We start from the raw sequence: 72,089 nt of genomic DNA, 5'->3' as shown, positions 1-72,089 counted from the left end.
CTGTAGGCAGCATATTGTTGGGTCTTGTTTTGTGATCCATTCTACTAGCCTGTGTCTCTTAATTGGTGGGTTTAAGCCATTAACATTTAGGGTTATTATTGAGATATGGGTTGTTCTTCCAGCCATATTTGTTTATTTATGTTACTAAACATGGTTTGTTCTCCTCTTTGATTATTTTCCCCCCTTTACTGTACTACCTCCCACTATTGATTTTCATTGTTATTTTTCATTTCCTCTTCCTATAATGTTTTGCCAAGGATTTTTTGGAGAGTGAGTTTTCTAGCTGCAAATTCTTTTAACTTTTGTTTATCATGGAAGGTTTTAATTTCATCTTCCATCCTGAAGATCAATTTCACTGGATACACAATTCTTGGTTGGAACTCATTTTCTTTCAGTGTTTGAAATATGTTATTCCAGGATCTTCTAGCTTTCAGAGTCTGTGTTGAAAGATCAGCTGTTATATTGATTGGTTTACCCCTAAATGTAATCTGCTTCCTTTCTCTTGTAGCTTTTAAAATTCTCTCCTTATTCGGTATGTTGGACATCTTCGTTATAATGTGTCTAGGTGTGGATCTCTTATGATTTTGCACATTCAGCATCCTGTAGGCTTCTAGGATTTGGGATTCTGTCTCATTCTCCAAGTCTGGGAAGTTTTCTTGTATTATTTCATTGAATAGATTGCTCATTCCTTTGGTTTGGACCTCTATACCTTCCTGTATCCCAATGACTCTTAAGTTTGGTCTCTTTATGTTATCCCATATTTCTTGGATGTTCTGCTCATGGTTTCTTAACAGTCTTGCTGAGCTGTCTATGTTTTTTTCAAGTTGAAATACTTTGTCTTCATTGTCTGATGTTCTATCTTCTAAGTGCTCTACTCTGCTGGTAGTATTCTCAATTGAGTTTTTAAGTTGGTTTATTGCTTCCTGCATTTCTAGGATTTCTGTTTGTTTGTTTTTTATAACCTCTATCTCCCTGTATAGTTAATCTTTTGCTTCTTGGATTTGTTTATGTAATTCATTGTCGAAGTGATCTTTCATTGTCTGATTTTGCTGTCTAATATCTTCCTTGAGACTCCAGATCATCTGAAGCATGTATATCCTGAATTCTTTATCTGACATTCCATCTGCTGCAGATATTACCTCTTCTAACATTGAGTTGACCTGCATTGCTTGTGGTCCTTTCTTTCCTTGTCTTTTCATACTATTCGCGTTTCTTTTTGCTTGGTGAAACTGTTGTGTTATTGAATTTTCCCCCTATATATTTATATTGCTCTTGTATAGTTGCAAAGTCTCCCTCGAAGGCGTGGGTGGCGACTCTGCCCCTCTGCGGGCCTCTGGGCCTGTTCTGTTGGTGGTCGGTGGTCGCAGTTCCAACTACCTTGCAGACGCGGGCGGCGGCTCTGCCCCTCCGCAGGCCGCTGGGCCTGTTCTGCCGGTGGGTCGCAGGTCTGCCTACCTTGCAGGCGCATGGGGCATCTCTGCCCCTCTGCGGGCTGCTGGGCCTGTTCTGTTAGTGGTCGCAGTTCTGCCTACCTTGCAGGCACGGGGGGCGGCTCTGCCCCTTGTATCATGCTAAAGTGGATTCCGCTGGGAAGGAATCTCATTGGCCGAACTCTGGTGATGTCAACTCTCTGCTATGGCTGGCCCCAGTCTCCTAGCCGGAGTGTCCAAAGGGAGGGGTGGGAATGGCTTGTCTCTGGTCTGACTCAATCTCTGGTTTTAGTTTCAGGTTCTCTATTTCATAAAGGCTTGGTTAGAGTCCCTTCACGTTGCCTGCTGAGCCGGGCGGGCGGCAGCCGTTCGATGAGCCGGGCGGGTGGGGGCCGTTTGCCTTATTTTTCAGTCTTTAAAAGAGTAAATTATGACATATGCTCCAATATGGATAAACCTTGCAGACATAATTCTAAGTGAAATAATCCTGTTATAAAAGGAGAAATATTGTATGATTGCACTTATCTGTGATACTTAGAGTGGTCAAGTTTATAGAAACAGAAACTAGAATGGTAGTTGCCAAGGGATATGGAGAGGAGGGAATGGAGGATTAGTATGAACAGAGTTTCAGTTTGCAAGGTGGAAAGATTCTGAAAATGTATGGTGATAATGGTTACAGAACAATGCTAGTGGACTTATGCCATAAAACTGTATACTTAAAAATGATTATGAGGAGCTGGAAGTGTAGTGCAGTGTTAGCGTGCTTGCTGAGCATGCACAAGGTCTTGGATTCTAAACCTAGCACCACAAAAAAATGATTATGATGGTAAATTTTATGTTATGTGTATTTTACCACATTTTGTGTGTGTGGTGCTGGGGATTAAACCCAGGGCCTGGTGCATGCAAGGCAAGCACTCTACCAACTGAGCTATATCCCCAGCCCTGACACACTTTTTTTTAGGTGTAATTGGACACAACACAATGCCTTTATTTTTATGTGGTGCTGAGGATCGAACCTAGGTCTCGCCTGTGCTAATCGAGTGCTCTGCTGCTGAGCCACAATCCCAGCCCCATCACACTTTTTAAGAAGTAAAATGTGTTATTACTTCTCACCCACTATTTGTCCAAAGTCAAATAGAGTGAAAATACTAAGTGATGGTGAGGATATTCAGCAAACCAAAAGCTCAGACTTTTTTTTGGGAATTTGAAATAGTACAACTTTGGAAAACTATTGGGCAATTTCTAATCAAGTTAAATTTACAAGTACTTTATAGCCAGAAATCCCATACCTAGATTATATTCAAGAGAAATGAGAGAATATTTCCATAGGTTATACTTTTATAGGAATCCAAAGCAGCTTTATTCAAAGAACAAAATGGAAATAATCTAAATGTCCAACATAGCACGGATAAACCAATGTAACATACTCATCTAAGTGTTATAAAAAGCAATGAACTATTGATATATGCACAAATATGGACAATTCTCAAAACTTTTGGCAAGCAACAGAAAATAGGATTTATAGTTAATCATTCTATCCACATAAAAATCAAGAAATCAAAACAGTTGCCTTTTGGAGTAAGAGGTGCAATGTAGAATTGACTGGAAAGAGCCACAGGAAATTCTAAGGGGGTGTGAATCTTGATTTGGTGTACATATTTGTTAGAACACATCAGACTTCACTTATGGTCTTTGCATTTGCTATATGTAAAATACATACCTCAATAAAATAAATAAATATTTAGAGCTCATCTCACTGTTTTGCTGAGCACCTCTACACACAAGGCACTATTACAGCCACTGGAGAAACATGCAGAATCCTTGCCCTCATGAGCTTTCTTTGAAATAGTCACATATATCCACTTTTTATGCTTTTGTTGGCACGTTATAGTTATGCATCATAGTGGGGTTCATTTTGACATAATCATGCATGCATGGAATCGAGTTTTGTATGTATACTCTTGAGGGGTGACATTATATTAAGGTACCTCGGTTTTTTTACTTGACTGTGAATTTATCCAAATAGTATCTTGTTTATCTTGTATCTCAAATAAATACCTAGAAAATTATCATCAGTAAATAAATATATTTAGTCTTTGAATGAGTTTTTCTCTCTTAAATGATTGGATCCCAGTCTTTTTGGTATACTAATAAACATGTGCCATCATATAAAATACGACAACAATTTTCTCACAAGAGAGGTAAACAGAGCTGACACTGTTTTTGAAATGATCTTTCAAAGATAAGTTTTATATTGCCTGAGTAGATGCTTATTTTATTGAATAATGCATTTCAAAAGACAAGGCTACCTCTTCAAAGAAGATTCATTAACCTAAAGCAAAAGCCTGTGATTGCCCTCATCTTTACACTATTCTTTGCAACACTATTGTATGGGATGAAAGTCTATGGATATACCAGATGCTACTTAAATATTTCAAACATAACTGTTTCTGATTTTTTTAAATTTATTTGACCATCAGAGTATCCAGACTAAATGTATTTAAAGACAGAGTTAATATGAATATTAGCTGTCTGATGAACTTTATCTTTTTGTACATATTCATAGATAATTTCCAAAAAATATCACTCCTGATGGCCACTAAAATAATACTTCCCCAGTGCACCAAACCCTAGGGTTTAAAATTAGAGTTGCAACCCTGAAGTTGCAAAGCCTGCATCTGTGAAAATGCCCTAGGATTAACACAAACCTCAATTAATTTAATGGGTTTTAATTTTGGCTTCAGACTTTGACCTTGGGGAATACAGTTTTCCTGAGTTTCTGTACTCCACCAGTCAAATTACTTGATTCCCTTCAGCTACATTATAAATGAAAACTGTGAGCATCACTTATATTCTTTGTCCCATCTACACCATCACAATCACAAGGGCAGATAAATGAAGAGAAGCCTCTGTGATTGGGTAGGGAGTGACATGAGAGAAGTCTCTTCTGTGCTCTTTTCAGAATCTGAATGTTTTCTGCTGTATTTGTGAGTTAAAGTGACAGGACAAGGATGAATTTCAGATGATAAGTATCTTGAGCTTCTCTGCCTGAAATATTCTATTTTCCTTCACTCATGGTGACCTACAAATAGAAAAAAATGTCTGTGATTTTTTTTTTTAGTTTGGGCTCTAGAAAGATTAATTTCCCTAATGCATGGAAATTCCTGGATCAAAGATGACTTCTTATGCCATGGTAAGACAAAAACTAAAAGAAGACTTTTCTTCCAGGAAAAGTCAGACCTCCCTGACTCCTCTGCTCGTTCTCCTTATTCCTACATGGAGACCTCTAGGTCCGATTCCTTCACCTTATCTAATCTTCCATGCCTGGCCCTTTCAGGCAAGCCTTTTTACCTTGAAGCCTCTCCTTTCCTTTTTCCTTGTGCTAGAGGCTGTGTTCTGGACCCTTAGGGTTTTGTCTGAGACTCTCCAGCCGCTCTTATAATCCACTTACTGATCCACTCTATGTCCTCTGAAGTACTGAGGATACACTGGCTATAAAAACTGCATTGATCTTGGAAACTGAGACCAAGAGCTAAGAGGTTCCCAATCCAAGGAGGAGTAAAGTCACATCAGAGTAAATGATGAGATTTTAATGACACCATCTTTTTCCTCTTCTAGACTTTAAATGTAGTTGCTAAAAAGAGATTTTGGGGGCTCTTATTTTTTAATAGTGTAAGGTTCATTTGACATAATCATGTATGCATGGAACGTAATGGGCTCCATTTCAGTCTCCAACACTTCCTCTCCTCCCTTCCCATTTCCCTTCCTCTATTCTACTGGTCTTCCTTCTATTTATTTATTGGTGCTTTATAGACATACATGAAGGTGAAATTCATTGTGGTATATTCATATATGCACATGGTATAAAATTGTAATTTCATCATAGAGTTCCCTCCTGCGGGAGGACCCCTTTTCTGTCTCTCCCTCAGCCCCCTTCCTCTATTCCACTGCTCTCCCATCTATTTCATGAGACTTCTCCACCCTTTTCTCCCTTATTTTCCTCCAGCTTCCACTCATAAAAAATAACATTCAGTCCTTGACCTTCTGAGTCTGGCAAATGCCATATTTTCATTCTTCTTTATGGCTGGGTAAAACCCGATCGTGTACATAGACCACATTTTCTTTGTACATTCATCTGTTGATGGGCACCTGGGATGGTTTCATAATTTGGCTATTGTGAATTGCACTGTATAAACATTGATGTGCCTATATCAAATTTTCTCTATTTCAGTTCTTATTAACCACACTATCAACTCTGGTCAACAAAGCTATTGGTGGTTTAAAAAAAAAAAAAGGAGGATAGGGCATTAGTCAGAGAAGAATTCAAGGAAAATCTTGGGATTTATGAGGCTTGTTCTATGCATACAGACCCTAAGCATTGTGGCCTATTTTAGATACCCAAGAATACCCAAAGTCTTTCTATTCTTCTGAGTATTTTATATTCTCCAAATTAATTACCTAGACCATTTCTGCCTTCTAGCACTCGACTTGTCTTGCATTAACCCATGTATCTGTTCCCTAATTTATGCAGTTAACTAGCATTTTCTGCATAATTACAGGAAATCAAATGGTCAAATTGTGAGACATTTCTCCTTGGAATGTCCTCCATTACCTGTATCCATGGAAATTTTATAAGATCACAGGACCTAAATGAATTAATAATATTAAATGATATAAATACATTTTATCCTCAGAACTGATTGGATTTTACATTTGAGTAGATATGAAGTAGAATTAATTCAAAGTGATATAAATGTAGACATAAATCATAGGATGGAAGGTGGAAATTGTCAAGGTTTTTTAAAAAGTGATTCAGAAAATGCAGGCTCTTGTTCATTTCTTTTTAAGATGATAAATACAAGATACCAAAAAGAGACCTGTCTGACATGTTCAAACACGTTATCTGAGTAAATTGATAAATAACATCTCAATAACAGGATTTCACTGGATCCCACTCTTGTTTTTCCCTGTGTAAGCACCCAGGTTTTCCTTCTCTTCTTCTTTTACTAACTTTAAAAAAATAGATATTTAGCTTCAATTTAAATCAAGGTAGCAGTGTGTCCTTTTGGAAGGCGAGTGAGCAGAGTTTGTAATGAGTGTCAACCTCTCCCAGCAAGGTTAAAATGATACTCTGTCTTCACTTGGTCACAATTAGATTAGCTATGTTGTGAACCAGGGAACCCTGCCCTTGAGCTTCCACCTGGCTTACTGAGAGGTTGTGTAGAACCTTATCATGGAAAAGAGGTTTTTAAACATGTATCTCTTACTCAAAATTTCCCCCAACATCCCTTATATATGTTAGATCTGACTTAGACTAAGCACTCAGGATCATAAATGGAACTCTATTCAGCTCTACATTGAGAGTAAATATGGAAACATTAAAGTTAATATCTGATCAAAAAAAGTAATTCCAAATGCTGAGGAGAGTCTTTGCTACTAAAGAACACAGAGGAATTTGTTATTTCAACAGAATTATAAAGAAGAAAATTTGATTTTTTCATCTTATCATTCACCCTCACTGAAGACTGAATTTAATTTGAGCCTCCATCCTGGGCTGCAAATTAGTCATCAGATGAGACCAAGAGGTAACTTGAATGTGGGTTTCTGGTAAAGATCTGAAGTATGGAAACTTGTCTAAATCCTGAAAGGGGAAAGCCAGGAAGAACAAATACAAAGACATTCCAATGGTCCAGCAAGAATAGAATCTTGTTGGACCATTGGACCATAGAATCAATGTCAGACTGCAGTATCAGGTAAAATCTGAGGGATTCAGAGTAGATTTAGAGTTACATTGCACTGGTCAAGATTATTGTAAGGAACAAGGCAAGAGAGCTCATGAAGGAGTAGTCTGTGTATACAATGATATTCCAGGTTTTAAGTTGGATGTGAAAAAAATTAACTAACAAGGGAGATCATCCCCAATGTTGGAAAGTACAATAGGGAAACCAGGACAAATAAGTGCATTCACACAATAGTTCTAGACAGATCAAGCAAGGTCATTTACCTAATATTCTAAGTAGGCCGACTTATGCAGAGTAAATCCACAAATATTTGAATAGTTTAAAAGATAGATGACTGAATTGACTCAGTGAATGAAAGCATGAATAAATAAAAGATTAGATGGATAAATAATGGATAAAGTGTTACATAAGTTATGAAATTTAGATAAGTTGTTAGATGAATAAGATCATGGTTTCAAACAATCCCAGTTAAGGACAACAATCAGCTAATAGGTGTGAGCTGCACTTTGAGGAAAGAAATATTTATTTGCTATTTGAAGATGAGTCTTCTGTTAGTCCTTCAAAACCACTATTAAGTGAAACCTTAAAAATCCACATCTTTCCTTTCCCCACCATTTCCAAGTCTCCCTCAAAATTTGATTTTGCTTTTTTTTTTTTGTTTTGTTTTGTTTGCAGTGGTGTAATCAAACCCAAGACTTTTGCATGCTAGGCAAGCACCCTACCACTAAGCCATATCCCAAGCATGGTTTATTTCTGAAACTAGAATTCAAGCTGGAGATATCCCTTGAGAAGAAATGCACATGGTATGTCCTATTTACTTTATCCTATCATTCTTTCTACATTCAACAAATATTGCTGAAGACCCACTATGTGCCCCTCAGTCTTCGATGTGTACAGGATTTAAGATAAATAGATGATTGGATAATAACCCTTATAGTCCAGAGACAGGTAAGTGGATTGGTGAAAAAAAGAATTGCTACTCACCTCCTACTCTATCCAGGGCAAAATAGACATCCAAGTGAAAGTACAAAAATAGTGAAGAAAGAAAGAGGTGAAATTGTCCTTTGAGTCAACATAATGAAATATATCAGAGACATATGACAAGTACAAATACAGTAGCTAGAGAATTTCAGTCAGTAGTACTGAGCAACTGCAAGAAGTAATGAAGATTTGGGCAACTGAGGAAAACAAAGAAAGAACAACTTCTTTGGAAATATACTAGATTTAAAAATTCACTTCAATTTTTACAGGATAAAAGCAAAGACCAGTCAAAGAAGATAAAGTAAATTAATCATGGAAAAATCTGGAAAACAGTGAATTTATTTATTGGGGTTATTTAGGCTAGAAGAGTCACGTAGGGAAAGAGCACCAGTGTACTGATTTCACGTTCAGAAGTTGCTGAGGAGGCAGGTGGGTGAGAAAAGAGTTCTGGGATGGAAGGAGAATAGGTAGGAAATCTGAGAAGGAGACAAGTTGGGGGAGTGATGAGGTAGAAACTCAGAGGTGGCATGAAGAGTGACCACTGCTTCACCTTTTTTTCTTTGTTCCAGAGGAAATGCCCTCTATAATGGCCACAGGAAACCACAGCATCGTCACCGAGTTCATCCTCCTGGGACTGCCTGCTCAGCCACACATCCAGGCATTGCTCTTTGTGCTGTTCTTGGGGGTTTACCTTCTGACCTTCACGGGGAACCTGTTGATGATACTGGTGATCAGGACTGATTCTCAGCTCCACGCCCCTATGTACTTCTTCCTCAGTCACCTCTCTTTCCTGGATCTTTGCTTAACATCAGTCATTGTGCCCAAAATGATGGACAATCTTCTGTCCCAGAGGAAATCAATCTCAGTAGAAGGCTGCCTGACTCAGGTTTTTTTTATATTTTCCACTGCAGGGATTGAGGCTTTTCTGCTCTCAGTGATGGCCTATGACCGATATGCTGCCATCTGCCACCCCCTGCTCTATGGCCAGATGATGACCAGACAGTTGTGTGGGGGTCTGGTATGGGCCTCATGGGGACTGGGCTTTCTAGATGCTCTCATTAACACCCTCATGGCTTGGAATTTGGACTTCTGTGAGTCTCGTGTCATGCCTCACTTCAGCTGTGAGCTGCCCTCTCTGTTTTCTCTGTCCTGCTCTGATGTCTCTGCCAACTTTGCAGTCCTGCTGGGCTCCACCCTCCTGCATGCCCTTGGGACCTTCCTTCTGGTCTTTTTCTCTTACACACGCATTGTCTCCACTATCCTGAGCATCAGCTCCACTACAGGCAGAAGCAAGGCCTTCTCCACCTGCTCCTCTCATCTCACTACTGTGATTTTGTTCTATGGATCTGGTTCTCTTCGCTATCTCATACCAACCTTAAGTTCTCCGATGGAATTGGTTTTTTCCATCCAGTACAGTGTGGTCACTCCCCTAGTGAATCCCTTTGTCTACAGCCTGAAGAACAAGGAAGTAAAAGCAGCTCTGAATAGAATGTTGAAAAAGGTTTGCAATTTTAAATAGCAGAGGTCAGGCAGGGAATGATTAGAAAACAGAGTAAAAATGTATCAAGATGGGTAGATAACAATCATTAGAGAAACTTTTTTTTAAAACTAATATTGGATACAACAAAATATCTTGGAAGGGGACTCTCTGGAATCCTCAAAGAAAGGCCAAGAAGCACTTCCTCCCTTTGGCTCATATTTAATGCTCAGAGACAATGGGTCAGATAATTATTTCAATCTAGAAGACTGGTGACAAACTTCTGGAAGAAGAAACTTTTGTGAAACATTCCCAGAAGGTTTATCTTTGAAAAAGTTATCTACAGCCCAAATTCTCATTTGGATCCATGGTGATTTGAGATTCAGGGGGCAAGCTATGCTAGTATAGAGTTATTATCTCTGATAATAACATAAACCTGAGAATCAGGGGTTGATAATAGGCTTGGGATGATCTTGAACTGGAGAGGGTCTTGTAGAAAAGACAGAAGGATATTGGCTGGGGGAGGGAGCACTATTTTTAGGGCAAATCCAGACTTACTGACACTTTCCATATTCTGTGCATTTCTCTCCTGGCACCTTCACTTGGAAAGTGACAAAGAGGAGAAAAACTACTTCCTGCGGTGGCCAGTAGATTTCTCAGTCCCTAGAGGCAAAATTATTGAATGAAAACACGGAAAGGATACTGCTTTACCTATTCTAGAAACAGATTGGTTGCTTCTCATTTCTCTGCTGGGCTTCCCATTATCTAAGCCCAACCAGAAGCCCTACCTGGGGAATCTGTAAAATGACTTCACTGACATTTAGTCCAAGTAGTACACAGCCAAGTACATGGGACAAGTTGGGGCTGAAAAGCAACAGAAAATTAATTCTTGTACTAGATAATCATGTAAATGTAAACCTCTCTAGGCAAGAAAAGGAGACAAAGCTGGATGTGGTGGCACATGCCTATAATCCTAGATACTTAGGAGGCTGAGGCAGGAGGATTACAGGTTCTAGGTTACCCTGTTTAGCTTAATGAGACCCTGTCTCAAAGTTTAAAAAAAATGTAAAAGGGAGACAGGCTCAGTCATCCACACCTGTAATTCCAACAGCTCAGGAGGCTGAGGCAGGGGGGGGGGATTGTGCGTTCAAAGCCAGCCTCAGCAAAAGCAATTCAGTGAGACCCTGACTCTAAATCAAATACAAAATAGGGCTGGGGATGTGGCTCAGTGGTTGAGTGTCCCTGAGTTCAATCCCCGGTACAAAAAAAAAAAGTATAAAAAGGGACTGGAGATTAGCTCAGTGGTAGAGAGCTTGCCTAGGTTCAATCCAAGTACCACGAAAGAAAGAAAGAAAGAAAGAAAGAAAGAAAGAAAGAAAGAAAGAAAGAAAGAAAGAAAGAAAGAAAGAAAGAAAGAAAGAAAGAAAGAAAGAAAGAAAGAAAAGAAGGAAGGAAATAAATGAGAGTTAAACCGGTGAAAGAAAACAGAATAGAAGGAAAAAATGGGAGGAATAAGAGTGGTATGGTTTGGACCTGGAATGTCCCCCGAATACTCATGCATTGGAGGCTTGATCCTAATACAGCAAAGTCAAGAGGTGGGGCTTTTGGGAAATGATCGCATCATGAGGACTCTTACTGAGTCAGTGGATTAATTCATTTGATGGATTAACCATTTGAATGGACTACTTGGAGGGGGTGGAAAACTGTAAGCAAGTGGTGCAAGGTTGAAGGAAATAGGTCACTGGGGGCATGCCCTTGGGGACTTTATCTTGTCCCTGGCCCTTTTTCTCCTCTCTCTCTCTCTCTCTCTCTCTCTCTCTCTCTCTCTCTCTCTCCCACGAGCTGAGTAGCTTTCCTCCACCACACCCTCGTCCATGATGTTCTGCCCTACCTCAGGCCCAGAACAATGGAGCTGGCCAACCAAAGAATAAAACCTCTAAAACCCTGAGCCAAACTAACCTTCCCTCCTTGAAGGTGTCTGTATCAGGTATTTGGTCACAGAAATGAAAATCTGGCTAACACAGGAGGGAAATTAAAGAAGGAAAATAATTCAATCAGGGTCAGAAAAACAAAGAAAAAAGAAACTCTTGGAGACACAGGAATTAGAAACCTAAGTCTGTACATGCAATAGCACCCTCAATGGCCTGAGGGACTCACTGCACCAACAAACACCCAGAGAAGGATTTTAATGAAGCAAAGAATTCCTCTGAAACTATGTTGAGGCAAAATATCAGATGGAAGACCCAGTGGTTCTTTCTGCAACTTTGGGATCCCTGGGAATTTCTAAACAGCCTTGAGAAAGAGGCTCACCTTCATGGCATCCTCGGGTCCATTCTGTATCCTTCCACCATATGGTGCCTCTGCTCCCACCAGGGCATTGCCATCTGTGCATCTCTTCAAGATTTAGGGGATGCTCCAAATTCAATCAAATATATTTTCCTAAAAGAGCTTTAAGTTAAAGTAATTATATCTAATAGTCTAATGAGGCACTCATGGAAATATGCATTTACCTAATTTCAGAATTTCATTTAAGTGGACTAGTTTTAGGTCGTTCCACAGTTTTGCCTAATTGGATGTGTGTTTCCAATCTTGTTTACTTTGAGAATCTCAAATTTTTTCAGCTTTCTCTTTTCATTGTGTGTGTGTGTGTGTGTGTGTGTGTGTGTGTGTGCGCGCGCGCTTTTCTGGGAATTAAACCCAGGGCTTCAAAAATGTTAGGTACAGGGCTGGGGATGTAGCTCAAGCAGTAGCCTGCTCGCCTGGCATGCACAGGGTGCTGGGTTCATCCTCAGCACCACATAAAAATAAAATAAAGATGTTGTGTCCACCGAAAACTAAAAAAAAATAAATAAATATTAAAAAATTCTCTCTCTCTCTCTTTAAAAAAAAATGTTAAGTAAATGCTCTGCCACTAAGCTATATCTTGAACTCCCTTTTTCTTTTAATGGCATTATTTTAATTAGCATTTGTCACATGATCAATCTATAATATGTGATTCACCAAAGTTATCCATTTTAAGCATTCTTATTTTTGTTATTTTCTTACATTTTTATACTATGAGGAAATAGGTACAGCCCTAGGTTTCTAATTCCTGTAGCTCCTTGAGTTTCTTTTTTCTTTGTTTTTCTGACCCTGATTGAATTATTTTCCTTATTTAATTTCCCCTATAAATCAAGTTAGCACTCTTGTGACTTTTTCTTCCAATTTCTTACCTTATAAATGAAAACATGTGATAGATACCTAAAAGCAATTTAGGTTACATTGTATTTTGTTTCTCACTTTTTTTTTTTCTTTTTGGGTACCGGGAATTGAACTCAGGGGCACTTGACCACTGAGTTACATCCCCAGCCCTATTTTCTGTGTTATTTAGAGACAAAGTCCCACTGAGTTGCTTAGCACCTCAATTTTGCTGAGACTGGATTGAACTCATGATCCTCCTGCTTCTGCCTCCCAAGTCCTTTAGCCCTTTAGATGTTTCTGTACATTACAAAATAGCACATATTTTGCTTGATTACTGAAAGTTTTCAATTGATAGATTCTGAAAATCACTCACAAAAAAAGATTCTACCTCTCAGTGAAAACTACTGCTCATATTTAACTCTATTTTCCTCCAAATTTTGTACTGGGAAGATCTTTGGTAAGCATTCCTATGCATAATTATTATTCTCCAAGTAATATTGTATCCAGCATTTTAGCTTACAATAAATACATACTTTTCCACATTTCAAAACATAATTTTCAAGTTATATTATATTCCATTAAGCACACAGGCCATTGTATATATTAAAACTCATCCATTATTAAATATTTCTAACATTGGCCTATTTTATTAATCATTAATTGTCCCCATGAGCTTTTTCTCTGATGCCTACATTGTCTCCATAGTCTGAGCATCAGCTCCACCACAGGCAGAAGCAAGACCTTCTCCAACTGATGCTTTCCTCAGTTATCTCTTGCCAACCTCAGGTTCACCTCTGAGGGGCCCCTCTCCACATGGTACAATGGAATCACTCTTCTACTGAATGTTTTCATCTTCAGCTTGAAGAACAGGAGATAAGAGCAACTTTGAGAAGAATACACTGTCTCAGATAACTCAGAGGATAGCATGAAGGGAAAGTGGGAAAGAACTGCAGCAAGAAATCTAATGATTGACATTAAGAAGTTCCCAATGTCCTATTTTTTCACATGTTGCAATGTCGAGTGCAGGTTCTCCCTTCTTAAAATCTATCAAGAAATGAATTGGGAGCTGTTTGGTTTGCCATAGTTCAAAAATCCTACTCAGAGACAGAGCAATAAGTCAGAAAACCCTCTAAGTTTCATGGATCTGGTTAATGATGGGTCAATTCATACTTTTTAAGATCTTTTAAATACAGATGGATCCTAAAATACTTTGTGTCTTGAATTTTCAATGTAAACTGACTTGTCTGAAAAAAAAAAACATTTTCCATGAATAAAACTGGCTTGGTTTCTAAAAAACAAAAATAAAAACTTGGCCTTCATGGGGTAAAAGAAAAGGATAATGGTAGGGGATGAGGTCTCTGGACATAAGCAGAAATAGAAGATTGTGATAATTAATTTTATGTGTCAATTTGACTGGGTCACAGAGTACTCAGACATGGTTAGATAATTCTGTGTCTATAAAGGTATTTTCAGAGGTAGTTAGCATTTGAGTAAGTGGAATAACTAAAATTATGGTTCTCTGCAATGTGGATGGGCCTCTTCCAATCAGTCATGGTCCTGAATAGAAAAATAAAAATTCAGAGGAAGGGAGAGTTCCCTTAGCCTGGTGGCTTGAGTGGGGACATTGATCTTCTCTTACTATCAGAACTCCTTATTTCTCAGGACTGCAAAAGCAGACTGGAACTTATACCTTCAGTTTTCTAGTTTTTAAGCTTTCCAACCTAGACTAGAATTTACACCCTGAGTTCTTAGTACATCAGACCCAGACTACAACTGTACCCCTGGCTTTTCTGGGTCTCCAGCTTGCAGACAGCAAATGGCAAAGTTTTTCAATCTCCATCATCATGTAAGCTCAATTCTCACAATAAGTCTTTTGCATATGTAATCTCCATTTCATTCTGTTTTTCTGGTCAAGAAAAGAAGTTACAATTGGCCAGGCATCCTAGTTCTCTATTACTACCATAATAAATTACCACTCAAGTAATGGTAAACTCCAGGGGACTCAAGTTGGCTCTCCATCTTGAATCTCACAAGACTGAAATCAAGCTGTTAGCTGGGCTGGGTTCTTATCTCTATGCTCTGGTGATGAATCTGCTTCCAAGCTTATTCAGGATGTTAGAGGAATTCAGTTCCTAGGTCTGAGGACCTTGTTTCTTTGTTGGCTTTCAGATGATGGTCACTCTTCTCTGGAACAGGCTCCCTGAACACCTTCTCGAAGGGCTCCTTCCCTCTCCGAAGAAGCTTTTGTTCAAATCTGTCTGAGACATCTTTTGTTACCATCTGGAGAAAACCCTCTACTTTTAAAGGACTCATGTGTGATTAGATTAGACCCACCTAGAAAATCTTGCATTATAAGCACAGTAGTTCCTTAAATAACCTGCTCTACAATTAATTCTTGCTGACTCCCCACTCCATAAGCCCCCATGTCCTGACCCCCCATCCCTCTTCCTCATTTCTGCCCCTGAAATAGCAGTGCACCAGGCCAGCTTTTGCATGCACATTGGTGCCATCCACAGTGAGGTGTGTGGGTTGGGGAGAACACCAATCTGCATCCACTCCTGATGGTGGCTGCACAGGCCAGTCCCACTTCCCCACTTCCTCTTCCCCTTCCCCAGAGGCCCCTGTCCACTGCCAATGGCCCAAGCTGCTTAGACAGTTGCCACTACCAGCACCCACCTGGCAGGATGAGGCTTACCCTGTGGGAGGAAGCACAGGCACAAAGCCATGCCCTGGGGATGCATGCCTGCATGACGACCTGCAAGACACCACAATGTCACTGGCCATCATGTGTCAAAAGAGGTGGATATTCCCCTTCAGCCAGGTCAGGAATGTTTGTCCTGACTTGCTTTAGTTTCTTTTCTGTGGGAGAAATTTGTTGCATGGGACAGAGGAAGAATTGAGACAAATGAAGGCAACTGGCCAGGGACATTGCCCTAATGCTGCATGAAGGTCTCAAATCTGACCCACATTCCTGATAACTCTGACAATTTATTTTGTATTAATTTCATTCCAGTACTCACGTCTTTTTGTTTCTCTCATAGAAGCACCCACCCACCCCCCAGATGATTTTACAATTTGTTCTTTCTGAACTACACTTTTGCCACAGACCCCTTGACTGACCCAAAACATGAATAATAAGGAAACCCAAACCACTTTCCCTGCATCACCCACTCTCAGCTTGAAGCAGCCAGAGTGGTCATCATCCAGTCAGTGTAGGCAATAAATGATTGGGTCAGAAATATGGAGGAGAATTCAGGAGGAGATAAAATGTTAATCCTCAGGACACTTCCCACTCCTCCACCAGTTACCAAGGTAACCTACCTCAAGGGTATTGTTCTTCCCTCCAGGAAGGTGTAGGACTTGTTAATGAAGTGCTCCTGGGAGGCTTTGTTCCCACTCTTGGATCACTTTACCTTTAGTCCACATTTTTGTCACTAGACATGTAAGAATGGGTGGGTGGAGAGCATGCTAAATATTGTGTATAATAATTATATCAAATGGGCCTTTGTGCTGACCCCCACATGTTTTCTATTCCAAGAAGCAATTTACCTGCAGCCCTGCCTGGCCTCTGAGGACTGCATATGTCACATTACTTAGCAAACTACCAGTTAACTGCAGGTCAAATGCAGGTCCAAAATAATTTTGATAAGAGGAACCAAGTTTTCCTGAAGGAGAAGTCTTATGACCAGATCCTGAAACTCTGGGAGATTCTCAAAGTAGAGCTCCCCTAGTTTTAAAATTAGACTACCTTCTCTAGGCTCTAATAAGACACATTTTCTCCTGTACTCCCCTCATCTGGCAGGAAAAAGGCCAAAAAAATGTCTCAGTTAATTAGAGTAAAACTACCCCTCATCTGTCCTAGTTCAGGAATCCAAATTTATTTATTTTCTCTAATGGAGATATCACCCAGAGCACTAACAGACTTGCCTCCCACTTCAAATTGAGAAGCATAATATGGTACTAAAAGAGCTAAAAGGTTACTCTCAAGTTCCCCAAGAGTCACCCTCTGAGGGAGTTCAGCTGACTCTTAACAATAAATAGGAACAAGTTTAAATTGACCAGCTTGGTCTTAAACATCTAGCAAAAACAGTTATAATCAAAGTACAGCCATATCTGGGCATTTAAAAGAAAAGACAATAGTTCTTTTAATAGAATTAAAGACATACACTTATTTCAGCCCCACAGCCCTGAGACATCTTTTCCTTTGTGAGGCTCATATTTACCCCTGCCTACCAAAAATTGGACTGATCTCTGCAACTTTGTCTTCCCTACTTCTGAAATTGATGTTTTATCTAACAACCAAAGTTTGTCGTTTCTGATAATGATGCACACCAGACACTAGAGAGCCCTTCAGTTTATTGTCTTACTCATAAGTCTAGAGATATCTGGACTAGAGATATCAAGAGCTACAGGATCAAGAACCTCTCCTTATTCCTTATAAAAAAAATCATCAGTACAAGTCATTGAAGATATCCAACAGGTCACCAATTCAGTACTGACTTTACAAAATCAATTGGAATCCCTGGTATCTGTCATCCTGCAGAATCATCGGGGCCCATTTATCTTTACTGCCAAACAATATGGCCTGTGCCTCTCCCTCAAGGAAGAACGTTGCTTCCATATCAATCAATCAGGACTGGTAAGGGATAAAGTTAAACATCTACAGGGCCAATTGGAATAGCAGAGATGAGAACTATAATTCATAAAATGGTGGATTTCCTGGTTTCTCCCTCTTTTAACCCCTCCAATACTCAGTTTTCTTGTAATAACCTTTTCCCCTGCTTTGTTAACTTTATACAGAAGCAATTTCTTGACAAGGTGACCCGTCCGGCCCAGATCACTTCCCAATAACATGCAAAAGCCATTCTCGTCCTTCACTCACAGTGTGACTCTCCTGAGACCCATAAGGAAAGAATCACCCATGACAACACTGAAGTTCCCCCTCCCTCTCCACCCCCCTCACACCACAACCACTAGGGCTTTAGAGCAGCCTAAAATACCTCCCATCTCCTTATTCTCTTCCAGATAACTGACAGGGGATCCCCTACTCTTTTGCTCTCCAGCAGGAAATAGTCAGATGTGATATCACCCCAACTCCTTATTCTCTTCCAGATAACTGACAGGGGATCCCCTACTCTTTTGCTCTCCAGCAGGAAATAGTCAGATGTGATATCACCCCAACTCATTATACCCCTTTCAGAGTCTGGAATGAAAGATGTGGACAATAGGACCCAGGGAGGAAACTTCCCCAACTGTTCCCCTACCTGCCCTTCTGTCCCATCCTAAATTAATCCCACCACCCAAACTCCTTCCATGACCTGGCCCTGCCCACCAAAAGGCCTGCCAAAAGTAATTAACACTCACCGTGGCCTGGCTCTGCTAAGGCCCTATAAAACCCAGAGCCTCGTGGTGGTCCACCTCCATTTTCCCCCAAAGATGTGCCCCTTCAGTGCCAAATAAAGCATCACTGGTCCATGAGGTCTCCCTCCATTTCCTTTTTCTCTTTGTATTCTTTTTAATGTGATTTCAATAAGTAATTTTGAGTATAATTTTTTCAAATTTTAGGATAGGAATTCTATATGTAGAAATGTTCATGAGATCCTTTATCTCCTATGTATATATGATTTCCTTTTATTTGATGTGCACAAGTATTTAAATTTGGGGTTTAAAGATTTTGAAATTTACCTTTTTTGTTTACAAGTTATTCAACATTTCTAGAACATTGCTCATATTTGGCAAATGCTTTGCAAAGTTTTATAGCAGAGCTTTGCTTGATATTCATCAGTAGTTAATTATTGAACATCTAAACTACCATAACTTCAGTTTTCCTTTCTTCACAAAGCTTCGCTTTTTATCCAGGTCATCTTGTACATGTGAAGTAATAAATTCTGTGATGCCAATGAATATGTACAAGGTTCCACACAAGAAAAAAAAACACTTCTATAACTAATTATGACTTCCTTTCTAAAGATGCAAATTTTACCCAGACATACAGTGGTATTAAAATCAGACTCATCATGACAGATTCTTCTATTTGCATGTTCCAGGCTATGGGTTATACAAGCAAGGTTGGGGTAAAAGTTTAGGATTTTTTAAGCCATTGGTGGAAAACAAAAGAGATGCAAAAGACACCTCATTCTGCAAAGGTTTCAAAAGGGGGCCTGATTTTGGATAAGGGTGACAGATGTGAAGGCACATACAAAATAAAAATAAGAGGCTTAATTCTCCCAGTTGAAAAGAAAGGAAGAGAATTCTCCCCACTCCCTCTTCTTGGAGAATTTACTTTAGAAAATTTGTAAGTTTTTTTTTTAACTCTGAGTCTTTGAACTGTGTAACTCCTTTAAAAATCTAAACAATCCTCTTGCTAGCTTTAGAACCCAGACTTTGGGAGCCATCTCTTTGAAATGTAATCATCAAAAGAAGCAAGAGAATAAAATGTATGACATCTCCAAAACTACCCCTGTCATAAAGATATGGGGTAATTGTTTTTCCTTTAGATAAAACCAATTAGCAAACAGAGATAGCCATGCCAATTACCAAGTAAATCTAGGATGAACTATATGTGGCAAATGGTGCTATGAAATACTCTTCCTTGAGGTCAGTAACTATTTATTTTGAGAACATGTATTAATGAGTATATCTGGTATCTGTCAAAAAGGGGTAAGATTTCTTTCTTCTTTGCCATCTCTCATCAAATTGCCTGTGATACACATCACATTTGGGACAAATGATTATTCAACAATAAAATTGTTTTCTTTCGCTTCTACCCTTGTGGGGAAGCTCCAGGATGGGAGGAAAATGATAAGTTGATCAACAAATTTAATTGAGTACTAGAAATGACTGTCACCTTGGCTACAGTTTTGTCCACAAAGAAAAATATTTTATAATAGCTTCAGCAGAAGGTAACATATGATCACTAAGAAACTTTAAGGGTTTATGACTATCTCTTGCCTTACTGTTGCAGTGCACAAAATCATAATGAGAGTCAACATATTACAGAATGTTGAAAAGAATACATATTTGGATGAAGTAGCTCACCTGAGCAGATGCATTTGATACAAAGGAGAATGTTGTTACCTTGTTTTGAAAACAGTGTATATACACAAAATCATTTTGTGGAAGGTATTACACCATGCTCCTCTAGGGTACCAAATTTGTTTTTATTCAGTATTTTTAATAAACTTTAATGTACTTTGTATTTTGATCATCAGCTTGCAGAACTGTCTGGGTCTGTTAAAGTCAGCCTCCCTCTCTGTTCCACAGGTTCTCCCATGCCAAATCTATTCATAGTGCTTTCTTCTCGGTGTTATCCTCTCTGCTATGAACTGGCTGATGACGCCTCATCCATCGCCCCTGCCATCACCAGCAAAGTTGGCATGTCTCTAATGCATTATTTCTTGTTCTATGTTCAAAGCTCCTTAATTTCTGTCTCTATGATTATTTTACTGTCCAACATTGAATTTCAGTGAATTCTCTCAGTCACCTACCTCACTGAGAAGCAATACTCCCACTGCTTGAATCTCAAGCCTGATAACTGGAAAGTACACCTTTCTCTAGTCCACTATCTTCCAATCTATTAAGTTCTGTTGTTTCCTTCTGCTTCAATATTCTTTTGAGATTGACCTAACTTTATTCTTCTTTTTCTAATCCCTTGACATGTAACATTAGGTTGATTATTTGAGGTCTTTATTCTTGCTAGAAACTTTCCTCTCAAGGCTGTTTTTCTGCCTCACATAACTTTTGATATGTTGTGTTTTCATGTTAATTTATGTCAAGATATTTGTAATTTCCTTTGTAATTTCCTTTTTAGTTTCTTCTTTGATCTATTGGTTGTTCAGTAGCATGTTGTTTAATTTTCATGTTAGTGAATTTTCCAACATTCCTCTTATCATAGACCTCTTACCATACACCAGATTAACTCAAAGTGGATCAAAGACTTCAATATAAGACCCAAAACTATGAAACCATTAGGAGAAAATATAGGAAAAACACTTTAGTATATTGATCTTAGCAAAGACATTTTGAACATGATCCCAAAAACAAAAATTGAGAATTTGGATAACAACAAACAAAAAAACTTCTGTATAGCAAAGGAAACTATCAACAAAGTGAAGAGACAATTTACAGAATTGGAGAAAATATTTGCAAAACTATTCAGCTGACAAAGAATTAAGTTTTAGAATATGTAAGGACTCAAAAAACTCAACAAAAACTCTGATTGTTTAAACAGGCAAATGACCATAATAGAAATTTCTCAAAAGAGGATATACAAATGGCCAAAAATTCTATGAAAAAAAATGCTCAACAGTACTGATTATTAGGGAAATGAAAATCAAAACCACAATGAGATATTATCTCACCCCAGTTAGAATAATAATTATCAAAAAGACAATGGCGGAAATGTAAATTAGTTTGACAATTACAGAAAACAATATGGAAACTCCCCCCCACACCAACATCCCCCCAAAAAAACATATCCAGCATTACCCTTATTGGAATTCCAAAGGAAGTAAAATGGTATGTTGAAAAGACATCTGCACTTACATGTTTATTGCAGCACTATTCACAAAGGCCAAGATACAAAAATCAACCTAGGTATCTATCAACAGGTGAATGTAAAAATAAAGTGTCATATATATACACAATGGAATATTATTCAATCATAAAAAAGAATTAAATGTTTTCATTTGCCGCAAAATGGATAGAACTGGAGGTTATTATGTTAAGTGAAATAAATCAGACAATGAAGGAGAAGTACTGCATGTTCTCTTTCTTATGTGGAAACTAAATATGGTCTACCTGGGCTGGGAGTGTAGCTCAGTGGTAGCCTAGCATGCATGAGTCCTGAGCTCCATTCCTGGTACAGCAAAAAAGAAAAGTCAACCTGAAAGTAGAATAGTGATTACTAAAAATTGGAAAGGGTGTGGGGAAAGGGTGCAAAATGGTTGGTTGATCAATGAATTCTATATGCATGTATTTAAATTTAAAACAGCCTTGAGAGGAAAGTTTCTATTAATATGTATAATTATACATGAAAAAATTTTTAAAAAATTATATTTAGATTTTTAAAAAGAAGAAATCTCAGACCATTCCACTAGGAGCATGAAATTATCCCTTTATCCCATGTATCCACACTGTATACACTACCCACACATTAGTTACTAGCTTACTTGCTTATGAAATCAGGTGTTTGTTATAGTATCACAGTGCTTATATTTAAATAGTCCTTGTTTTACTAAATAAGTGCCCCAAAGCACAAGACTAGTGATTCATATATGATAAAGACTAGATATAAATTGCTTCTTTTAAGTTGAAAAGGTGAAAGTCCTAGATTTAATAAGTAAAAAAAGAATTATATGCTAAGATTGCTAAGCCCAATGATAGGAATAAATCTTATATTCATGAAATTGAAAAATCTATTCATGAAAAATGAAAAACCTTATTCTAGTTTTTATGTCACTCTTAAGCTGCAAAATTTATAGCCATAGAATATGGTAAGTGCTTAATCATTTACTTCACTCTATCTCCTCACATAGACATGGTATCATCTCACCTTTTCACAGGAAGGGTGAACATAGTACAGTAAGATACTTTGAGAGACCATTTTCACATAACTTTTACTATAGTATATTATTATAATTGTCCTATTTTATTAATGAGTATTATTTCTATCTTTTATAAAGCCTAAATTATAAGTTTAACTTTATCATAGGTATCATAGGGAAAAAAATAGTATATACACAGTTCAGCACTATGAGTGGTTTCAGACATCCACTAGGAGACTTAGAACACATCCCCTACAGAGAGTCAAGACTATTATACTTCCCCAGACCAACCATGCTGAGATTGACCCCAGCTTTTACTCTAAAAGCTATTGGGAAGATGAGAGAGAACTCATCACATGGCATTTTCCTAGGGGAAAGCTTCTGCATGATCTCTCTATTAGTCATGAATTGGGTTATGCTATTGGATCTGCAAGTCTGAATTTTACAAAGCAAGCTGGCAGATTGAAAACTCTGGAAGGTATCTACACTGAGGTCTTGGAGGAAACTCATTCTTCTTTGGTAAACCTCAATCTTTTCTCAAAGGACTTTTAACTGATTATATGAGTCCCACTCACATGTGAAGAATAATCTACATTACTCATTGTTTATTGGTTTAAAGGTTAACCAAAGCTATAAAATAGCTGCATAGAAACAGGTGGACTGGTATTGACCAAAAACAGTACTGTATTCTTGCCAAATTAACAAATAAAATAAATCAGCGTCTTCAGCAAAGATGAGTTTATATTATCCACCAAGGGCTAGTGGGCCCAATTCTACGGACTGTTGATGGTTTAAGAGATTCAAGGTTTTCACATACTTCTGTCAAAATATCCCCAACCCAAATCTCAAAGTCCACCAGTTTTCCTATTAGGACCCTGAATTTTGCATAAGAGATTGGCTGAGTATGATTTCAGCCTTGGTAATTCAGCCACTCTCGCAATTATATACTGGGCTTGATTTTAAGCAGTCTACCTATGGACTCAAGTAGAAAAGACCATCAACAATGCCCTAAAGTCTCCTGGTTCTGACATCATGCCCAAGATTGCCAGTTAGTTAGCCCGAATCTGTCATCTCATTTCTTTAGCATACCAGTTATATTTCAAAACAATAGGCCAACTGCACACTTCCTATACTTGTCATTGTGCCCTTTTCTCCCTCTTGCTAAAGAGATTGCATATGCCCACATATTCCCTTCTACCTATTTTCATTCCAAATTCAGAACACACAAGGGTTATATAGTTATGATGCTGATGACCATGAAGGTTATAATAGCAACAGAAAGACCTAAGAAAAAGAGTTCAAGATAGTATCTGGAATTGGGCCAGTGTGCATTGAGGTGATAAAGATGAGAACATATGTATGCTAAAAGAATACATGTGAGAACAATTAGTGTATAAGAATTCCAGAGATGATCAAGTTCAAAATTAGAAGTTAACAAATTATATGACAAAGAAGGTGGATAAATGTAGTGATATGGTAAAGAAAGTATAATTTCCCTCTATCAACAGTCAAAATAAAGATAATTTGAATATGTAGGAAAGAATAACTAAATCTATACAAGAAAGCAATGGCCAAACATAAATCATGTTAAATATAGCATGGCTTTTAGAAGTTGGTGGGTGGGATTAAAGAAAATAGTAATTTAAACTTAATTCTTAGAATATTTTCCCACAAGCCACACAAATGTAACGCTATTAACAGATCAAACCATACTACCACTCCTCAGTGTATTCCATTGCTCTCGATTTTCAATTTTCAAATTAATCCATAAACACAATACATATCATCGAAGTTACAAAAATGAGGGTAAATATTAAAATCCTGAATGATGTAAAATAATGAGAAAGCAGAAAAGAAATGACATTGGAAGGAAAAGAAGAAAAAAAAAGAGAATACAGGAAATGACTTAATCATAGTTCACAGTAGGGATTTTGAAAGGTAGCCTGTCTAAAAGTGAGAACCAGAAATAGAGATGCACCACATATTATCTCATGATTACTAGCACCATGTCTGCTCTTCTAAAAATTTCCTCAAATATGAGGGCTGGGAGCCTGAACACTCCTTCTCCCAGGTCCTTTCCAAGTGTCTCTCAGTTCAGATTCTGCAATTAGAAGCATCCACATAAGGCCAAGTAGAAACTGATATCATCGTTTCCCTCAGATATTGGTGGGTAAATGTCTGGTATTTTTGAAGAAAGTAAAGTTTAGTTCTTAGATTCTCTGGACAAGATTAATAGAGTAACTAATTTAGCCTGGCAGATCATAGCTAGATTCCTATCTGGACTGTGTTTTTTGGGAACAGGCCCTGTCAGGTGAACTCTCTGCTCCCTCCTTCCTGATGATGATCTCCCTGCTTGTGAAGTCTGCCTTCACGTTGGGCAGAGAGCAAGAACTGTGCCTTGCCTCACTCCTCCATGCAGAGACCCAGGGGGAGCTTCTTAGAAAAGGTATTTTACAGGATACTAAACATTCTTTTCTTCCCTGAGATTTGAAGAGAACCCAAATTGGCTAAGTAAATTAAATGAATATGTAAATATGGGGGTCAACAAGAAAGTACTCTTTTTTCAAAAACAAGTTCAGGTTCTAGAAAACAAAAAGGCTTATAATAATGTTGGCATCTCTTCCAATAACCCTTAGTAAACAAACTCTTAAATTTTGGTCAGAATAGAGTCCTCTAACTCAATAATCACCTTCAGCTACACTTTAGAATATGCTGGAAGATCCTTAAAACAAGTCAATCCTTTATTCCAGGATGCATTAATGCAAAACTAAAAGGCCGACTGAAGCCCCAGCCTCTAGCATGGGAGCAAGACCTCAGGCTCTTAGAATTCTTGCCCTTGTGGCCTTCAAAAAGTCTTCCCGACAGCGTAGCATCTGAAAAGTCCAAGTAAAGATGGTTGGGTTGGCAAACTAGTCAGTAAGTCGTGCAGTACTTCATGATAGATTTTGAAAACAAATCCAAAAAAAATTCACCAGAGAATTAATTTACTAAAGGGATGATCTAAAGGATTCCTAACCTTTCTGTGTCACCCTAACTACTCCTGATATCTTCAGATCTTCAGATCCACAGAGGCAAACAAACAAAACCCAAGTCCCCTTTTAAGAATTCTCCTGTTTGGGGTAAGGGCGAACTCAAGAATGAAAAGGAAATAAGCCAGGGAATTGCCATCTCATTCCCAGTTCAGCCATATCATTCGAACTGTGTTACCAGTGGTCTAGGGACAAAACTCAGGGGACCTTTCAGAAGACTCTGATTTTTCCACCTTAATTTTGATTATTAGATTAGACCTTGACATTGAGTGGTTGGAATAAACAATATTTGAAATTATTTAATTTTGGTATGTTTTCCTTCCACCCAGAAAGTATCCACGATGGGCTGGGTTATGGCTCAGTGGTAGAGCGCTTGCCTAGCATGCATGGGGCTCTGAGTTCGATCCTCAGCACCACATAAAAACAAAATAATGTGTCCACCTGAAACTAAGATACATACATAAATAAATATTTAAAAAGAAAGTATCCCCAAATCCCCAAAGAGGAAAAGGTTGAATAGCTGAGATAACATGGCTAGCAATGATATGGTTGCTGTCTCTCCAACCCTTCTCAGTCTTTGGCCAAACCACCAGTCTCACTCACATGCCCCACTAGAGGGCATGAACAGAAAAAGAAGTGGACTTGGACAAAAAAATATGAATAGAGGAGCTGGCATGTCCAAAGCTTGCCCATTCTCCCACTGTTCTAAAACTGGCTGTCCTCAATTGCATTTTGTTTGATTTGTGAGTTTTTTTTTATTTAGTTTGATTTATATCACAAAATTATCAACCAAAATCAACACCACTTTCAGCCTTCCCAGCATTGTGAATTTATCTCTTCAGACCATTTTGGAACTTGGTCTGGGAATGTGGCTCAGTGGTAGAGCACTTACCTAACATGTAAGTGCATAGGTTTGATACCCAATCACAAAAAGAGAGGGGGGTGGGGGGGGAGAGAGAGAGAGAGAGAGAGAGAGAGAGAGAGAGAGAGAGAGAGGCGGGGGAGAGAGAGAGACTGAAAACCAGTCTGAAGAGATAAATATTTCCAAAAGAACACTAGAATTTCTTATCTATAAGAAACGACAAGCTGGGTGCAACGGTGCATGCCTGTAATTTCAGTGACTCAGGAGGTTGAGGAAGGAGGACCACAAATTCAAGCCCAGCCTCAGCAACTTAGTGAGAACCTGTCTCAAAATTAAAAAATAAAAAAGGCTGAGGATGTAGCTCAGAGGTAAAGCACCTCTGGGTGTAATCCGCAGTACAAAATAAACCCAAGATTTTACAAAAAAGGCAGTAATAAATAAAACAGAAGGGGCATAAGATTGGCTCACAAAATTTTATGAAGAGTAGGAAAATAAAATGGTATTTACATAATTTTAAATACATGACAGTTGGAGAAATAGAAATGAGCTTCTAGGTGAGTGGCCTGCATATGAATATAACACCTGCATATAACACCTGATATCACCATCTCAGAGCTCTGAGAGGGCCAGGTAACAAAGGACAAATGGACAACAGCCATGAGAGGATATTATGGAAAGTACTAGTGGAATTGTGATATTTCTTCCCACTCTTTGTTTTAGTCACTTATTCCCCAAATCTATTCCCATCTACCAGCTACTGTGGAATCAGAGAACAAAGACACAAATATTCTTGGTTTCTAAGTTGAACGACACAAAAAATATGTTAGATAAAATATCAACCAACCATTCCCTTGCTAAACTGGGAAGGATAGATGGGAGAAAATTCAGGAGCTTTGGTTGTGAGCATATGGGACTCTGCCATTCTGCCTTTCAACCCATGATCCATATTTTTTGTATTTTTATTGATGCTAAAACTTCCTCCTCTCGTTAAGTTTAGAGATGTGGCAGTAACAAAGAGTTGCTTCTTGCTTCCAGGTGTGGCTCAGAAATATCTAAAACATAATAAGAAGATAATTACCCACCCCCTAAAAAAGTATCTAACTACCAAAGACCAGGAAAGGTAATATGGAAGTAGTAGACATTTCTCCTCAATTTCTTTGGCCTTAGAATGGCACAGGAGAACATCTGATCAATTCTGCGTCTCTATTTAGAAATGAAAGAATATTAATTTACAGTGATAGAGCAAGTGACCTGCTAAGGGTTCTATGAGTAGAAGAAGACAGAGTTGAATGAGAAGATTCAGCAAGGCCAGTCTTGCCAGAAAGTGGATAAGAATGAGCCACATCATAATAGAACACTGAGTGCAGGAGAGGGGACAGGGAAAGAGGGAGAAAGAGAGGAGTGAGGTCAAGAAGGAATGATTTAACTATTGGGCAGGAGGTAAGGCAAGACACTATTGAGAAATAAATGCCTCTCCTTACCAATGCCACAGTTGGTGCCAACCCCAACCATAATGAAAGACAAGACAGTGGGGATTGTGATTGGAATAAGATTTACACCTTAAGTGACAGAAATTACTGAATATCACTTCATTTACTGTTTAGTGAGTGAGGTTTCCACATCAAACTTAAATGGTAGCTTGAAAGAAAGAATTGTCAGCTATAAAAATATATAAATAGGGAAAAAGGTGATTTTTTTATACTTCTGAGACTACAGATTAAAAAATTAATACATACAACCCACTAAGTAAAGATAAGATAGCAATGACATTATGATGAGTGTTATTGTTTGGATATGAAGTGTCTCCCAAAAGCTCCTGTGTTAATGCAGAAATATTCAGAGGTAAAATGATAAGATCATGAGAGCTATAACCTAATCCATCCAAACTAGTTTGAATGGACTGACTGGGTGGTAATTGTTGGCAGATGAGGCATGGCTAGTGGAGGTGGGTTCCTGGGTGTGCTTCCTGGAAGCATGCATCTTCCCTGTGGCCCCTTTCTCCCCCCACCCCTCTCCCTCCTTCCTTGCTACTATGAGGGGAGCAACTTCCCTCTGCAATGCCCTCCCCCATGATGTTCTGCCTCATCTTGTGCCCAGAGAAATGTAGTTGGCCATCTATGGACTGAGAGCTCTGAATTTGTAGAGTGCCAAATAAATCTTTCCTCCTCTAAATTGTTCTTATCAGGTATTTTGGTCACAACAATGCAAAAACTAACTAAAACACTGTGTCATACTGTATTTATGGCCAAGAGGAAAGACAGTGAACTCCATGCTGTGCCTACAACATATCCAAAGAAAATCTAGGCTAAAACTTACTCACTGATGCACCTCAGGAAATACCTGAAGACCACATGACTCTGAGTTACAGGAGGGACAAGTAGAGTGCATGTCTTTATGGATTCGACAAGTTTTATATTTTAACCAAAACCCATGGACCTTCATGTTCTTTGTTCTGCTACTTTTTTTCTGTTTTGTTTTTAATTCATTTTCTTGTTCATTTTGTGGTTCTAGGTATTGAACCCATGGGCTCTTTAGCACTAAACTGTACCCCAGTTATTTTTATTTTATTTTTTACTTTGAGATAGGCTCTCACTAAATTACTGAGACCAGCTTTGAACTTGTAATAACCCTTCCTCAGCCTCCAGAATCACTGAGATTAAGAGTGTGTGCCACTGTGTCCAGCTGCTCTGTTTTTACTTGAATGACTGGCCAAGTTGCTATGCTTTTCTATGCCTTGGTTTCCTAATCTAGAAAACAGGGCTAATAGCTGAGTACAGTGGCACATGCCTATAATTAAGCACCTAGGAAAGCTGAAGCAGGAGGATCACAGGTTTGAGACCATCCTAGGCAATTTAGCAAGACCCTGTTTCAAAATAAATAAATAAATAAAAATTACTGGGGGTGGTAAAGTGCTTGCCTAACATGCACAAGGCTCTGGGTTCAATCCATAGTACAAAAAAATAGGGTTAATAATACTAACTACATTGTAGGGTCATTGGTGGGTTAAATCACATCCCCACATTTTATAAACAAAACAGTGTTTGACCCATATTAATACCTAATAATTATTGTATTATTTTTCAAGAGTATTTGACCTTCTTCTTTTCTCATTTTTTACTAACTGTATCTTAGATTTTTTTCATCAAATATTGACTGTTACTTCCCTCTCTCTTTAGGATCAGAGTTTGCTTCCCCAGTCCTGAACTGGGCCTGACCATATGAATTGCTTTGATCAATGAAATGTGGATGCAAGTGGCAGTGTTCCTGTTTTAATAGAAATTTTAAGGTGTTGTGCCTTTCTGTCACTTCCCAAATGCTTATCCTTTGCCATTAAAAAGAAGAAGAAAAAGAAAAGAAAAAGAAAATGCTTCAGGCAACTACTAAACCTTCAACTGTGTCCCAGCAGGAGAGATACGTGAAGGAAGCCCAAAGCTAATAAATGTAATACCTGCCTCCCCACCTGACTCCAGGACCTAAAGCTTTTGTAGCTCCAAAATCTTTTAAGCACCAACTCCTACAGTCTTTTTCACATTGGTCTTGGAAACAACTTTTTGTATTTGACAAAAGTTATTTCCCAGAGTGCAGGAAACAAAACAGACAGGTAAAAAGTAATTGACAAAATTCAACAGCCTTTTATAATAAAAACTCTGAACAAAACAGAAAGAGAAGGAAATTTCCTCCACACAATAAAGGCCATACATGAAAAACCTATGGCAAACATCATACTCAGTGGTAAAAATTTAAATCTTTTCCTCTAAGATCATAAACAAGGGAAGAATGCCCATTCTTGCCATTTCTATTCAATGAGATAATGGAAGTCCTAGCCAGAGCACACAAGGAGAAAAAGAAATAAAAGCATCCAAATCAGAAGAGAAGTAAAATTATCTCATTTTGCAGATGATATGATCTTACATTGAAACCCTAAAGAATCCAAAAAAAACTATTATAGAAGTAATAAATGAATTTAGTAAATTTGCAAGATGCAAAAATCAACATGTAAAATTCAATTTAATTTCTGTACACTAATAGTGAAACTATCCAAAAATAAAATTAAGCAAACAGTGCCATTTTATAATGGCATTAAGAATAAAACACATAGGAATTAATTTCATCAAAGAAATAAGAGCCTTGTATATTGAATAAAATAAAACATTGATGAAATAAATTACTGAAGACAAAAATAAATGAAAAGACATCCCATGTTCATGGATTAGAAGAAGTAATATTATTAAAATGTCCATTTACACATTTACACTACACAAAATCATATACAGATTCAATGCAATCCTTACTAAAATCCCAATGGCATTCTTTATAGAAATGAGAAAGCATAGCATAGTATAAAGACATATTGTGGCTACAGTATAAAATTAATAACAGTCATAGGACCCATACTAAATGTCACTTAGCAATATGAGGCAACCTGGCCTGGGGATTACTTGTTATGACAATTACTTATGACAATGAGACCTAAAAACCCTAGTTGCCCTAAAAACAAAACCATATCAGCACATATTCAACTTTTGTGAACTTAAGCTTACCCTTACAAGAATAGTTTAAAGTTCATTTATGAAAGAAATGTCTGGTAACTGGCTCAGACTGAATGCAGATATAAGAAAGGGGTAAGGATTCCCCAAACTCTGATAATGATATAGAGATGGAGACTATCCCAATCAGGCAGTCATCTGACCCCTGACTATCTGGCCCATGCCACTGACCTCTTCTGCTATCCATCTTATAAAAGCACTGCCAGGATATAAGATCAACACGCATAAATCAAAGGCATTCCTGTATATCAGCGACAAATCCTCTGAAACGGAAATGAGGACAACTACTCCATTCACAATATCCCCCCCAAAAATAAAATACTTGGGAATCAACCTAACAAAAGAGGTGAAAGATTTATACAATGAAAATTACAGAACCCTAAAGAAAGACATAGAAGAAGACCTTAGAAGATGGAAAAATATACCCTGCTCATGGATAGGCAGAACTAACATCATCAAAATGGCGATATTACCAAAAGTCCTATATAAGTTCAATGCAATGCCAATCAAAATCCCAACAGCATATCTTGTAGAAATCGATAAAAGAATCATGAAATTCATATGGAATAATAAAAGACCCAGAATAGCAAAAACAATACTAAGCAGGAAGTGTGAATCAGGCGGTATAGTGATACCAGACTTCAAACTATACTACAGAGCAATAGTTACAAAAACAGCATGGTACTGGTACCAAAACAGGCGGGTGGACCAATGGTACAGAATAGAGGACACAGTAACCAATCCACAAAACTACAACTATCTTATTTTTGATAAAGGGGCTAAAAGCATGCAATGGAGGAAGGATAGCATCTTCAACAAATGGTGCTGGGAAAACTGGAAATCCATTTGCACCAAAATGAATCTGAATCCCTATTTCTCGCCATGCACAAAAGTTAACTCAAAATGGATCAAGGAGCTTGATATTAAATCAGAGACATGGCATCTGATAGAAGAAAAAGTTGGTTATGATCTACACGATGTGGGATCGGGCTCCAAATTCCTCAATAGGACACCCATAGCGCAAGAGTTAACAAATAGAATCAACAAATGGGACTTACTCAAACTAAAAAGTTTTTTCTCAGCAAAAGAAACAATAAGAGAGATAAACAGGGAGCCTACATCCTGGGAACAAATCTTTACTCCACACACTTCAGATAGAGCCCTAATAACCAGAATATACAAAGAACTCAAAAAATTAGACAATAAGATAACAAATAACCCAATCAATAAATGGGCAAAGGACCTGAACAGACACTTCTCAGAGGAGGACATACAATCAATCAATAAGTACATGAAAAAATGCTCACCATCGCTAGCAGTCAGAGAAATGCAAATCAAAACTACCCTAAGATACCATCTCACTCCAGTAAGATTGGCAGCCATTAGGAAGTCAAACAACAATAAGTGCTGGAGAGGATGCGGGGAAAAGGCACTCTTGTTCATTGCTGGTGGGACTGCAAATTGGTGCAGCCAATTTGGAAAGCAGTATGGAGATTTCTTGGAAAGCTGGGAATGGAACCACCATTTGACCCAGCTATTCCCCTTCTCGGTCTATTCCCTAAAGCCCTAACAAGAGCATGCTACAGGGACACTGCTACATCGATGTTCATAGCAGCACAATTCACAATAGCAAGACTGTGGAACCAGCCTAGATGCCCTTCAATAGATGAATGGATAAAAAAAATGTGGCATTTATATACTATGGAGTATTACTCTGCATTAAAAAATGACAAAATCATAGAATTTGGAGGGAAATGGATGGCATTAGAGCAGATTATGCTAAGTGAAGCTAGTCAATCTTTAAAAAACAAATACCAAATGACTCCTTTGATATAAGGGGAGTAAACAAGGACAGGGTAGGGACGAAGAGCTTGAGAAGAAGATTTACATTAAATAGGGATGAGAGGTGGGAGGGAAAGGGAGTGAGAAGGGAAATTGCATGGAAATGGAAGGCAATCCTCAGGGTTATACAAAATGTCATATAAGAGGAAAGGAGGGGCAAGACAAGATAATACAAATGGAAGAAATGATTTACAGTAGAAGGGGTAGAGAGAGAAAAGGGGAGGGGAGGGGAGGGGAGGGGGGATAGTAGAGAATAGGACAGACAGCAGAATACATCAGACACTAGAAAGGCAATATGTCAATCAATGGAAGGGAAACTGATGTGATACAGCAATTTGTATACGGGGTAAAAGCGGGAGTTCATAATCCACGTGAATCAACCGTGTTATATGATGTATTAAGAACTATGTAATGTTATGAACGACCAATAAAAAAAAAAAAGAAAAATAAAATAAAAATAAAAGCACTGCCAGAATGTACTGCTTGAACACATGATAGTACTCAAGACTCAACTTTGATGTCAATCAGACTGAAGGTGAAATGTTGCCCCTAGGAAACTGGTTAACTAGGACCACATGGGAGCCCTGTGGGTGACCAAAAAAAGCAATCCTAAAATTCAAACAAGACCACAAAAGACCTCAAAAGCCAAAATTTTGATCAAGAACAAAGCTAGAGTCATCACACTTACTGATTTCAAGATATATTATAAATCTTCAGTAATCAAAACATAATATTACTGGCATAAAAAACTGACTAATGGAACAGACTAGAGAGCCCCAAAATAATTCTGCACATACATGGCCAACTAATCTTTGACAAGGGTGTCAAGAACAAAATGGGAAAAAAAAAACTAGTCTCTTCAATAGTGGTGTTGGGGAAACTGGATATCCACATGCAAAATAATAAAATGGGACTCTTACACCAATCACAAAAACTAACTTGAAACTCTTAGAAGAAACCATAAGGGAAAAGCTTCTTGACTTTGACTAAGACAATGAATTCTTGGATCTGATCGAAAAAAGCAGAGACAACAAAGGCAAAAATTAGCAAATGGGATTACCTCAAACTGAAAACCTTCTGCACATCGAAGGAAACAATAAACAAAATGAAAATACAACCAGGCACGGTGGCACATACTTGTAATTCCAGTGGCTTGGGAGGCTGAGGCAGGAGGATCGCCAAGTTCAAAGCCAGCCTCAGCAACTTAGCAAGACACTGTCTCAAAATAAAATATAAAAAAGGGCTGGGGATGTGGTTAAGCACCCGTGAGTTCAATCCCTGTTATCAAAAAATGAAACTGCAATTTATACAAAGTGAGAAAATATTTGTAAACTATGTATTTGAAAAAAAACTAATATTAAAAATATATCAGAAACTCCATCTCAATAGCAGTAAACCAAGTAACTCAATTTTAAAGTAAGCAAACAGCCTAAACAGACATTTCTCCAAAGAAAACACATGAATAACCAACTAGTATATGAAACAAAGTTCAAAGTCATTAATTATCAGAAAATGCAAATCAAAAGGACAATGTGGCATCACCTTACAACTTCTCGAATGACTATTATAAAAAAAAAGTGATACCTATGATATGAGGAAAAGGAACTCTTACACCCTGTTGATGCTTATTTTGGAAGCACTGATCTCTAGGAGAATTAGATCTGGGTCAGGAATTAAAAGACATAGTTAACTTTCCACTTGGCTTTGATTCATCAATTTTTTTAATAAGAAAAAGGGAGTTGTGGGGTTGTGGCTCAGCAATAGAATATTTGCCTAGCATGTGCAAGGCACTAGGTTCGATCCTTAGCACCCCATAAAAATAAATAAATAAAAGAAAGTTATTGTGTCTAACTGCAACTATATATATATATATATATATATATATATATATATATATATATATAGAAAAAGATTAGGCTATATTTATGCATGTAGAATAAAGGTAACAGGGAGATAGAAATGGTGAGAATTAAGAATTCAAGTAGAAAAACTGTCAAGGAAGTGTTTTCTATTAGGATAGTAAAATTTTATGTCTGCTCATAGGCTAATCACTGTCTCCAGGGGACTTGGGAACTATGATTATCTATACTGTCATGAGCCCATTAGAGGATAGAGATAGGGCTACTGAGATTCAGGTGCCCTTAAGCCCAGCAGCTGGGAGGTCATTCCTAAAATACGAACTTTTTCACTTCCTGTTTTGATCAACCAGTGTTCTAGTTCCTACACCTATTTGTGCAGTTCTTTGGTGTTGAGTTCACAATGTTCTTGTCTGTCTTAGTTCCTGGTATCATAACAGCCAAAATCAGCATTAATGTTGGTGCGTCATCCAGTAGCCTGATCTCAAATTTCTCTAATGTCTAATTCTAACCACTGGCATTCAACTTGATTTCAACATCATACTAATTATAGCAGCCCTCAAAAACTGGTTATTCATCTTATCCAAATGGTACTCCCACTGTCATTTCTGCTTGTGTTCTTCTTTCCTACCAGCTTCTCACTTTTTTCACTTGCACTATAACTATAAAATTCTAATTTTTTCTTCCCTCCTTTCCTGTATCAATTCCTCAGAGCTTCATATTATTTCTTTCTGTCCTGACTCCATGATGCATCATTTTAGCAACTCATGTCTGTGCCTTCAAGGTCTTTGCCACCTTGTTCTTTCAATGGATTCACAAGACTTATGATCTACTTTCTACACTTGGATATCCAGAATGTAAACTCTATCCAATTTTTGTTAGGTTTCAAACATAGCTTGACCCTCAGAACTATTATTTTTCTTTCTCTTTCTTTCTCCTCACATGAATTTCTCTTATACTCCACAGAGAAACTCTTAACCATTTTTCCATGCTCAAAATTCTATCTCTATCTGTTCATTCATAACTTTAATACCTTTATTTCAGAATCACAGAAAAACTCTATCAGACTGATTCTATACCTGCAACGTGTGTGTGTGTGTGTGTGTGTGTGTGTGTGTGTGTGTGTTATGTGAATCTTTACCACCTCCTCCTGAAACTGGATTTATCAGTGTTTACCATTTTATCCTAGGGTTTTGTTTTTTTTTTTTTGCAGCAAAAGGAGATGTTTATTTTCAAACCTATGCCTTTATTTTTTTTATTTGTCTTCATTTTATTTTATTTAGGATAGGAAAGGTAGCAGAATACAACAGTTACTAGTATGGCATTATGTAAAAATGTGAATGTGTAACCGATGTGATTCTGCAATCTGTATTTGGGGTAAAAATGGGAGTTCATAACTCACTTGAAACTAATGTTTGAAATATGATATGTCAAGAGCTCTGTAAGGTTTTGAACAACCAATAAAAATAAATAAATAAATAAAATATCCTAAGGTTTTAACTTCTCCCACTCTATAAGTATAGTCTATACCTATAGGCATAGATATTTTTCTGTCAATATAAGCTTGCTATTTTGGTCCATCACAAAAATCAAAATAAAATACTGATCATTCTCCCAGTTCCATTGCTCTGAATTTTATCTATTATCTTTTAAATCATGCTTATAAATTCATGAACTACTGATTCACCACTGGGCACTGTCAAGGTACAGAGATAATTAAAGACATACCCTCTGCCTGCAAATAGATTGTCCAGAGTGAATGCCAAATTCATAAGCAGATTAGTATATTATAATAGTGTAATGCAGTTTCACACTGCACACAGGGTACTTTAAGACCTCATAAGATGAAATTTAACGTGGGAAACATCAGAAGAAACTTACCCCAAAGCAATGGACTAATTCATAAGGGGTGATCCTTGAAGTGGTGATGCCCAGGTCCTTTAGTCTTTATCTACTATAACTTACCCAACATGTCACTCTTGATAATGTTTTTCTTTTTCATTAGACTCTGTTATTTGTATTTCCTAGATGTCATTTCTGAATCTAAAGACAACTCCACCCCAGTCTATTTGCAGTTTCCACTTCTACCATTCACTTTAATGATGCTATTTACACGATTATGTCCTTAGGAATATTCCCTTCCCACTTTACATTCTTTCCTGGCATTATTTGATTTACCTCCATGAATCATAACCACCCATATGGTAATGACTCCCTAGTCAATGAAGCATATATTCAGCACATATCTCAAAAGCAATGCACATCAGATTTAGTACATTTTTCATACCTTCACAAAACAAATCGTTATTAAAATACCTCCAAGGTATCAAACACTGAATAAAACCTATATCCATATGTCATATCCCATGCATTTTTCACATAAATAAATGTGAAACTCTCATAATCTTTATGTTTGTGCATGTGTCTAATGGCATAAATTAAATGATTAATATCATGAATATTTATTGCATGAAAACCATGCCTAGTCAATACCTCTCTTATGCAAGTCATTTTTACTTCCTTATTTAAAATAAGCAAAGGTGAAACCAGAACAAATGTTTTCAAATGTTTTAACCCTGACTACATTATTTTTAAAACTCGTATATAAAAGCATAAACAAAAGTGATTAAAATGGACCTGCTCTGGATTAACTGGGTGCTTGAGAAGATATAGCCTATCCACCTAAGCCTCTCTTTTCCTCATCTCCCAGTAAGGCAATAGGAAATCCTACTCCTCAATCAGCAAGTTGGCTCTTATTCCTCGCCAAATAATGTCAAGTCCTAAAGTGCCTGAAGTGTTAAAGGTGCTTGCCCTATTTACATGTTCTACACACACACTGCCAGTCAAAGAACAACAAATACAAACACTGCCAAAATCATACCATATTGACCTTATTACAAGAAGTGTATTTGCTTCCTAGAACTAAGATATTTATTTATTGACAAGCCATCAAATATTCAGAAATCAGTTACATCTAGGTTTAACTTCTTTCCAAGATGACATTTAGAGATAATGCCTATTCCTACCTCAAAGGGCTTAAGGGAAGGATCCAGAACAGGTGCTGTTCATTTCTGGAATCTCTCTCACCTCACTCAGTGCCTGGCACTCACTTCTCACTAAAGAAATGGTGAATAAGTAAATGTTTTGTTGACCTCTAAATTACTTGAGTTAAATCAAGGGTAACATGTCATCTGTGTTTGATACTTACATGTAAACTTCATTAAAATGTTGCTAATTCTTCCTTGACTCAAATAATAAGTTAAAGTTTTTATTTTAGACATTTTATGAATTATTTAAAATAATTCACCGAATGCCTGAATTATTACCTCCTTAACAAATCTTTAAAAATTCAAGCCAGCTGGGTGCACTGACACATGCCTATAATCCCAGAAACTTGGAAGGCTGAGGCAGGGGGACCATAAATTTGAGGCCAGCCCCCAGCAACTTAGCAAGGCTCTAAGCAATTTAGCAAGACCCTGTCTCAAAATAAAAAACAAAAGGGCTGAGGGTATGGCTCAGTGGTAAAGCATCCCAGGATTCAATCCCCAGTACCAAAAAATTTTTTTAAATGTATTATATGCTTGAAATGCAAACTCAAAGCTCAATAATTTTCCCAGGGTAGAGCCATCTCCTCTCATTAAATTATTAAAATGGATGATCCTTTTGTAAAAATAAGGAAACCTCAAATGTACACTAGAAAATGATCTATATTCAGTAATATGTCACAGCTCATTCTCCTGAACAGCTCCCAATAGATATTCTCAACCTCGCACTGCCATAAAGAGAATGTCCATTTCCCAACAGAGTAATTTTTCCTTAAATCGCTTTCTTTTTCTTCCCTTCTTCATCTCCACCCCAACCCTAATAAGAATTCTCTTTTAGCTGGGCATGATGGCAAGTTAGGAGGCTAAGGCAGGAGGATCATGAGTTCAAAGCCAGTCTCATCAACTTAGCAAGGTTCTAAGCAATTTAGTAAGATCCTGACTCAAAATAAAATATTTAAAAAATGGGATGGAGGCTGGGGATGTAGTTCAGTGGTTAAGCGCCTCTGAGTTCAATCCTCAATACCAAAAAAAAAAAAAAGAGTTCTTTTAGTCTTTAAGTGATTATTTTAAATCAGAGGCCTCAAATGTGGCTTTGAAGATAGTCTCCTGTGCCTCTAGCTAAGTTTAACTTTTCAGTTAACTGGAAACTGGTGAGTGAGTCCAGAGCTTGGCTTCAGGCTGAGACTTCAGGGACTCCATGGCATGGGCCCAGCTTCCCCTGGGTGCCTGACTCAGCTGTGGCTGCCTAAGCACAGATGGCCTTCTGATTGGTTCCACTAGAGAGTTTTTTCTTCAAGTGACTTGTAGAAGAGTATTCAAAATCTCAGAAGAAATAAATGAAGAAAAGGCATGTTGCCATACCTGTAAGCGTAAGAGATGATTTTGAAGAAATGCATACCTGTTTTTCAGAACATGAGTTTTAGAGAAAATATCCTTATTTTTCCACATAATATCCTGCATGGCAGAATGGCTCCACTCCAGATTAAGGTATTCGGGAGAATATTCCTAGTTCTGTGATATATCCAGTGCTTCCAGAGCTCATATTATTCTGTCCTTTGCTCATATATCAAAGAGAAAAGCCTGGGCTGGGGATATAGCTTAGTTGGTACAGTGCTTCCCTTGCATGCATAAGGCCCTGGGTTCAATCCCCAGCGCCACCAGAGAGAGAGAGAGAGAGAGAAAATAAGTCTAACTATACTGTAAGGAATCAGACTCCTGCAGTTGAGGTTCTTTGGTAGGAAGACTTTGCCTGTGATGTGTCTGTCTCATAATGAGAAAGACAGAACATGTGCAACTGCCTCCTCCAAGAAAAGCCAGGAGAATGGTAATGACCTCTGATTTCCCAGTGTTCTCTCTGTGCTTCTGCCTACAAAGTTCTGTGTATTTTTTGTTTGGGGGTTTGGGGTTTTTTAATATCTTTGTTTTATTTATTTATTTTATGTGGTGCTAAGAATCAAACCCAGTGCCTCACATATGCAAGGCAAGGGCTCAACTAATAAGCTACAACCCCAGCCCCGGGTACATTTTTAATTATGCTGCTGATCCCCTCCCTTCCCCACCTCCACCTCCCACACTTCATGATCTGTTCCATTCATCCTGTTCTCCCCTTCCTTCATCCCTAAGCTAGGATGAGAAGCCTCCTAGTTCCTCTCAGGACATTTCCCCCTTTAGGGGACCTATTTCTACCAGCTGCCTTGGACACTTTCTTAGAAGGGTCTTTATTTATTTTCTGCTTAACACTGAGAACAGTGAAGGTTAACCCTCAGCCCCCTGGATCTTCCACATGCTCCCACCCTCCGCACACAGTCCTCGTGTGTTTCTTCATTCCAAGAATGTATTTAAGAATGGGTGTGAGAAAGTCACTCTGTCAGGCAGCTAAAACATCTCTCATTTTATAGAAGCCTGTTGTTAAATAACTCATCCTTTAAGCAAGATCAGGTAAGTAAGATATTATCTCCATCAGAGTTGTTCTTCTTAACTTTGGCTTGATAGTTAAATCAGTGAAAAGAATCCATGATTTTTATCTTTTAACAGTGAAATTAGGTAATATTTTTACTTTAGTGAATGAACTTTCTGAGAGCCACAAAATCATAAACCTACCCAATATTCTGTCTTATCTCTTTTTAAGAGAAACTGATCAAATGACCAGGTGTGCCATTGACACAGAGTGTCTGTGTTGGCAAGATGGTGATACAGGTGTTTATCTAAGACCATCTGAAATCCTCTTTTACTTCTCCCACCCTTCTGTGATCAATCTCCCCTTCTTTATCTTTCCCTATTTTCACCCCCTTTTCAAATTTGTGCATCTTCTCAGGATCAAATCAGTCAATATCTTCCCTTTTGAAAAATGACTGCAAGTTTGACTTGGTTGCTTTTTTTTTTAATCAAAAAAGCATGAAACAGAACTGTATTTGCCGCTAAATTCCATGATCTGTTCCATTTATCCTCAAATATTTTAATTTTGTAAGATTTCTGGAGAATCCTTTCTATCCTGCCTAGTCATACTTTGTACGAAGGAAGGCGTAACTATTTCTTGCATTTGATTTTCAAGTGATCACAGAGAAAGGAGTTTCTTAAAATCTTAATTTTGCCTCAAATACTTTCAAATGGCTAAAAAAACTGGTAGAATATCCGAATTCTAAAATTGCTAAAAAATCTATACAACCTCTTGTTTGAATTTTGAATAAATTTTTCTCTGTACATTTTGGTATTTTTACATTTTCTACAGTGAATGCCTTTTTAGTTTAAAAACAGAAATAGATGGGTAAATAGGTATGAAACTTTACAATTACATGTCAGAAAGAAAAATTATTTTTAAAAATGCAAGTACATGAATAAGTAAAATTTTAAAAGAAAAATTATATACATATAAATACATAGAAATATATTATTGTATTTATAGTAAGATTAGTTTAGGTTTTGACTTGCAAAATCAGTTTTATCAATATACCCTGTGTACATATGTAACTATACGACTGGTGGGATTCTACATCATGTATAACCAGAAGAATGAGGAATTATACTCCATCTATGTATGATGTATCAAAGTGAATTCTACTGTCATGTATAACTAATTAAAACAAATTTTAAAAAAAGTTTTATGACAACCACATTATTAAAAGAAAAGAGCACTTTAAAGACTATTTAAAAGATTATATAAAGATACTCTTATTTCAGAACTCAAACTGGTGAAGAATGTCTACTATGAACAGGAAGGTAAATTCTATTTTCCACCAAGAGATTCTGTCTTAATATCAGCTCTATGAAAAAAAATGTGACTTTAAATTTTGTTTATAAAATATTTTTATCAAAAAAAAATTACTTTGTCTGGTCTGTTCTTCCACAAAAATAGATTTCAAAGCCATCCTTTCTTTTTGATGGTGCTTATACAATATTCTAATACCTTGAAAATAAAGTTGTTACAAAGAAATATTTAATTGAGATTTGATAACAAAAAATATTTAATTGACTTTTTATGCCTACTTGATTTAGAATTTGAGTGAAATTGTTTGACACTGGCCACTCAAGAAATTTCAGACATTAGTTTGAGGTGGAAGGTGGCAGAGTAGGAAACTCCTTTCTTTGCTATCACTTGAAAATCAAATACAAGAAATAGCTACTGCCTTCCTTCATTCAAAGTATGACAGAAAGGATTCTCCAGAAATCTTACAATGTTCTTAACATGAGAGCTTGAAGCCCCTGTGGACGTCGTGGTCAGGTCCACCTTGTGAAAGCAAGTGGAAGAATAGAAGGGATTTTTTAGGATAGCCTTATCTACAAACATCCTAAAATACCCAAATCTTTGGAGAGGATGGCTTCCATTTATCATTTGACTTTGCTTGTGTGGATATCAAATAAAGTGTTTGCTTTCAACAGTATTTACGCTTTACCTATGCAGGGTTTTCAAGAATAACTCCTTCAGCTGACTATGTCTCACCATCGCTGGATCTAACTCTCACCCTGTGGGCACACGAAGGTGAAGATTGCCCTGTTTGTGCAGGCATACAGGTAACCTAGTCCAAGATGGACTTAAGTATGGCATGATGGATTAGTTAAAAGGATAAGAATTTAAGCTTCTATTGATAAGTCAGCACCAGGTTACAGACTGCAGATGAGACCAGAAGGGTGAGAATCAGGGCCATCTAGATCAGCAAGATTAAATATTTTTGTGATCATGGAAACCTCCTACCATGGAAATGGAATATGGAAGGCATACAAAAACAGAATCCTAGTGAATTAAACTAAAAATGGCAACTAAAAGCAGCTTCTTCATATAAGATAATGAATTTCTACATAGTCTCATAAATTAGAGTTCAAATTTTTTAGTATATTATCATAATTTTTAGTACATGATCATAAACTGTACATTACCCTAGTCCTCTTGAACACACAGTTTATAACCAGAGTAAGAGAATGCAAAAAAGTTTTAAAAGAAAATTATAAGGCTTTTCATTCAGACCACCATGGGATAATAATGCATCCACAATGGATCCAGAAGTAACAGCAAGTGTTTATAGATTCTACAAAAAGAAAAAAAAATGAGAGCATCAGAGGACACTGCTACTGCATGAATGAAAGGACACATTCTGTACTGATAAAAGCATCCTTGAATTCAGTAGTAGTGGCCCTTATGCAACATGGATAGCCTGCATGGCAACTTTGATGGACAACAAGATCAGCAATACTGAATACACCACAGTGAACATAGATATACTGTACTGTCTTGTATAACTCAAAGAAAAACAAATAAAAAATTAAAAAGATTTTTTTAAAAAGATCAGCAATACTTCTGCTGGGCACTAGTGCTATTGGGGCACTGGAGTAAAAGGATGTGATTGTGCCTGAAGTGGTCAAGAGTTCTTGTCTGCAGCACATGTGACATGCTATAGAGACAATTCCAGAATAATCTGAAACACAGAATGAGTAGGGACAGAACAAAAAAAAAGTCCTTATTTATGATTGTTGTTGTTTAGTTAGGGCTCATGTTCTCAAGGAGCTGACATTCTAGAATGGGAAAAAAACTGGGGTACATGTTCAACATGAGAAAAGAAGCAGAATTCAGACTATAAATTGGGGCAAGAGAAGCTGTGGGCTAGAGAAGAGAGCTGTGAGAAGAGCTATTTGAAAAAGTGGGTTTAGAGGTGACATTGGAAAGCCCATGAAGGTCTGGATTAGTGAAATTAAAAAGGAAAGTATTTTTTTTTTAAATATTTATTTATTTTTAGTTCTCGGCGGACACAACATCTTTGTTTGTTTGTGGTGCTGAGGACCGAACCCGGGCCGCACGCATGCCAGGCGAGCGCGCTACCGCTTGAGCCACATCCCCAGCCAGAAAGTATTTAAAGTAGAGGAAAATGTGAGAACAGACACAGAAACAAATAGACTTTCCAAAATGACTGAAAAGTTAAGGGCGAATGAGGAAGAGCTCCAAATGTCAAAGTAAGAAAAATGTTATCGTGGACCAAGCCTAACACTGAAATGATAATTGGAAAAGAAAAACCATAAACTTTTTATGGTTCCTCTACATGTCAACATAACATTACAAAATATCCCTGAATATCAGACTTCTCACAGGAAAAATCAGGATAAATCTTCTCCCAGAGATAAGGATTTCCTGACAGTTCTCACAGAATTACCTTGGAGCATCAGTACTTTTGCCTTTGTGGGCCCTCTTTCCACTAAAAAATTAAAATTTACCTGTTATGACTGCATAGTTAAAAAGATAAATACATTCCAATTATATTCAGTTTTCCCTTGTGGTCTTAAAAGAAATAAAGACATTTCCATCAGCCATAGAAGAATTGGAGCCCCAGGCAATGTGCCCACGGTGCCTGAAGGAGTCAGGCCTGGTTAAGGAGTCATTGGATAATTTTTAACAAAAAATAAGGTTTGAAAATTTGAGAAGAGAAGATGTGGAAGACCATTATAGATACGCTCTAGAATTTGCAGGATTTCTGAACTATAGAAAGAATGCAAAAAAAAAAAAAAGCTAAATACCGTGAAGGTATAAGTAAGCCAGAGATACTCATTTTTCCAGGAGAACCCAGTGGAGAAGGAATAGGATTCTCTGAAACATGTGAAGACTGTGACCCAACATCACTGATAAGGAAGCAGAAAAAAAACTCTCACTGACATTCAAGTAAGGGTAGCTCTGAGAAGGCAAAGCAGAAAGGGATGTATGAGAAGAAGGAGTGATACCCTGAAGGAGAGAGGGACAATTATAGGAGATCTCACTCCTCTTTCTGTTTTATTCCAAGGAAATATCATCCACAAATGGCCTTGAGGAACCACAGCACCATCACTGGGTTTATCCTCACTGGGCTGTCTGACAACCCCCAGACTGAGGCTCTGCTTTTTGTGCTATTCCTGGGGATTTACATCCTGACCATGATGGGGAACTTGACAATGCTGCTGGTGATCGGGGCTGACTCCCACCTCCACACACCCATGTACTTCTTCTTGAGCAACCTGTCATTCCTGGATCTGTGCTTCTCTTCTGTCACTGTGCCCAAGTTGCTGAAAGACCTCCTGTCTGAGAAGAAAACCATCTCAGTAGAGGGCTGCCTGACTCAGGTCTTTTTTGTGTTTATCACTGCAGGGACTGAAGCCTTTCTTCTTTCAATGATGGCTTATGACCGCTATGCCGCCATCTGCCACCCACTGCTTTATGGCCAGAAAATGAGCAATGAGCTCTGTGTGAGGCTGGTGCTGGTCTCATGGGGCCTGGCCTCTCTCAATTCAGTAGTCATTGTGCTCTTGGCCGTGAACCTGGACTTCTGTGACGCCCAAACCATACACCACTACACCTGTGAGCTTCCCTCTCTCTTCCCCTTGTCTTGCTCTGATATTTCCATCAATATCGACATCTTGATCTGCTCCACCTTGCTGCATGGGCTTGGGACCTTTCTCCCTATCTTCTTCTCTTACACCCGCATTGTGTCCACTATCCTGAGCATGAGCTCCACCACAGGCAGAAGCAAGGCATTTAACACCTGCTCCTCTCACCTTATTGCAGTGATCCTGTTCTTCGGGTCAGGTTTGGTTCGCTATCTTATGCCAACCTCTGGTTCCTCCCTAGATTTGCTCGCCTCCTTGCAGTACAGCGCAGTCACCCCCATGCTGAATCCCCTCATCTACAGCCTAAAAAACCAGGAGGTGAAGGCAGCTGTGAAAAGGACATTGAGGAAATGTCTTCATTATTTTGGGTCATGAACAAGAACACAGAATGGTGGGAGATGATTTTGTATTGCCAAGTGCTTGAACCTGAGGTAGATTTTTGACCACTAACTTGAAGGGAGCCCTGTACCACTCTTCCTAGCCGGTGATGGAAAATGAAATACACAAAATTATATTAAGTATATTCTGTAGATCTATGGTCTGTTTTTTCTTTGTTCTTCTCTTTTATACCACTTTCTTCCTAAGTTGTACCTCCTGAATTGATCATTTATGTCTTATTTTTCACCCATATTGTTTTGTCTTCTTGATCAACTGCTTTGATTTTTTTTCCCCAAATGTATTGTCTCCTACAACTGTTAGACAATTTTATTTCTTCTTTGTCCTTGTAAGCAATAGTGGTAAATCGGTATTTATGGATTTCAAGTTTTAAAACAAAATATGTTTATACTTCTTATGAAAGACTACAAATTTATTTCATTTTGATAATTTCCCTCTTCCCTCTGTCACTTGCATTCCTCAATTTTTTTCTACATTCTTGAATTTTTTCCCCCTGGATATCTTTAAAAAATCATTATTTCTACATTATGTAACTTTTTTTTTCAGTATGAGGGATTGTCAGGGGTGCTTAACCACTGACCTACATTCCCAGCCCTTTCTATCTTTTATTTTGAGATAGGCTTTCTCTAAGTTTCCCAGGCTGTACTTGAACTTGTGAGTCTCATGCCTCAGTCGGCTAGCTGGCTTTACAGGTGTGCCCCATCACATCTAGTTTACTATGTAACCATTGAATCAATTAAATTCTGAGTCTAATCATAGTTTTTAGAGCTTTTAGGCCTTATTCTATGTTTAAATTTATTTAATATTCACTGAAATCTCTTTCACAGCACATTTTGATTTTTTATTTTTTTATTCTTTCGGTGCAGGGGATTGAACCCAGAATCTCATGAACATTCCCCTTAGGAATACCTGTGGAGAAAACCTGTGAAGAGGCAGAGAAAGGACAGACACACACACACATACACACACATACACACACACACAGCGTAGAAGCAGGCAGACAAAGGTGCCGTGTTTATTAACCCAGAAAAAGATTACATTTTACTCATTACCATGACTACATTCTAACTATTATTCCTTTAACCCTGAGTGCTAGCTAACTGAGGTAGGTTCCAGGTTAATACAAACACAGAGCCCCTTCTCTCGAAGGATATCACCATGGAAACTAGATAGTGCACCTGCATAGTTATCCTAATAGCTTCAAGGGGAAACTGCAGGGCATTCCAAGCCTGGGAAATAGGGTAATTCATGAAGAACATTGCTATAGCAGCCAAGCATCCCATGCTTTTGCACAGGAGTTTCCCAGTAGCCAGGTATTCCATGTCTTGCACAGAAACTTCTAGCAGCCAAGAATTCTGTGTCTTTGCACAGAAACTTCCTAGTTGCCAAGCATGTCACAATCACAAAGTTAGACCCCAATTCCAAACACAGAACTCCCACATTCCTCTATTTTTACTTCCTCATTCCACAGTAGAGCACAAAGGTTAGATGCATTGTCATAGAAGACCAGTTGCCTTGGCTCTTAACCTTGGTCATGTAAGTTCATAGCCTCAGTAAAGTACTTAACTCCTCTGTGCCTCAATTTCCTATATGTAAAGGGACAATAATAGCACCTACATCATATGGCTATTGTGAGGATTAAATGAAATGCTACATGTAAAGCACTACCACACTAAGAGCTACCATTTGAGTGTACTCACCATTATTAATGAGTTCTTTATTCTGGTTTTATTTTTTTAATAAGTATTTATTTAAAGTGGGGGGTGATCATTATAACATATTCCTAGACCTTGCATATCCAAGAATATATATTTTTACTCTACATATGAATGAAAACTTGCCAAAGTATAGAATTTTAGGTTCCATCTTTTTTCCTTAATATATATTGTGTATTGTCATCTAATGCTCTTCAAAAGTATAAGGACAGCATAGCACTTTTGCCACAAACAAAAGATAAGAAACAAAATAGCACCAAAAATCACAAAAGTAGTAAAAATAAAGTTTAAAAACTATGACATCAACCAGGGTAGCAGTCACCCCTGCTGGGCTGCTAGCCAGAGGCACCTGGGCACCAGATGGTGTTGACAGGGGAGCAGGAGCCGGACCTGAGTGGGTGTATTCCAGAGAACAAGTCTTCAAATACCTTTGCGGTATTTGACTCTGAGCTATCAGGGGACTCAGGCTTATGAAAAAGTACTGTCACACAAAATAGTGGCTAATGAAAGCAACAAGAAAGAAAATAAAAAGCAGGGAAAAAAAGTAAAAGTACTAGAGAAAACTATGAGATCTATTTAATCTTTTGACAAATATGATCCCATGTTATAATGCAACACTCAACAATCTCTCCATCTCTAGCGGAACTTGAGGCTGTTCAAAAACAGTGTCCACTGTTGAATGAGCTCTTTAACATGCCTCAGATTGCCTGGATGAAACAAATAAAGACACAAAAACAGGTGAGACAAAAGTGATGAAAGATAAGCCAAAGAAAACTATTCCAAGGTGGCCAGACATTGTGGGGTGTGATGAGGATTGGCTGGTTGCAAAAGCTTGCTGATTAAAGATGATATAGACTTGGAGCTGGTGTTAATGTGTAAAGCCAAACCCACAGAGACCCTGTTAAATACAAAGATAACCTTTCTACTCAGATTCAGAAACTCACCGAAAAGAAATATCATATGGGACAATATATAAATGAGGTAGCTATTATAGTTCAGAACACAAAAGAGCCTGGGCTTTGAAAGTGATAATTTCCTCCCATCTACTTAGGGATGAATTAGGAAAGTAGCATGGAGAAAATGCTGGGATGAAGATCCTATGGACTTACTGGGGAGAAACGCCTTAAAGGCTTCATGTTTTTTCCATGTGCCAAATGGTTTCAGACAAGGACACATGGATTAAAAGCATGTGTAATTTTCCTCCATATCCTGCATGGTTTATAACAAAGTCCCTACATGGGCACCATTAAAATGATGGCCCCTAGAACTTACATGTAGAAAGTCAACAGGTATTTGTAACAGACTTTTGAGTATTGGGCATGATACTGGTGGGATCTCCAGTTGAGATCCAGGATATTGCCATCCTGAACAAAGAATTGAGCAAATCATGTAGAAGTAACTGGCAGAGCAGAGATGTATGGGAAGTGAAAGTGAAAGTCACACTCTATAAAATAGAGAGGAGTGAACTAAGCAAGAAAGTGACTCAAGGTCCGCATGTCTGGGTGAGCCTTATCTTGTATGCTAAGCTGTGCCTAGGTCCCCTCTCCACATGGACCTGATCGAAGACCTTGACCCACTCATTTCCACTGGTTACCTTATTTTCACCTAATTAGAATACAGAGCCTGTGGCATAACAGCCATGGGCGATAAGCCCTCAGTGGCAGAGTTGTCATGGTAATGGGACTTATCATAAATAGGGACATAATGACTCATCTGTCTTGTACTCCAGCCAGCATTTTTCTTGTACTCTGCCTCCACCATCTTGATGTCCCTAAACTTCTACCACAGGGAGGTCTTGATACCAGTAATAGAGTGTTTGGCATCTACTTCCTTGGGGTCCTGGTCTCCATGATTCTTGTGAGAGAGACTCAGAAGATGCTCTGAGCTGTATAACCATCCAACAAAAAGAAGACATACCCTCAGTGCACAGCTTGCGCTCAGATTATCAGCCTTTGGCCAGATTTATAAATTGCTGGAGATAAGCCTTTTCAGAGTATTCCTGGTCAATTACTAATAGAAGGTACTAAGTCTTCAACTCTAAAGAAACCATTTGGAGATTTATTGGGCTCTTTATCTTTAAGGATGATAAATTCTAGGCACGGTGGCACATGCCTGTAATCCCAGTAGGCTGAGGCAGGAGGATCACAAATTCAAAGCCAAAGCCTCAGCAACTGAGAGGCACTAAGCAACTCAAATAAATAAAATAGGGCTGGGGATGTGGCTCAAGCGGTAGCGCGCTCGCCTGGCATGCGTGCGGCCCGGGTTCGATCCTCAGCACCACATACCAACAAAGATGTTGTGTCTGCCGAGAGCTAAAAAATAAATATTAAAAAAAATTCTCTCTCTCTCTCCTCTCTCACTCTCTCTTAAAAAAATACATTCTACTGTCATGCAAATAAAAATAAAAAATTCAAATAAATAAAATACAAAATAGGATAACTGTAATTATGTGGATTAGTCTCTGTATCCTCTATTCTGTACCATTGGTCTACCAGTCCATTTTGGTGCCAATACTATGCTGTTTTTGTTACTATTGCTCTGTAGTATAGTTTAAGGTCTGGTATAGTGATGCCTCCTGCTTCACTCTTCTTGCTAAGGATTGCTTTAGCTATTCTGGGTCTCTTATTTTTCCAGATGAATTTCATGACTGCTTTTTTCTATTTCTATAAGGAACGTCATTGGGATTTTGATTGGAGTTGCATTAAATCTGTATAGTGCTTTTGGTAGTATGGTCATTTTGACAATATTAATTCTGCCTATCCAAGAACAAGGTCTTCTTTAATTTCTTTCTTTAGCATTCTGTAGTTTTTGTTTTAGAGGTCTTTTACATCTTTTGTTGATTCCCAAGGGTTTTGTTTTGTTTTGTTTTGTTTTTGAGGTTATTGTGAATGGGTTAGTTTTCCTCATTTCAGAGGATTTGTCACTGATGTACAGAAATGCCTTTGATTTATGGGTGTTGACTTTGTATCCTGCTACTTTGCTGAATTTATTCACTAGTTTTAGAAATTTTCTGGTGGAATTTTTTGGGTCTTCTAGGTATAGAATCATATCATCGGCAAATAGTGCTAATTTGAATTCTTCTTTTCTGATTCGTATCCCTTTAATTTCTTTCATCTGTCTAATTGCTCTGGCATCATACTACAGGGACATAGCCACATCAATGTTTCTAGCAGCATAATTCACAATAGCTAAACTGTGGAATCAACCTAGATGCCCTTCAGTAGATGAATAGATAAAGAAAATGTGGTATATATACACAATGGAATATTACTCAGCAAGAAAAGACAATAAAATCATGGCATTTGCAGGTAAATGGATGGAGTTGGAGAATATAATGCTAAGTGGAGTTAGCCATTCCCAGAAAACCAAATGCCAAATGTTTTCTCTGATATAAGGAGGCTGATTCATAGTGGAGTTGGGAGGAGGAGCATGGGAGGATTAGATGAAAATAGATAGGACAAAGGGGTAGGAGGGGAAGGGAGAGGGAATGAGGGTAAAAAAGATGGTGGAATGAGATGGATATCATTACCCTAAGTACAGGTATAAAGACACCAGTGGTGTGAATATACTTTATATACAACCAGAGATATGAAAAATTGTGCTCTATATATGTAACATGAATTGTAATGCATTGTGCTGTCATATATAACAAATTAGAATAAAAAATAAATTTTAAAAAAATACAAAATAGGGCTGGAGATGTGGCTCTGTGGTTAAATGCCTATGAGTTCAAGCCCTAGTACCTACCCCAATCCCAAAAATATGATCTCCATAAAAAGATGAAACAAATTTTAAGGAAAATCCTAGATAGTAAAGCAGTAGATCTTATGAATGTATTTACGAGGCTAAGTCAGATCAGACCTGGGCTTCAGCATAAGCTCCTGCCTCAGTCTAGCCCTGTCCATGCCCCAGTCTTCACAATGTCTGTAGGTGTGGATGGCTCAACATATGAAGCCTCAGGACCATTTAAGAAAACAGCCCCCTTCAGATAGCAGTGAAGGCATTATAGGCCATGGGATACCCAGCAGGATTTGATAAAGCTGCTGAATGTATGGATTCCAATGAAAAATCAGATAATGAAAGAAAAAATGAAAGTGACTTCAAACTCAAGCAATAATACTAGAAATTCTACAACTGAAACGTCCAGTACCTTAGAGGTAAGAACCCAGGTCTCTGTCCTCTCAGCAAGTGACAAAAATCATACAGTGGAACTCTATGAAAAAGGAAGAGGTCTCAAGTGTGCGCTCCTCTCAGAGACCAGTGGAAGCCTTGACAAGCACTTCGTGATGGAGTAAAAGTAGACGTACAGGAGTTCAGAGGCGCAGGTCCAAATAAGAAAGGGGCAAAGGCAAGTGCCATTTTAGCTGACCTGGACAAGCTGGTTTTTTTGGATTCAATGTGGCAAATAATAAAAGAAAAAGAGTATTCCTCAGGCAAAGAATGTTGTGAATGCAGCCGTGTCCACAGTAGTTGAAGAGTTGGGGATAGAGGAAGAGGAACTCAGGACCCCAGGGAGCTTGCCTTGGGGCTGCAGTGGCTCCTGGCTGTACAGCTCCAGTCTGTGGAACACCATGGGGTTACAGCTCAGCCACCCCTGCCTGTGGTTTGTCCAAGAAAATGGCTCTGTTATCCATTAGGAAATTCCCAACTATCTATTCCCCACCCTCATTTTGATCTTTCATACTGAACAATACAATATAGTACAATATGTCAGACAAAAAGCATTTTTCTTTCTTTGATCATATACTTGACCAAAATTATTTGTAAAGATCATCTTTCCTACCTTTTTATTTTAACAAGTACAGATTTATTTCTCTAAAACTTGAAAACAAACAAAAAAGAAGCCAGTTCTATGAAATAGCACTTCACCTCTGAAAAACAATGTATATCAGCCCTTCTGTTCTAGAGAAATAAATGTCTAGCAGTTTAAAGTTTAAGTTTTAAGAAAGTATCCACTTATGTAAAATTAAATTTGTGAAAGATGTAGTCTCAAACACTGTTCACAAATAAATTGCTTTATAATAAAAAATAACATTGCAGAAAAGGCAATAAGCATATTATAGTAATAGTAGAAACACAAACACACCAGTTAAAAGGAAAATACTTAAGATTAGTTCCCAAAAAAAAGTACTATATGCTATATACAAAATGGTTCATAAAGGCTTTTGAGAAAGGAGTTACCGGGGGTTGAACTCAGAGGCACTAGACCAATGACCCACATCCCCAGTAATATTTTTTGTATTTTATCTAGAGATTGGGTCTCACTGAGTTGTTTAGTGCCTTGTTTATTGCTGAGGCTGGCTTTGAACTCGTGATTCTCCTGTCTCAGTCTCCTGAGCCACTGGGATTACAAGTGTGTGCCACCGTGCCCGGCTGAAAGTTGTTTTTTTTTTTTAATTGTACTAAGATCTAAACTGAAAATGCATTCAAACAGAAAGCAGTTGTCAGAAATGAATTTAAAGGAAAAAAATAGGTAAAGGGTCTAGCATACATGCAGTATATGCTCAACAAATATCTGCTGGTTGAACTAATAACAATTTCAAATTTTGAAATCAATAATTCACAATGATGTCTACAAGCCAAAGAAGATATAATAACCAAGAACCTTTACTGCTTACATCACAGCATAATATACCATTGAAAACAACAAGGGAGTTGGGTGCAATGACATATGCCTGTAATTCCAGCGGCTCAGGAGCCTGAGGCAGGAGGATGGTGAGTTCAAAGCCAGCTTCAGCAACTTATCAAGGCCCTGTCTCTAAATAAAAAATATATATATAAAGGGCTAGAGATGTGGTTCAGTGGTTAAGCACCATTGAGTTCAATCCCTGGTACCAAATAAAAGAAAGAAAGAAAAAAAAGAAGACAACAAGGGAAATGAACAAGTTAACAATAATTATGAAAGATATTAAACATCTTTTGCAGTTTTTACCAATTAAATAGACAAGACAAAAGCAATGGCAAAAAAAGTGGACAACACAATAGTGTTCTAATAACAATACATACAACTGTGTAAATCCATATCCCTTGATAAATTTACAAAACATTATCAAATAAAAAACTCCATAGAATTCTAAAAAATAAAAATGTGACAAATTAAATTCTCTTTATAATGTAGTAAAATAACATACATGTGTGTATATAGAGATATAGATATAAATATTTAGATGCATATTGAATAAATAGTAACCAAAAGAAGCAAAACCATTTGCAATTTCTTGAACATTCTAATAAAAACTATTTAGATAAAGTTGGGAATGTAGCTTAATGGTAGAGCACTTGCCCACCATGAATGAGGCCTTGGGTTCAATCCCCAGCACCACAATAAATATAAATAAGTAAATATTTACATACATATGTGTGTGTGTGTATATGTGTGTGTGTGTAAAACATATAATAGAAACAAAGTAATCGAACATAAAATACATTGTATTAACTATTCATATTGCTGACAGTATATTGAAAAATAAAGTAACAATGAATAAATGGATCCAACTGACAAGGCCAACAAAATTAAATTAAGACAAGCAGAAGTCAGGGAAGGAGAGGTACTGGAGACTGAATTGGAACATTAGAATATTCCATGCTTTTATAATTATGTCAAAATGGATTCTACTCTCATATATAACTAAAAAGAACCAATAAAAAAATTATGATTAAAAAAGAAAAAGAAAGAAAAGTAGGCCAGACGCAGTGTCGATGCCTGTAATCCCAGTAGCTCAGGAGGCTTAGACAGGAGAATTACAAGTTCAAAGCCAGCCTCAGCAACAGTGAGGCACTAAGACCCTGTCTCTAAATAAAATACAAAATAGGGCTGAGGATATGGCTCAATGGTCGAGTGCCCCTGATGGTCAATCCCTGGTACACAACCCCCCAACCAAAAAAAAGAAAAGAAAGAAAAAGGGAAAATCTGAGAGTGATGTCGGAAAGAGAGTAGAATAGGATTTTCAGTGCTCATCCCTTAATAAAAACACCAATTGGAACAACATTCCAAGCACAAAAACACCTTCACAAGAGCTAAGGAAACCAGGTGAGAGGGTAGAGTACCTGGGTGTATCAGAAAAATAAGAAAGGAACCACTGAAGAGAATAGGAAGGACAGTTTCATAAGGCAGACTCAGAACAAGTATCACATGTTGGCTCTCGTCTTTGGGATCTTGCAGGGAGGGGGAGTCAACATGAAAGTAGAAAGGAACGGGAAACCCACCAGGGAGTAAGAAAGGGTAATACGATAGATATGATCAAAGTACATTATGTGCAAGTATAAAATTGTCACATTATTTTCTACAGTTAACATTTACTAATAATTACAATTTCTTTAAAAGGAAGGACAGTTTCACATTACCAAGATCACCCCTCCCCCAAGCCCAGGTAGAACATACTAAAAAGGGAAGAACATTCCCCATGGGGAAAGAAAAATGAGAACCAAACTTTGCCTCAGACCCCAACACTGGATCCACCCCAATAAACGACATTTCAGGCCCAGATTCCACATCATACCTTCAGACTGAGCCTCCAGGCCTTCCCCACTGCCAGTTATCCTGTAGTAGCCCAAGGCACCAAACTGGCCCTAGCACCAAACTGGTCTTGGTGACCCCATGCCTCGGGGCCCACTCCATCCCAGTTATCCCCACAGCCCTGATTATCAGGCTGGTACCCAGGGTCCTAGTCTATAGGCCTACATCAGCACCAGAACAGCCCCCAAAACCCCAGAATCCAGGCCAACCCCCGCAGCCCCAGGCTCCAACTGCCCCAGCATTGTGCTGGCCTCCAAGGCCGTAGTATTCAGTCCTGCTCCAGTGCCAGGCCAGCCCCCTACCCCTAATCATCAACACTTACAGATCCAGCCTCCAGGCCAGCCTAGTGCCAGTCCATGTCCCAGATTCACACTCCAGACTTAGCAGAAGCTCCAGGCCCACCCCACAATCAAGTCAGCCCCAGTGACCACAGGATCCAGGCCACACCCAAGAGCATACTTGCCTCAGCAGCTCCAGACCCCAGGCCCGCATGTACAGATCCAGCTTTCAGGCTTTCCCCAGACTCAGACCAGTAACCACAGACCCCAAGTCCATATCAGGCCCTGCTCTCCCAGGAGGAAGTCTACCCCAGCACCAGGCCAGTCTCTACAGCCCAAGACTTCAGGTCTGTTCCAACACTAGGCCATCCCAGCAGCCCCAGACTCCATCCAAGTCAGGCCCAAGGACTCAGATCCAGGTAAACCCAGGCTGCAGACCATACCAGACCCAGACCAACCACGAAACCCCTGGCTTCAGGCCCGCCCCAGTAGCAGGTCAGCAATCCTGGCCTCAAGCAGCAGACCAGCACCTATAAACATAGGTCAAGGCCTGCCAAGTACTAAGCTGATCCCTGCAGACCCACACTCCAGCAGACCTAGGGCCCAAGCCTATTTCAGAGCACCCAGCATCCAAGTGCAGCTCAGTAGGCCCTGGCACTTGGCCAGCATCCACAAGCCCAGGTTCCAAATCAGTCCCTATAGCCCCAAGTCCCAGGCCAGCTCCTGTGGACCTAGGTTCCGGACCAGCACTCCAAGACCTAAACCACCCTCCCTGGACCCAAGCTCCACACTGGCTCCAGCACCAAGAACTGAACACAGACTTCCTGGGAACATTAGCACTCAGGTGATGCACATGTAACTGAAAGACTGATGTTACCACATGCAAATATATCTCTGACTCCCAAGCACCTGAGGAAGAACTAAAACAGAGCCAAGTTTTCCTTGTCTTGAGCATGGGTTGGCATGAAGAGACCAGAGTGCAGAAGTGAGCACCTGGAAGTGGGCCTGGCAATTTGCTGCCACACTACTGGCACATAGGAACAAAGATGCCTTTCTCTCAGGAGACTGTTACCACTTAAGGAACTCAAATAGTGAGGCTTTTGCCACAATGAGCAAGCCAAAATGCTAATACAAACAGGCAATGAAAAAGAGAACCATTAAACAGAATAACCAAAGCAACCCATTAAAACTGTTGAAAGAGATAGACATGGGCCTAAACAATTTCTCTAGAAAAAAACAAAATAGGAGTGAAGGTACTTAGTGAGGTTCAAATAAAACAAAAGACATCCCAAATCCAAGAGCTGCAATCTCATTATTTACAAGTCAGACTTCCAGTGTTAGCTTAGAAGTATAGAAAGCTGGAAAGATCACTCTCACCCTTACAACAAGGAAAAGGCTGGGCAAACTGAAAATTAACAACTTTTCTTGACCCATCAGAGAACTGGGGCCATAGAGCAGATGGCAGTATAGAAATCAATCTGGAGGCCAAGCATGGTGACACATGCCTATAATCCCAGAGACTTGGGAGGCTGAGGCCCAAGGATTGCAAGTTCAAGGACAGCCTCAATAACTTAGGGAGGCCCTCAGCAACTTGGTGAGACCCTCTCTTAAAATAAAAAATAAAAAGACTTGGGGACATAGCTCAGTGGTAAAGCACCCCTGAGTGGAATCCCCAGTACCTAAAAGAAATCAATCAATCAATCTGGTAAGAGGCAGGAGCCTTCAGAGAGACACAAAACCTAAGCATTTTCTTACTTAGGACAGAAACTTCTGCATGTCACATAAACTAAAACTTTTGAGAAATTTCTGGAGGCCCCAGAAAATTCTGTGAAGCTCCAAAGGGCCATAGTTATGGGAGTGTCCCACCTTCTTACAGTCTTTTCCTTCAGGAACCCTAACTTGGTCTCCCAGAAAGGAGGAAAGAGGAGCCAAAGAAAGCCCTCCCCATGATGCTGGCTGACAAATTCTGCCAAACTCCTGTTTCCCCTGGGGTACAAAAGAATTACTCTACAGCATGAATGAATCAAATCCTATACCCTAAGGGTATAATGCAATCCCCTGAAATCAGGGAAAGAGATTCAAACCTTAGCCTGAGGAAAATGGTGCATGTGGAAAGGTAAATGTACTAGAAGGATCAAAACAGTTCTGAGAAATAAGAATGAAATCAGAGAACTCACAATACTCAGTTCCAAGACTCACTACACAGAGTAATCAAGACAGTGATGGATCAGCCAAAAAGCAGCAAAGGAATAGACAAGAGATCAGTGAAACTAAATAGAGTCTAGAAAAAATCTACACAAATCCAAATGGTTTTAAAAGGTGTAAAGGCAACTCCATGGAGAAAGGACAGTCTTTTCAACAAGAGGAACATCTGGATGGTAAAGGGAAAATACAAATTATAAATAAGAGGCTAATTTTTTGTGTTGAAATAAAGAAAGAGACTTCTTCCCCCTCCCTTTTTCTTAGAACATTTATTTTTTTAAAACCATGTAAATCCTTTGTCTCTTTGAAATGTATGTAAATCTGTTTAGAAGCCAAAGAGTCCTCTTGCCAGCTTTAAGTACCTATAATGTCTTTCTCATGGAGCTGGGATCTATGTCTTTAAAATGGTGCCCTTTTCTCCTAGTTTTGTGGTCTGAAGGAAGCCTATCTCAATAAGAGTCTCACTCCAACTTTCAAAACTAGTTTTGTCATAATAGCATAAGAAATTTGCTTTCCCTTTGGATAAAATCATTTAACAAATACAGAAAGATGCCTCAATTACCAGATGAATCTAGGATGAGTATATAACAAATGGTGCTTAGCAAGAAGAGTGAAGCAGGAGGCATAAAAATACCAGACCTTAAACTACTACAGAGCAATAGTAACAAAAACAGCATAGTATTGGCACCAAAATAGAAATGTGTTGGGGGCTGCGATCAAGTCAAGATGGTGCCTGGCAGTTTGCCAGGAGGAGTGGTTTGTGAGGCAACACCACTGAGCCATTAAGATGGTGGGGATTCCTTATTGGCTGATTGCTGTATCTGAATGATGATAATTGAGACAAGCTGTGTGTAATCAGTTAAATATATACCTCTGCTGTTCTGTAATAAAGCAGTTCCTGCTTCAACCTTCAAGTTGCTTGTCACCTTCCGGTTATTTGGCCCAGCTGGATTGCAGCAGAAATGTACAAAATAGAAGACACAGAGACAAACCCACATAAATATGGTTATCTCATACAAAGGCATGAAAAACATACATTGGAAAAAAAGGCAGCCTATTCAACAAATGTAGGGAAAATGTGTTGTTGTGTTGGTAAAATGGGAAATCCATATGTAACAAAATGAAATTAAACCACTATCTCTCACCCTGCATAAAAATCAACTCCAAGTGAATCAAAGACTTAGGCACTAGAACAGAGACCCTGCACCTAATAGAAGAAAAAGTAGACCCAAATCTTCATCATGTTGGCTTAGGACCTGAGTTCCTTAATGAGACTCCTAAAACACAAGAAATAAAATTAAGAATTGATAAATGGGATGGATTCAAACTAAAAAGCTTCTTCTCAGCAAAGGAAACAATAATGTGAAGAAAGAGCCTATGTAATGGGAAAAAATCTTTACCACATGCACCTCAGATAGAGCACTAATTTCTAGGATACATAAAGAACTCAAAAAAACTTAACATCAAAAAAAACCAAATAATCAATAAATGAGCTAAAAACCTGAACAGACACTTCACAGAATCTTCACAGAATAAATACAGTCAATCAACAAACATGAAAAAAATGGAGCACAACTTCTCAGCACCATGTATAGCCAGAGAAATGAGAAGTTGTGCTCCATTTGGGTTTCATCATCTCTAACAATTAGAGAAATGCAAATCAAATTTACTCTAATATTTCATCTCACTTCAGTCACAATGGCAATTATCAAGAACACAAGCAATAATAAGCATTAGGGATGTGGGGAGAAAGGTACACTCATACTTTGCTGGTGGGACTGCAAATTGGTACAACCACTCTGAAAAACAGTATGGAGATACCTTAGAAAACTTGGAATGGAACCACCATTTGACTATCCCACCTCGGTTTATACCCAAATCACTTAAAATCAGCATTCTACAGTGACACAGCTACATTAATGTTTAGAGCAGCTCAATTCACAATTGTTAAACTATGGAACCAACCTAGATGCCCTTCACAGATAAATGGGTAAAGAAAATGTGGTACATATACAAAAAGAAGAATGAAATTATGGCATCTAAGGTAAATGGATGGAGTTGGAGAATATCATGCTAAGTGAAGTTAACCAATCCCCCCAAAAAACAAAAACTGAATGTTTTCTCTGATAGGATAGGGAATCATGAAGAACCTATGGTTTGTGTAGAGGGGAGAGAGGATAGGTGTGGGGTTGTGGGGATGGGAAGGATGGTAGAATGAAACAGACATTATTACCCTATATACACATATGTTTACACTACTGGAGTGACTCAGTACTGTGTATAGCCAGAGAAATGAGTTTTCATAAATGAGAGAACTTCCAATAACTTTGAGATTGTGTTTGGAGATTTGTTGTGCTCTATTTGTATACAATGTGTTAAAATGCATTCTAATATCATGTATAACTAACTAGAACAAATTTTTTAAATGGTGCTTTTACTTATTGCTTATTATGAAAATATGTATGGAATGGGTTGCATCTGCTTGGCTATTGTGATATAATAAGAAAATCTATTTCTCCAGTTTCTGGCACAGAGCTCCTAAAATCTTTGTTATTTCCTAAGTGACAGGAACATCTTTTATTATTTTATTTCATTAACAATATTAGCCATTATTTCAATATTAACAATTATTACATGAACAATATTCTTTCTTTGATAGAATAGAAAAAACTAAAGATAGGCATAGGGAGACCAAAGAAGGAAAAGGAGACTGTAAGTTGAACCTGAAAGCCCTAGGCTAAAGTTCTTCGTTCCCTTCTCTCCAAGCCAGTCTTCCTCCCAGGCCCGCCACTCTCCACGCCAGGTTTTCCCCAGACCTGTCACTCCTAAATTCTGGGAAATCTACAAATCTCCATACAAAATCTCAAAGTTATCGGAAGTTCACACATTTTTTTTTTAATAAGAGAGAGTGAGAGAGGAGAGAGAGAGAAAGAGAGAGAGAATTTTTTTTAATATTTATTTTTTTTTTTTTAGTTCTCGGCGGACACAACATCTTTGTTGGTATGTGGTGCTGAGGATCGAACCCGAGCCGCACGCATGCCAGGCGAGCGCGGTACCGCTTGAGCCACATCCCCAGCCCAAGGAAGTTCACACATTTACGAAAACTGCTCTGTGCGATGTACTAACACATGTTTTCAGAACAGATTGAGCAAAGGGAAATACAATATTTTAAGGAACCTATAAATTGGGGTACATTCCAAACACCATCTATTGATCAGATAACAGACAACATCAAAGATTCTGAAAACAGCCAGGCCACCATAAGCCATCTTGTGATCACCAGATTAATGTAATGACCACGTCATACCTTCCCGTGATGACTCCTCACAAAGTTTGCTTCAAAGAAGAGCTCAAGACCCCAAAAATGCTTCTCACCATGAAGACAAGCTGGATTCTGCCCTGAGAATGTACATCGTCACCTTTTACTATCTAATAAAGCTCTTCCTTTTTGCTAAAACCAGATGTGACCTTAAATTCTTTTCTGTGATGTGTCACAAGCCCAGTTCTGAGCAGAGGTGGCTCTGGAGAGACATCATTGAACCCCCTTGTGGTGACATGTCCACCATACCTGAGCTTATGCTAATGTAGCAATTTAAGAATGAGCCCCTCAATAGCTTCAAGATGAAAGATGGTCACCAGAAAGACCCAATATGTGATTAGGGAGTGAGAACTTCCAACTCTGGGGAGGGCTGGAGAGGTTTAAAAACTCTGAAACAGAGAGATTGGGAAAGCATCTAAATTGGTAAACACCTTCGGGGGAAGGAAGAGTGTCTCACCCTGGGAGGACAGGGAATCTCAGTGCACCTTCCCTATGCCTCACCCTATATATCTTATATTTTGCTGTTTCTGGATTGTATCTTTTATAATAAACTAGTGATAAGAAAGAATTCTGAGCTGTCCTAAATTTCATTAATTTGGCCTCTTTGAGACAACTAGAACCAAGGTGAGGGTCCCGCTCTGATCACTTCAAGGTCCTTGAACCAAGCACCCATGTTTTCTATCTGACGCTGAGGCTTTATTAGGCTTCTCTGTTTTGGTTTCTGAGTCATCTGTAAGTGGCTGTCCTAGACATCTGTGGCAGAGTTGCCAGTCTGGAGCTGATGAGTTATTTGAAAGAATGCTCTCAAGTCTAGAGCTACACTTTTTTTGAATCTACAAGTTTTGCCTAACTGGTTTTTCCCCCTCTTTGTTCTCAATTGCTTTTGGTTTGTCTAAAATACTTTGAGCATACAGTGACATCTTGTGGTTCTTGATATAATTTCTTTTTTTTTAACTTTTATTTATTTATTTTATGTGGTGCTGAGGATGGAACCCAGTGCCTCACATGGGCTAGGCAAGTGCTCTACCACTCAGCTACAACCCCAGCACCCCCTTGATATAATTTCAATAATTACAATTTAGATTTTAATCATTCTCAGACTGTTCAACACTATTACCTATGTAACTATTTAAATGACAATGAATTAAAATTTGGCTAGAGAAAAAATATCAACCCTGTATGAGAACCACCTTTTCAGACACACAGGAAAGTTTCCTAATATCCGGCATCAGTTGTACTATTTAAATAAAAAATAAATTCAATTAAATTCAAAATTCTCTTCCTCAGTAGATCCTAGGCACACTTCAAGGGCACAATAGCCATGGGTTACTAATAGCTACTAAATTACTGCAAATTTAGACTTTCTAAGATCTCTGCATGGATATTCAGTCCCTACTGTCCAACAAGTCAATCAAACCAACCCATTCTAAGTATTGTCTCATTATGTCTTATCATAAATTCAATGATCTAGTCAAATTTCTGAAGACCAAGACTGATAACTGAAGAAACTGGGACGTTAATATGGCAGAGAGCAGAAGTCAGGAAAAGCATCTATTTGCCTGATTTGAGATTGAGCCCAGGAGTGCTTAACCACTGAGCCCTATCCCCAGACTTTTTTTTTTTTAATGTTTTATTTTAAAACAGGGTCTCACTATGTTGGTCAGGCACTCACTAAATTGCTGAAACTGGCTTTGAATTTGCAATCCTCCTGCCTCAGCCTCCCAAGCCACTGGGATTACAGGCATGTGCCACTGCACCTGGCTGATAAGCTGTTTTCTTAAGGTAAGTAGATGAATCTTGGGAAGAAAAGGGTGTTCACCTACCTCCAGATCACAGGGTTCTCATCACTGGCAACACTGCAAACATTTATTTATCTGGCCATAGTGTTAGGAAAGGGTCACGAGTTTCTCTCCTTTCACTTTCCTGCTGTGTTTTTCAAACTAAAGGCCTCAAGTGTTTGGCAAACACCTCTCCTCATATCCTGCACCTTGAATGATCTCATATTCTTTGCCCTGATGCTAACTAGAATTCCATAGATTCCTGATAGCTCGGCTACCTCTAGGAACTGCAGGTTGCAAATTAGAATTACATTTAATCCAATGACCATTGTTTGTGTTTCTGATTTTTACTTTTAGGATCTCTTTCCAGAAGAGCTGCTGCCTAACAAGCTTAAAAAAAAAAAAAAAGGAGCACAGTTGTGTGAAGTTTCTCTTGTTGAACCCTCTACTTCCAATCAGGGCACAATGAAAATCATGGCAAAGTGCTTGGTTTGATTTTATGTTGTTTTGTTTTGTTTTCCTTCAAATTTTATTTTCATACCATGGTTAAATGAAAGATCAATGGAACTAAAACAAAAAATGGTACATTTTGGATGGTAACTTGTCAATGTTTATCAGGGTTTTTTTAAGTGTGCTTTTGAACCACAAACTTCATCCTTCAGAATCCATTGTTGCAAATATTGAAACAAGAAAGAAATATTTACACAAATATGTATGTATTGTATATTATTGCCAAAAAAAAGTTCAGCAACCTAAACATCTGTCTCTAATTAACTTACTGTTAATTCTATTCTGCCACTGTACAAAGAATGAGATGAATGGAATAGACTAACTGGAAGGATATCTATAGAATAGAAATAATCAAGGTATGGATTGATGAGTATTATATAATTAAAATTTACTTTTAGATATATATACAACAAAATATTAAGTGATACTCTTCTCTTGCCTTAAGATTTCAGCTAACTCCCAAATGGTTATGTTATTAAGAGATAAGTATTTCAATATCCTGAAAAGAGAATAGCAAGGCACTACCAGGCACCATATTCAGGATTTAACAAAAGATAGAAAACAGTCCTGAGACACTGAACCCTCAAATCTCCAATAAGTTTGTGTTAAAAAGAAGACTAGAAATGTAATTGGAAAAAAAAAGAAATTTAATGAGTTGCTGATAGAAATAGAAAGAAATCTTGGGGGGCTGGGGCTGTAGCTCAGTGGCAAAGCCCTTGCCTAGCATGTGTGAGGCACTAGGTTTGATCCTATCACTGCATTAAAATAAATAAATAAAATAAAATCATGCTGTACATCTACAACTACAAAAAATAAAATAAAAAGAATTCTTGGAGTAGAAAATCCACATATGTAGAGAAAATTTGAGAGAAGATCAATAAAACAGAAATTTATCAAAACTGATCAAGAAATAATAAAATGCAAATAATTAAATAGAAACAAAATTTAAACATAATAAAGCACATAATTAAAAGAACTATATGCTAAAAATTGAAAACCTAAAGGGGCAGGGGTGTAGCTCAGTGGTGTACTGCTTGCTTGGTATCACAGGGCCCTGGATTCGAACCCCAACACTGGAGAGGAAAAAAAAAAGACTTAAGGGGCTGGGTTTGTGGCTCAATGGTAGAGCGCTTGCCTGGCACGTGTGAGGCCCTGCCTGGGTTTGATCCCCAGCACCCCATAAAAATAAATAAATAAAATAAAGGTATTATATCCATCTGCAACTAAAAAATATTTTTAAAAAAAGACTTAAGAATTGAAAACCTAAGCCAGGCATGATAATACACACCCTGTAATCATAGCTACTAATTTGAGGACAGTCTTAGCAACTGAGACCCTGTCTCAAAACAAAACAAAATAAAAGAGCTGTGGATCTGGCTTAGTGGTAGAGTGTTCCTGGGTTGAATCCTCAATACTGCCATATATATATATACACACACACATATATATATACACTCACACACACATATATATTTTTTAAACTTAGATAAATACACTTTGGAACAAAAATAAATAGATATTTTAGTAGACTAACAACTATTAAAGAAATAGAGTTAAAGACTATTCCCTTCCAAAAATCCAAACATAGATGGCTATACAGATTAATTCAACCAGACTTAAAGAAAAGTGGCTATTTTCCTTATTATCCAAGGTTATTCCAAAAAGTAGGGGAGAAAAACAACTTCCAGTATCATTTTAAGAAACTGCAGTATAATCTTGATTTCAACACCAGATAAATGAAAGAGAAAGAAAATACAGATCCATTTCACTCATGAATGTAGGTACAATAAACCTAAATAAAATATTAGTTAACTGATATGTCATTATATTAAGAAAACAATACACAGAACCATGTAGGGTTTATCTCAGGAATACAGGGAAATTCAGCATCCGAATATCTATCACTGAAATTCACTCTAAAGGAGAAATGTCATTATCTCAATCTGTTCTCTAAATGCTTTTGGTAAGGTTTGATAGCTATTATTTTTTAACTCTTAAGAAACTAGAAATAGAGGAAATTTTAATTTGGAAAGATTATATACCAAACCTTATGGTAATCATTGTGCTTCATAGAGAAACCTTATAGTGACTATCTTAAAGACTGAGAATAAGGAAATCTTGCCAAATACCCCCCTTACTGTTTTAATAATAATATTATTATTACCATTATTATTGATATTATTATTGTCTGACAGTGTTGGGAACTGCCACAAGGGAATCAAGTGCCCCTTAGCTTTGAGCCATGAGAGTGTGGAGATGTGGCGAACCAGCCATGGGCTGTGTGTGTGTGAACTATGAGCACTGAGCACACAGGGTGGACTGAACTGACGTTGTCCCTCTATTTGGGTGGGCAACGGAAGGGTCTTTTCGCTTACTCTGCCTTTGATCCCCACACAGCACATGAGATGGGCATGGCCTTCCTAGATGTCAGTCAACCTGCTGACAGCAAGACATCAAAAAGCTAGACTCAACCCCCTGAAACCTGACCCCTTGCCTCATTTGAATGCCCCAATAAAAGGGTTTAGTATGTGCTCCTCGATCTCTTTCTTGCCTGCCTTGCCCCCGTCTTGTGGGAGCTGCAGCTGAGAGCAGTCCCTGAACCCAAAGAAAAGGTATTTTCTGTGTCTATGTCTTTATTTAGTCCCCAAATTCACTTGGAGTGACCCTGATCAGTTGAATCATGTGACAGGACATTATCGTCAACTTCCTTGGAAAATCATTATTGTCTCAGCATCAATAAAGTTAATGTGTATAAAATATGGAAAGATGGCCAGAAGTGAGGTAGACAGCAAGTTCCAACATTTCACAACACAGAAAGGAGGCAGCAAAGAAAAAGCAGAACTGAGAGGTGGTTGTTGCCAAAAGTTTGGTCCTTTTCCCTGAAGTAAATCCAATAATGAACATGGTTTTGAGAAAAAAGAAAAAGAAGTTTTATTCCTTTGTTAACAAAGGAGAAACACAGAGGACTCCTGTCCCAAAGGCTGTGATTCTGCCCATCAGCAGGAACAGGGGGCCTTTAAAGGGGTCTTTAAAGTTTCATAGACCAGTGACAGGACAGTCCCAGGGTGGGGTGGGGTGGGGGATAAACCTCAGCCAGTGGTAAGACAATCCCTGGAAAGGCAATATCCATCAAGCCTAGATCGGCCATCTCTGGGAGGAAGCCAAAACAGTGATCCTTCCCAAAATAAATCCTTTCCCAGTGACAATACAATGAGACCCTAGAGGAAAGAGATAAATACTGAATGCTGACCCCAGACCCTTCACTCTTCTCCAAGTAAAAACATTACCCAGTAAAAAAAAAAAAAATCTCAAATTTTCACAAACCTGTTTCCTGAGTGCTCAAACTGACATGCTCTGTCAACCTATATAAGCATAGACTCCCCCTTTGGTCAGTGGCTCATTTTCCACTAGGAAGGTGGGCCCATCAGACATGTTATTTCATTGCTGGATAAAGACTGTGCTGATCTGTGAAGTTTGCACCCAGCTCAGTCATTTTGTGCTAACACTGGTACCATCCCCAAAGTCTGGATTCCTTCCTTCCAATGGTGTCTTTAAGATCGTCACTGTCCTATTTTTTTTTACCCCACTTGAATCAAATGTATGAAATATGATATTGCCACAGTCTGGCTGGGCAAATAATTGGGAGGTGACAAGCAACTTGAAGATTGAATCGGGAACTGCTTTATTGCAGGGCAACAGCGGTATGTATAATCAACTGATTACACACAGCTTGATTCAATTAGTATCATCTAGATACAGCAATCAGCCAATAAGGAATTTCTACCATCTTAATGGCTCAGTGGCATTGGCTCACAAACCACTCCTCCTGGCAAACTGCCAGGTGCCATCTTAACTTGGTTGTGGCCCTCAACATGATATGTCAAGATCATTGTAATGTTTTGAGTAACCAATAAAAAAAAGAAATAATAATTAAAAAATCATGTTTTTATTGAAAAAAAAAAGATAGTCACTGTCCTGATTCATCTATTTACACTAACTGCCTGACCTTTGTTCTTGGTTCAAAAGCACAAAGTGGACCACTGTTACAGTTGGCTGAGGGCTCCACAGGGTGGCTGTGAACCTCTGGCTCAATTTTCTTTTCACAATTTGGTTTTAAGCTATTGCTCTGTTTTAAGAACTCTGCTGTTATCTCACACTTTAAATTTTGTATTCTTTCCAAATGTTTTTAAGTGGCTGAACTTAAGAGGTTTTTCACTCAACCCTCTCTCTTTGTTGCTCCTCCCCCTTCCTGTGTAAGGTCAGGTGCTGGTGATCAAAAGGAGGCAGATTAAAAGCAGCTGAATGAGGCTTTATTGAGATCCACTTCCAGGCAAGACCCTCCAGACCAACAGAGCAGGTCTGGAGAATCACACCCAGGCTCAGCCGAATTGGAATTTTATTGGGCTTAGGGCAGGAAGAAAGGGCTTGGGGCAGGAAAGGGATATAAATAAACAAAATAAAGGTATTGTGTCCACCTACAACTAAAAAATAATAAATAAATAAATAAAGCTGCCTGGGCTGTAGAAAGATGGCCAAAGAGAGCCTGGCCTCTGCCCTGCCTTCCAACCCATTTGCCTGGGCGGGGGGTGGGGGGTGGAGAGAGATGTAGCAATAAGTTCCAGCACTGTCAGTTCACAACCAGGGGACAGGAATAGTCTCCCCCATTTTAAGATCTCACAGGAGACCCCATTTGGACAGGGAATATTCATCACCGGGGCAAAGCAATTCTTATTATGACAGAATCCCATCAAACTAAATGCCTGGGGAGACTGGCAGAATAAATAACTGAACCCAGAAAAGAAAAAAACAGAAACTAAGGCCAACCTGTGTTTTGTAGGCAGCCTCTGCAAAGGGATATTCAAGGAATCCTAAAGAAAAGGATGGAAAGTTCCTCCTCCATTGCATATCAGTATGTGTAGTATAAGAAAAAGTTCCAAAAAGGAGCCTCTGGGTACAACTGACAGTGGGGACCTCACTTAAAGTTGATGGCATTATGATAATGATAAAGTCAGATCAGGCTCAAAAATATCCTGTGCTCCAACCCCTTGGATGCAACCTGGCAGAAAAAGATTAAGGCACAGTTTTTGTATATGCTGGAGAGTTCAACCCTCCCCTGAGATTAAATTTGTTGTGTAAATTACATGTACAGATAGCATAAGGTCTGTTTCATAATATTAATTTAAGAAAGATTCCAAAACTAGAAAAGATACAAAAAAAGTTATAGTTGTGGAAATATATTTTATTACAGAAAACTGGAAGGTAAAAGAAATATTTCTGGAATGTGAAAGTATTTTGTCTGGTAAAGTAATCTTCTTGGACTAAATTCTAAGATGAAAGAGGACAAAACCAGGATGTAAAGTTGTGAATGTCTAAGTAAGTCACAGAAGGTTTGTGAAAGGTAAATCTCAAAAAAAAATTGTGTTTGTGATTAAATTGGCTGTAATTAGCCAATTTAAAGTTAAAGTTACTTGAATCTTAATGTACTGATATGAGGCAAAGTCTGAAACATCTGCTCTGATCAAGATAATTTTCTAGTATTTTTTAGGTTTTATTACTTGGGAAACCTAAGTCTTAAAGGAATTAGGGTTTGTACCTGTTTTACTTTGTAACTGGTTAAGCAAACAACTGTTATATAGGTTATAACAAAATTATTGACATCCAAAATATATGTGACTAGGTGTATGTATGCACCTGAGAACTATATGTCTAAGTCTTGTCTAAGTATTATGTAAGAGTTTATAAAATGAAATTTTATGTAAGTTTACTGGCAAGGTAACAAATAAGTGCTCTTTTTATACATTGTATCTGACACAGAAGGGCCACACTGTCATTTGAACACCTGTCTTGTATCTGTTTGCTTTGACTAAGTCAATTTCTGATCATTAACATTGTTTCCTAAATGTATAAGAGATTTAATGCTATCCTTTGATGTTTGTTAACCCATGAAGACCTATTCACTCTGGATTCTAAATTGTATTTTAAAAGTTAAACTTAGTTAAAATGTAAAGCTTAGAACAGCACCTTGTCAAATTTTTATTCTCTGAACTAAAATGTGTAGCCAATCTCAGATTTGTATAAACATAACAAATTTTGTTTGTATTTATTCATGTCATTTGATGTTTTATAGCTGGATAAAGTGACCTTTTGTCAATAAGTTCTATATACAATTTTTTATTACTCTTCATACTGGAATTGGAATTTAAATGCATTTTTGGAAGATAATAAGGACAGCTGATCTGTTTAAAGGTGACATTGTAAAACATAGAAGCATTCTGCTCCTTTTTCCACAAAAATAACTTAAAAGCTCTTTTATCCTTTCTTTGATTTGTGTTTCAGATATAATGTTGAATTGGGTTATTTGTGAAGAGTCCCAACTTACCTGAAATAAGGTTCTGCCTCCCACCTTACTCCATATTATAATGACTACAAAATAGGCTAGAATTTGCTTATTTAAAATTGTGTTTTAAAAGATTAGTTTTTGTTGTAAAGATTACTCTGATCGCAAACAAAATATATAACTAAGTAAATGTTCAAAATTGTAAAAGTCATTTTTATGGTTTATACTTATTACATAAACTGAATATGTTTTTGCTCTATTAATTTCATTTTGTATTTTCTTTGTGAACTTAATAACTGTTGCCTGTTAGTGTTTTGCAGAGGTACTGCTTTAAAAAAATACACAATGTGGGTTAACTTGAGATAATAACAAATCACATATAGAGCAGATAGTATATAAAGCTGACTTCCAGTAGTAATACTGACCCCCAATTAAATAAAAAAGAGTAACTATAAAATTACAAATATTGAACTTATAACCTGTTATTCCCTCTTTAAGACTGGTGAAACTGGTTTGCTGGGTTTTAAAACCAAAATCTTGGAGACCAAAGTCAAGGAAGTAAAAGGGCCAAGGAAAAAGCAGCCAAAATTTTGGTCCTTGCCTTCTAAGGTCAGAATTATGGGACCCTTGGGCTGGGGAGGTGGCTCAAGCGGTAGCATGCTCACCTGGCATGCGTGCAGCCCGGGTTCGATCCTCAGCACCACATACAAACGTAGATGTTGTGTCCACTGAAAACTAGAAAATAAATATTGAAAAATTCTCTCTCTCTCTCTCTCTCTCTCTCTCTCTCTCTCTCTCTCTTTAAAAAAAAAAAGAATTATGAGACCCCTCTCTGGGCCCTGCTACTTTGGTGGGTCACCTGATATGCTGATCAGGGAGATCGAGAGGACCCTAGAGAACAGGAAGCCAACCTGTGCACATTCTTTAAAGAGGAGGGTCACTGGAGATGGAAATGTCCCTGATGCTTCCAAGAGAAGTCACATATGGACAGCTGGGCCCCAACCCATCCTGGCAAGCGGCACCACTGGTAGAGTAATGCTAAAGAAGCCAAGAGGCTTCACACATGTCCCCAAGAGTGATCTATGAGGAATCTTGCCACCCCTGGCCTGTGAGGACAGCTGAACTTAAGGTCACTTGTGTGAATTTCCAGGGATACCAAATAAAATGCAAACACACACACTTTACCTTTAAACAAGCTTCAGGATAGCTCCTTCACTCTCGGCCTCAAGCTTCCCAAATGGGAGAGCGAGAGACTGGAGAGAGAAAAAGAGAGAGAGAGCACAATCATGCTCAGAAGAAGGCTTTAATTTGGAGGACCCTCATTCTTAGAAAGTTCCATCCAAAAAAGGTAAGAAGGGGCGAAGTTACAAGGGACATGAGAGTGTAATTTGATCCTAGGGCTGAAGACGCACATCCTCAAACTTTCAGAACTATCACTACAAGTCACTACAAGATGTAGTGACGGTCAAAGCCTCTCTGCTCAGGGACTGAAGACATGAATTATTCAGAGTGGCTCCCCACAGAATCTCAGCTGACTCTTAAAAATAGATACGAACAAGGTCAGTGTTGACCAACTTTGTCTTAAATACTTGGCAGGAGAGTACAGCCTGAGCACAGTCTTACATGGACATTCAAAAGGGAAAATAGTGGTTTATTTAAGTGAAACTTAAAATGTATACTTGTGTCAGCCCCACCAAAAGTAAGTAAAGCTGGAGGCTATAAAGGAAGGATTCCTGTAGGAGTGCCCAATAATAATGATCACCAAAAAACTCAAGACAAGTTTGTAGTTATTTTTTAATATTTTTTCTTTTTTAGTTGTTGATAGACCTTTATTTTATTTATTTATCTGTGATGCTGAGAAGTGAATCCAATGCCTCACACATGCCAGGCAAGTGCACTACCACTGAGTCACAGTCCCAGCCCTATCCTGTGTTAATTTGAGCCTGACCTCACAGACTTACAAATCTTCCTAACTTCCTATATTGATAAGCTCATTCTGTTTTTCACTGATATGATTATGAGTTACTGTCTTCATGGTTTTCAGAGACTGGCTTAAATACTAATTGCTTTTGTGCTAATTGTTTATGAGAAAATTTGCTGTATTATTTATCATTATTTTAGCATGATCTCTGCCTTATGAATGCCTCGTCCAGTCACCTGCCATCTACTACTGTAGGCCTCTGGACTGCTCTGATGCTGAATACCCTTAACTCTCCATACCCCACCTGATAGAAAACAAGGACTTTGGATTACTTCCCACAACTTGGTCCCCTTTCAGCCATAGAGCTGCAAAATTAAATCAGATGGAAGTCCCCTGCCAATAGACCTCTTATGCCGCAGTCTGGCTGGGCACAAAATAACCGAGCCACCACACAAGCCTTGTAAATTCCAACAGCAACTCTTTATTCCCAAACTCTCACGGGAACTCTATACGCACGTTCTGGGGAAAATACACACACTCCACTGGGCTCTGCGTACCAAAAACCCTCCGAATTCCGTGAGAACTCAACGGGAACTCAAGGAGCGGGCGCCTGAAGCTGCAGGATATGCTCTATTCCCAGCAGGATTCACCCTAAACCTGGAACCACCCTAATCCAGCAGGATCCACCCTAAACCTGGAGCCACCCTAATCCCTGAGCACGGTCACCTTTCAACCAAAAATCTCAAACATTCATGCAATGTCACTGCAAATGACCTGGGCCCAAGGCAAGCCCATTTCCACAATGGAGAGTCCTCCCTCTAAACAACACTGGGTAGGCTGACAAGGAAATTGCCATGCGTCATTCCTACTTGGCTATGGCTCTCAGCATTTCCCCCCTTCTGATTAATTAAACAACAAGCAATGTGGCTTAGGGACTGTGCCTGTTAGGTAGTCCAATTCAACATATGGCCCTTACCCGTCATCGGATGAGCTGACCTCTAGGCATCAGCCTCCTGTCTTAGGTTGGTACCACTGCAATTGGATCATACCCGTCACTGACTACCAGTCCAGCATACAGCCATACTTGTGGATAGGCCTATGCACCAGTGAGGGGGTAAGGTTCTTTGCCTCACCTCTGTTGGCCCCCAAATTTTAGACCATCACTAGCAGAAAGAAGGAGGATATAGAAATGCCACGACACCAAGCCAATTGACGGCTCTTTTGGAAAAATTGTATCACCGGTGA

General features: G+C 38.4%; 2 protein-coding genes and 1 pseudogene across 2 annotated transcripts; all 3 read left to right on the top strand.

Annotated features, from left to right (window-relative positions):
• Window positions 1–8,738: 8,738 nt before the first annotated feature.
• Window positions 8,739–9,671, top strand: LOC113191047 (olfactory receptor 8S1-like). The gene has a single exon (XM_026400679.1). The coding sequence runs from the start codon at window positions 8,739–8,741 to the stop codon at window positions 9,669–9,671; it is 933 nt and encodes a 310-aa protein (XP_026256464.1).
• A 29,296-nt stretch (window positions 9,672–38,967) lies between these two features.
• On the top strand, window positions 38,968–45,247 carry LOC113191046 (olfactory receptor 8S1-like). The gene is made up of 3 exons (XM_026400678.2): window positions 38,968–39,022; window positions 41,934–42,043; window positions 44,293–45,247. Exon 3 carries the CDS (start codon window positions 44,309–44,311, stop codon window positions 45,245–45,247), a length of 939 nt encoding a protein of 312 aa, XP_026256463.1. The 5' UTR covers window positions 38,968–39,022; window positions 41,934–42,043; window positions 44,293–44,308.
• Window positions 45,248–47,548: 2,301 nt separating this feature from the next.
• LOC113191045 (spermatid perinuclear RNA-binding protein pseudogene) lies at window positions 47,549–51,657 on the top strand (annotated as a pseudogene).
• Window positions 51,658–72,089: the final 20,432 nt, after the last annotated feature.

This window comes from Urocitellus parryii, chromosome 5 (assembly GCF_045843805.1).
Source record: "Urocitellus parryii isolate mUroPar1 chromosome 5, mUroPar1.hap1, whole genome shotgun sequence".
NCBI lineage: Eukaryota > Metazoa > Chordata > Mammalia > Rodentia > Sciuridae > Urocitellus > Urocitellus parryii.
Note: the sequence above shows the minus strand (reverse complement) of the source record. Positions and strands in the feature narration are given on the sequence as shown.

Bases quoted from the DNA above. Each gene is read 5' to 3' on its own strand.
- LOC113191047 (XM_026400679.1), top strand. From the start codon at position 8,739: ATGGCCACAGGAAACCACAGCATCGTCACCGAGTTCATCCTCCTGGGA.
- LOC113191046 (XM_026400678.2), top strand. From the start codon at position 44,309: ATGGCCTTGAGGAACCACAGCACCATCACTGGGTTTATCCTCACTGGG.